Source organism: Primulina tabacum, chromosome 12, assembly GCF_025594145.1.
Source record: "Primulina tabacum isolate GXHZ01 chromosome 12, ASM2559414v2, whole genome shotgun sequence".
Classification (NCBI taxonomy): Eukaryota; Viridiplantae; Streptophyta; class Magnoliopsida; order Lamiales; family Gesneriaceae; genus Primulina; species Primulina tabacum.
This window is the reverse complement of record NC_134561.1, coordinates 18,426,509-18,498,597: the sequence shown is the minus strand read 5'-3', so window position 1 is coordinate 18,498,597 and position 72,089 is coordinate 18,426,509.

The window sequence follows — 72,089 nt, the reverse complement described above, 5'->3', positions numbered from 1 at the left end:
CCGCTCATTCTCTTCTATCTCAGTCTAAAGGATCTATCGCTCTGATACCACCTGTTGTAGGGACCCGGACGCTAATCATCTTCTTAATCATCTTTGGGATTTAATTATCAATTAAGATAAACAGGGTCTAAAAATTTTTCTTTAAAATGTTGAAAGTTAATGGAATCAATCTATTATACATCTCAGTATAAAAGTACAATAATGTACAACAATTATTCAAACCAGTCTAAGGTTCAACTACTAAATTTCAAGTATTAAACCAAGTCGACAATAAGTCCGGAATCACCACTCTAACTCATCTTCTCTCATAATCTTCTTGACCCCGATCCTGTCCCACCTGTTGTCATGCACACATACAAAACAAGACAACAGCCGGATACTCCGGTGAGAATAAATCCCAGTATAAAACATGTATACATGCATATACACAATATAAATCATAAAGCATATTATCATGCATAAAATTCATAACAATAGGTTTCATAGTCTAGGAAACCAAATCAAAATAAGCATGCAGTAACAATGGATTCCATAATCTCTGGAATCAAAATAAAATAAGCATGCAACTCAATTCAATTCATATCTTGACTCGACTCGACTCGACTCTAACTCTAGGGATCCCGGTGTGAATAAGACGTAATTGTCTGTCACCTACCCTCCCAATCGGGGTAACTGTACGTCTTATTCCTAGACTTCGGTCCTGTCTGTATCGAATGTCTACAATCGGATTGAATCTGATCCGAAGCATCGATACAACCGAACATCTAGTTTGGCAAGTCTGCCAATGACTCTCATATGTCAAATGCTTGAATATAAATCTATAAACAAGGCATCGTCATATCAAGAGATTTGAATATAATTCTATAAACACATCAATTATATCAAAAGGTAAACAACAACCCTAGTATGTGATTTTGTTGGGCAACTCAAATTGAATCTCATTTGAGTTGTGTCTTCCCCAAAACAAAACATGAAATATACCTTTGTCTTCCCGGTCTAACGAAGACGAAGTCTTGTATTCCAATCTGTCCATAACCAGTCTGGCAATGACAATCGTGTAAATACAATATCAGTATATAATTCCATTCAAGACCTGTTCTGATCAATACTCAAATCGGAATATAATCTGATCCATATCTGAACAAGGTACAATCTAATTCATATCAATGATATCATGATACAATCGAAATCATTACTGAATCTGATCAATATCAATCTACTGATGTTTCGACGGCATAACAATACAGTCACGATAACCCTCTCTATCTCAACATCACAGATATAATACCAATATTCATAACCAGTATCAGTACAACTCATAATCTGAATAATAACACAACTCTGATATAAAATCTCAACTAAATCAACTCTGAAATTCATAACAATTTCATAAACAGTCTATTCTTTAATCTGACTTCAGTTATACCATGGCTACTGTAGCAAAAACATCATATCTGATTCATATTCAATTCTGATAATATCATAAATTCAAATCATGTCTAAACGTAACGAAACTTATGTCCAGTTGTAGCCTGCGTCGATAGGAACACAGTACTGAAGTCGAATTCAAAAACAGACGGACGGATTTCTCACAAAAGGCGTAAGAATATTTCAATTCTTTTTTTCGTACTTCCTTGGCTCTTTCCTCCTTTCCTTCTCATCAATTTGCATGCAGGTATATATATATATATATATAGATCACATTGCATGTAAGGCACATGGCTAAATGTGCTTACTGCACGTTTCACCGCGGGTGCGCTAGGCATATTGATCATCATCCAAAATTTCAAAAATAGCGACCGCGGGTGCGCTCTGTCTTGCACCGCGGGTGCGCTGACCTCACTGTAGCAGAACCGCGGGTGCGGTCTGTCTAGCACCGCGGGTGCGGTGTCACTTTCGTAATTAATCTCCAACTCTCTGTCCATCAACCGCGGGTGCGGTCTTGTTCGTAGCGCGGGTGCGGTCTAGACTTTATGCAACACTTCATAATCTCATTTAGTGCTTCTCGTTGCATGTCATGCATACTCATATCTTCCGAATATCACATTAATGAAGACTAATAAATCTCGAGCCTTACAATTACCGTCAAAACTATATCAACAGATATCAATTATCACAACTCATAATCAATAACAACACCAATCTGATATCAATCTCAATCAAATCAACTCAGAAAATCATAACAATTCCATACGGTATCCGTTCTTTAATCCGGTTTCGATTATACGATGTCTAACATGTCGAGAACACCATATATGAATTATATCTGATTTTGACAATATCATAATTTCAAGACATAACAAAACTGAAGAAAACTTATGTCCAGTTAAAGCCTGCGTCGATAGGAACACAGTAGTGAAGTCGGATTCAAAATCTAACGGGCGGATTGAAATATAAAGGCGGAAGGATTTCTGAAATATTCTCGATTCCTTTCTTTGTTTCTTTCTTCTGATTTCTGAAGGATTACAATATATATACATCCATTGCATGTAAAAGAAACGTGTCACTTTTTCATGAAAATCGATTGGCGCTCGGGCGGACAAGAATTTCCGCCCGGGCGCGGCGTGCTCGGCCCTCATCCATTAAACAAGGGCGCTCTGGCGGACAAAAACTTCCGCCCGGGCGCAACACTTTCGGTCCAAGAATGGGTACATTTCATATACTTGCCCAATTTGGTCTTGGAATGGCCCGGCTACAATCACATCAGCTCATAATCAATAATCTCAGATTAACAGAATTAAAATCTCAGGCATTACATTTCTCCCCTTCTAAGATACGATTTCGTACTCGAAATCACAGGCAATCAAATCAGATATCAAAAATAAATGTATAACAGAAGCTGAATAGAAAACTCACATCAGTTAAATAATGCTGGGAATTCCTGTCTCATATATGATTCAGTCTCCCAAGTAGCTTCTTCAGTGCCATGACGAGTCCATTGAACTTTTACAAGAGGAATAGTCTTCGTTCTAAGTTGCTTTTCCTTGCGATCGATAATCTGGATCGATTTTTCGACATAACTTAGACTTTCATCAAGTTCTGCCTCGTCTGGCTGAATAATGTGAGAATCATCAGGGAGATATTTCGCAGCATAGATACATGAAAAACGTCATGTATACCCGATAATGAAGGCGGTAATGCGACTCGATAGGCACGATCTCCTATCTTCTCGAGAATTTCATATGGACCAACGTATCGTGGAGACAACTTCCCTTTCTTGCCAAATCTGACAATTCCTCTTAAAGGTGAAATCTTCAAAAATACTCTGTCTCCTGCCTCAAATACCAACGGTCTACATTGAATGCTGGCATATTTGGCTTGTCTGTCCTGTGCTGTCTTCATTCTTTTCTGAATCAGTTTCACTTTCTCTGTCATTTCTCTGATCATATCAGGTCCAATCTCAGGAACCTCAGAGATATCATCTCAATACAAAGGGGATCTACATTTCTTTCCGTACAACGCTTCGAAAGGAGCCATCTCAATACTCGTCTGATAGCTGTTGTTGTACGAAAACTCACAAAGTGGCAATGCATCTTGCCAATTAGTGCTAAATCAAGCACTATGGTTCTGAGCATATCCTCCAATGTCTGAATTGTCTGCTCTGACTGTCCGTCGGTTTGAGGATGATATGCGGTACTCAGATGTAACTTCGTACCTAGAGCCTGCTGTAAACTCTGCCAAAGTGCGAAGTAAACCGAGGATCACGGTCCGAAACAATCGACTTCGGCACTCCATGCAATCTGACAACTTCTCTGACATAAATATCGGCCATCTGGTCATGTCTGTATGTCATCTTGTATGGAATAAAGTATGCGGATTTGGTCAATCTGTCAATCACAACCCAAATCGCATCAAAACTTTAGGCGGAACGTGGTAACTGCGTCACAAAATCCATGGAAATGTGATCCTATTTCCATTCAAGAATAGATAAACTGTGCAGTAGACCTCCTGGTTTCTTTTTCTCGGCTTTCACCTGTTGGCAATTCAGACATTTTGATACAAACTCAGCAATATCATCTTTCATATGTTTCCACCAAAACTGTCTTTTCAAATCATTGTACATCTTCCTGCCACCAGGATGAATGCTGAATCAACTGCTATGCGCTTCTGACACGATCTGTCGTTTCAAATCGGAAACATTCGGCACAACAAGACGATTATTCACAAACAGTACCCTATCCCGTACCTGATACTCTGATCGATGCCCTGCTTTGACCATCGAAATCGAATTCTGAACATTCTGATCAACTTTCTGTGCTTCTTTGATTCTCAAAATCAGCTCTGGTTCGGCTTGAACAGCATATAATCTCTCGGTCTATAATCTGTCTCAAATACCAATCCAGACAAACAGTAATCTTCTATCAAATTCGAAACACCAATCGTCGATAAGGATAAAGAACATACCTTTCGACTCAGTGCATCTGCTGCTGCATTAGATTTCCCCGGATAGTACTTGATTTCACAATCGATGTCTTTAAGCAAATCAAGCCGTTTTCGCTGTCTCATATTCAACTCTGACTGTGAAAAGAGATATTTCAAGCTTTTATGATCAGAATAGATTTCGAACTTCTCAACATAAAGGTAGTGTCGCCATATCTTTAAAGCAAATACAATGGCAGCCAATTCAAGATCATGAATTGGGTAACGAGTCTCATGTGGCTTGAGCTGTCTCGAGGCATAACCAATAACATGCCCTCGCTGCATCAGAATACAACCTAATCCTCGGTGAGATGCATCACAATAAACCACAAAATCACCAGTACCTGATGGAATCGTCAAGATCGGTGCACTGGTTAGTCTTTTCTTCAATTCAAGAAAGCTTGTCTCACATTCTTCAGACCAAAAAAATGGAGCATTCTTCTGAGTCAACTGAGTAATTGGCTTGGCAATGCTAAAAAAATCTTTAATAAACCGACGATAATATCCTGCCAAACCCATAAAACTGCAAATCTCGGGTACTGAAGTCGGTTTCGGCCAAGAAATCACTGCCTCAACCTTACTGAGATCAACTGATATGATAGGGATCGATTTTATGGTGTTCAAATGGGCAACAGAAGTTCAAAATCTTTTCTATGGCATAAAACCGAAATTTTTAAAGGGAAGAATTTGAACACCTTTGTACTAGTGTGTAACATATACAGAAACACAAACTATGACATTCATAGGGTGTAAAGAAATCATACCTATCAACCTCTTGAGGTTGAAGATGGCTCCAACTAAGGTGTAAACACCTTAGCTCTTGTATGGCAAGAACTTCTACAAGCTTCCAAAGAGCACTCCTTGCTCTAAAATAAAGCCCACCACCAACTAGGTAGATCCCCTCATATTTTGCACTAGAAAAATATGAGGATTTTTCAAAGAGAAGAGTATGAATTCTTCAACAACTTGAAGAACAAAATTGGAGAGAAAGTCTATCAAGAATTTCGGCCAAGTGATGTGCATTAGGGAGAAGGATGAGTTGTCTTGGGGTTGCAAAAAGCTAAAAGCAAAAGTTGCATGCCATGCCAATTTTTTAATCAAAAGTAATCCCCAACTCTGCACCTCCCAAGCATGCAAGTTGAGTGGGCTTGTAACAATTACAAGGCCCATGAACTTTAATTTAATTGTCTCAAAAAAATTTGAGCCCAATTAAACAATGCTTGATTTTACTCAAGCCCACTAGTTGAATAATTATTTCTAATTGGGCTCTACAAGGCCCAATGTTATTTAATTAATTCAACATTTGAATTAATTTAATTATTTGGACTCTACTAGGCCCACTAATGTTTAATTAATTCAACACTTGAATTAATTTAATTTAGTCCATAATAATGTTTATGAAAATCACAATTTTCAAATACATTATTCACTTGGCCTACTTTTAATTTAGGAACACATTCATAAATTAAAAATACATTTCTCTCATAGCAGTCATACTTCTATTTTTCCTTACGCTTATAAACTCATTTATAAGCCGTTCAACACATTGAACTATTTTACTTCTCAACAAGATCTAGAAAGCTAGTACTTGTGTGGCCCTCAATGGTTCACTGATACAACTAGCCGTGGGTTCACATCTCCATGTGATTCAGACTAAATAAGTCCTTATACGAGTATACCGCAATTGCTCCATTCTTACTTATCAACTCCTTGATAACAAGAATGTCAGAACTCAAGTCTGATAGTACCCAACCAATCATGTTAAACGCCTAGAAGCATCGCTTACATGATTCCCTAGGTATCAAATGATAGTGCCTGCAAGAACCATTCAAGTATGGTTACCGTACAGTACGGCCTCTTCAACTCATATATCCCGACCAATTCGACAACAATTGGTTTATCGAGAGTTGTCAATGAATCGATACTATGTGTCATGTCGTAGTTGCATCGATTGTGTAATCTATAAGACCTCTTTCATAATTACCACCATAATCTGATCAGAGATTTCAACCTACATACACATGAGAACACATAGGATATCCATACCCGAAGGTAAGCGGTGAATCCCCGACTACAATGCATCGACTCCTATATGTTTCGACAGAACACCCAACCTTGCCACCTGATGACCCCATGAGAGTCGGTAAACAAGTCGAAGTGTAATTCTAGCACATAGAGTCTCAATGTTGTCTCGGGTCATAAGGACTAATGGTATACAACCATAAACTAGGACTTTTTCACTCGATAAGTTAGAACCACTTGGAAAGTCCTTTATGGAGGGTTGTTCAGTGCACTCTACAAGAAGCACCTATCTGCATGCTCGGACATCACAATGTCCCATACCAATGAAACATGGTACTCACATCGCAGATATTAGTCTCGAACTCGAGCGGCCTATATCCTTCTTAGTGGCGGCTGAATCGACTAGGAACTGTTTAGAATATAAAGTATTCCAAATATGAGTTTCATGATACTCATCATATGAGTATCTCATATTCTTTCTACTATTTGTATATTCAAGGGGTTTATCTATGCAACTAGCATGAGTATACAGATAAAGAAGTGCTAAAATAATAATTTCAAATATTATTAAAATAAAGATGGTTTATACATAGAGTTTCATTGTGAACACTCGGCCAACACTTGGCTCGACGGGCACCTACTCTAACAATCTCCCACTTGCACTTGAGACAACTACTCATATGCTTCAAACCCATTGATTCGCGATGATTCTCGAATAATGGTCCAGGTAAAGGCTTAGTTAGTGGATCAGCAACATTATCTGCGGAGCCGACTTTGTCAATCGTGACATCTCCTCTTTCCACGATCTCTCTGAGGATGTGGTACTTTCTCAATACGTGTTTGGACTTCTGATGAGACCTCGGCTCCTTTGCTTGAGCAATGGCTCCCGTGTTGTCACAAAACACCGGGACAGGAGCAACTCCATTAGGAATGACGCCCAACTCTTGGACGAAATTCCTTATCCAAACAGCCTCCTTTGCAGCAGCTGATGCAGTAATATATTTGCCTCAGTGGTGGAATCCGCTGTACTGTCTTGCTTGGAACTCTTCCAAGAGACAGCAGCACCATTGAGCATGAATATGAACCCAGATGTTGACTTCGAGTCATAGATATCGCTTTGGAAGCTAGAGTCGGTATAGCCTTCCAATTTAAGTTCTCCACCCCCATAGACCAAGAACAACTTATTGGTCCTTCTCAAATACTTGAGGATATCTTTCATAGCTTTCCAGTGTGGAAGACCAGGGTTGGATTGATATCTACTCACTACACTTAGTGCAAAAGCCACGTCAGGACGTGTAGATATCATCTCATACATGATGCTAGCAATCGCAGATGCATAAGGAATGCTTGTCATCGCCGCTATCTCTGGATCAGTCTTGGGAGACATAGAGTTGGATAGGGACACGCCATGACACATTGGTAGATGTCCTCTCTAGGACTCATCCATCGAGAACCGCTTGACGATGGTATCAATGTATGTGGACTGGGTGAGACCAAGCAATCTTTTTGATCTATCTCTATAGATCTGTATTCCCAATACAAAAGATGCTTCACCCAAGTCCTGCATCGACAACTTACTCGCTAACCATATTTTAGTTGATTGCAACATCCCTACATCATTCCCAATGAGTAGAATGTCATCAACATAAAGCACAAGGAATGTCACAGCACTCCCACTGAAATTCTTATACACACAGGGTTCCTTAGGATTCTTAGCAAAACCAAACTCTTTGATTGTACTATCGAATCTGAGGTTCCAACTCCTAGATGCCTGCTTTAGACCATAAATAGATCTTTGAAGTTTGCATACCATATGCTCACTTCCGATAGATGTAAACCCTTCAGGTTGAGACATGTAAATCTCTTCCTTAATATCCCCATTAAGAAAGGCTGTCTTGACATCCATCTGCCATATTTCATAGTCATACCATACAGCTATGGCTAGCAATATTCTTATGGACTTGAACATTGCAACTGGAGAAAAGGTTTCCTCAAAGTCAACTCCTTGTCTTTGAGTATATCCTTTTGCCACCAATCGTGCCTTGAAGGTCAATACCTTCCCATCCGCCCCAAGTTTCCTCTTGTAAATCCATTTACACCCTATGGGAACAATTCCCTCAGGTGGATCCACGAGATTCCACACTTGGTTCGAATGCATGGAATTCATCTCAGAATCCATCGCTTCAAGCCACTTGGATGAATCGGCATAACGCTTCCTTGAAGGTTCTTGGATCACATCCATGGTTAGGCTCATCATGGCCCTCTTCAAGAAGCAGACCATACCTCATAGGTGGTCTCGAGACTCTCTCGGATCTTCTAGGAGCTTGTATCTCCTCTCTTGGCTCTTCGGGTGTGGGTTCTATAATTGTGGGTGTCTCTCGAACCTCTTCGAGTTCTATCATCTCGCCTTTTCTATCCAATAGAAATTCCTTTTCCAAAAAGGTTGCATTCCTAGAAACAAACACCTTTGTTTCTTTGGGATGATATAAGTAGTATCCAACCGAATTCTTTGGATATCCCACAAAGTAACATAAAATGGATCGACTATCCAATTTATCTCCCACTACCTGCTTCACATAAGCAGGGCACCCCCATATTCTAAGATAAGAATATTTGGGTGGCTTACCCATCCATATCTCATATGGTGTCTTGTCAACTACCTTTGAATGGACATTGTTCATCAACAGTGCCGCTGTCTCAAGCGCATATCCCCAAAAGGATGGCGGCAACTCCGTGAACCCCATCATAGACCGAACCATGTCCATCAAAGTCCGGTTACGACGTTCCGAAACACCAATCAACTGTGGTGTAGCGGGCGGAGTCCACTGTGAGAGAATCCCATTCTCCCTAAGATACTCTTCGAACTCGGCACTCAAGTACTCACCACCTCGATCCGATCGAAGTGTCTTGATGCTTCGTCCCAATTGCTTTTCTACTTCACTTCTGAATTCTTTGAACCTTTCAAAGGCTTCAGACTTGTATTTCATCAAATACACATGCCCATACCTCGAAAAGTCATCGGTAAAGGTGATGAAGTAGGCATGTCCATGCTTAGTGGTGATGCTAAGCGGGCCGCACACATCGGTATGGATCAAATCCAATAACCCTTTGGCTCGCTCCACATGGCCCTTAAAGGGAATTTTGGTCATCTTTCCTTTCAAACAGGATTCACAAGTCGTGAGAGCATTAATATCAGACATATCAAACATGCCCACTCCCACTAACTTGTTCATCCTTCTTAGGGAAATATGTCCTAATCGAGTATGCCATAATTGTGCTGAATTTAGAGTATCTTGTTTTCGCTTGTTTGTTGTTGTTATTGCTTGGACATTGTTTAGTGGAATATCTTTCAATTTTAAGGTGTAGAGATCGTTTTCAAGTTCTCCAGTACCAATTAAACATTCATTTTTGTAAATATTGCAAACACATTTGCTAAATAAACAAGAAAATCCATCTTTATATAACATAGAAATGGAAATAATGTTTTTAACCAAGTCAGGTACAAACAAAACGTCTCTTAACATTAACTTAAAATCATTGTTCAAATACAAGCAAACATCTCCTACGGCCTTAGCAGCAACCCTTGCTCCATTGCCCATCCTCAAGAAGGTCTCACCTTCCCTAAGCCTCCTACTTCTTCCCATCGCCTGCAAATCATTATAGAGATGTGAACCACAGCCGGTATCCAATACCCAAGAAGTAGAGTTAATTGAAATGTTTACTTCAATATAGAACATACCGTTTCGAGAACTCTTCTGGGCCAGATATTCCCTGCAATTACGCCACCAATGTCCAGGCTTCTTGCAGTGATGACAGATGTCAACAGTCTTGTCAGACTTCATTGGTGTGGCTGCCACAACGAGACCCGGAGTCTGCCTCTTCAAGGGCACGTCTTCTTGGGACGTTGGAAAGAACGCTTCTTTCCCTTCCCAAGTGGACCGGTCTTCGTACCAGATGAAGAGCCCACAAAAAGAACCGGCTTCTCTTTCTTGATGGTGGACTCAAAGGTCACAAGCATGTTCACCAACTCCTCAAGGGTCGGCTCCATATTGTTCATATTGAAATTCACCACAAAAGGATCAAATGTGATAGGCAGCGATAACAGCAACACATCGGTGGTCAACTCCGAAGGCAATATCAAATCCATGCCAACGAGCTTGTCCATGAGCCCAATAATCTTTAGGCCATGCTCATGGACCGATGCCCCATCTCGCATGCGCAAAGTGATCAGCTCCTTGACGGTAGCATGTCTAAGAGGACGTTTTTGCTCTCCAAAGAGCTCCTTGAGGTGCAAATGAATGTCAGCAGCACTCTTTACATCCTCAAAACGCCTCTGCAGCTCATCATTCATAGAAGCCTGCATATAACACTTGGCCTTCAAGTCATGGTCACACCAATCCTTGTAGGTCTGCAATTCCTCAGGAGTGCAGCTAGTCGGAGCCTCAGTAGGGGGCGACTCAGTCAGTGTATATGCAATCCTTTCCAAGTTCATGACGATCTTTAAGTTTCTTAGCCAAGTGAGGTAATTAGGTCAAGTTAATAAGTGTTTTTCGAGTATGGCAGAAAGTGGATTGCGAATTGAAGACATTGTCAAATTTTGTACTGAAAAGTAAAACAGATAAATGTTAATGACTATTTTAAAATATTTAGTAAGATATAAAGTATGGACTTTTACTTTATAAATTTTCGCTCCCACTGTTTTGACATTTTCACTACCCTCTAGTGAAAACGGGAAACTCATTTCCTCAGTAGGTACGTAAGGTCCAATTAGCGAATTATGATCCCGAATAATTTCAGCCAATCATAATCCTTAAAAGGTAGTTTCCAATTGCATCACAATGCAACCCTTTACGTAAACTTTTGTCTCACGTTTGATTAGGACCCAATAATATGACGTTGTTAATCTTCACGTGTCAAGCCTTACCCATCGATGTTGAACCTTAATGGACGGTCGCTATGAGTTCCCCCGATAATATGAGCCGAAATCATGGGAATTCCACGTAGTTCACATCACCATGTCAATGGATGTCACAGCTTTCCGGCACCCAGGGCCCCCCCAATAATATGAGCTGAGCCCCGAGTACGGGTAGCGTTCATCATGCACCCATTGTCGATGGAAGACATGGAAAGTATAAACAAATTTATAATTCCCCTTTTCAGGCTTCATATTAATTTTGAATCTTATTCAAAATAAGGGTTTATTAATTTTGAAATGTCTCATCATTACTTTTATTTAAAAGCTCGCTATGTTTGATCGTATGACGCACATACTCATTATTTATAACATATCATGCATATATTATAAACATTAAACAAAACAAGGATGATCAATCGCCTCAATACTAATGGCTCGTGTGAGCTAAACACGGGCCTAGGTCCAATCATAGGGAAATGCATGAGATGCAAATGCAACTATTACATTAGCTTCCAATATTTACATGTCTTTGATCTTCATAATCATCATGGCCACCATCTTCCAATCTTGATCATCCACTTGTTAGAGTAGGTGCCCGTCGAGCCAAGTGTTGGCCGAGGGTTCATGTTTAAACTCTATGTAAAAACAGTCTTAATTTTAATAATATTTGAATTTATTGTCTTGGCACTTCTTTATCTGTATACCTATACTAGTTGCATAGATAAAGTACTTAAATATACAAATAGTAGAAAGAATATGAGATGCTCATATGATGAATATCATGAAACTCATATTTGGAATACTGCATATTCTAAACAGTTCCTAGTCGATTCAGCCGCCGCTAAGAAGGATATAGGCCGCTCGAGTAAGAGACTAGTATCTGCGATGTGAGTACCATGTTTCATTGGTAGGGGACATTGTGATGTCCGAGCATGCAGATATGTGATCCTGGTAGAATGCACTGAACAACCCTCCATAAAGGACTTTCCAAGTGGTTCTCACTTATCGAGTGGAAAAGTCCTAGTTTATGGTTGTACACCATTAGTCCTTATGACCCGGGATAACATTCAGACTCTATGAGCTAGAATTACACTTTGACTTGTTTACCGACTCTCATGGGGTCATCAGGTGGCAAGTTTGGGTGTTCTGTCGAAACATATAGGAGTCGATGCATTGTAGTCGGGGATTCACCGCTTACCTTCGGGTATAGATATCCTATGTGTTCTCATGTGTATGTAGGTTGAAATCTCTGATCAGAGTATGGTGGTAATTATGAAAAGGGTTTCATAGATTACACCATCGATGCAACTACAACATGACACATAGTATCGATTCATTGACAACTCTCGATAAACCAATGGTTGTCGAATCGGTCGGGATATATGAGTGTAAAGGACCGTACTGTACGCTAACCATAATTGAATGGTTCTTGCAGACACTATCATTTGATACCTAGGGAATCATGTAAGCGATGCTGATAGGCGTTTAACATGATTCGTTGGGTACTATCAGACTTCAGTTCTAACGTTCTTATTATCAAGGAGTTGATAATTAAGAATAGAGCAATTGAGGTATGCTCATATAAGGACATGTTTAGTCTGAATCACATGGAGATGTGAACCCATGGCTAGTTGTATCATTGAACCATTGAGGGCCACACAAATACTAGCTTTCTAGATCCCGTTGAGAAGTTAAAAGAGTTCAAAGTTTTGAACGGCTTATAAATGAGTTTATAAGCATAAGGAAAAATAGAAGTATGACTACTATGAGAGAATATAACTTTTAATTTGAGGAAGTGTTCCTAAATTAAAAGTTGGCCAAACAAGTAATGTATTTGAAACTTGTGATTTTCATAAACATTATTATGGACTAAAATTAAATTAATTCAAGTTTTGAATTAATTAAAAACTAGTGGACCTAGTAGAGTCCAAATAATTAATTTAATTCAAGTGTTGGATTAATTAAACTACATTGGGTCTAGTAGAGCCCAATTAGAAATAATTATTAAACTAGTGGGCTTGAGTAAAATCAAGTAATGTTTAATTGGGCTCAAATATGTTTGAGACAATTAAATTAAAGTCCATGGGCCTTGTAATTGTTATAAGCTCAAATAGATTTGCATGCATGGGAGGTGAAAAGTTGGGAGACAACTTTTGCAACATCCAAGGCATGGCATGCCTTTGGAATACACAACACTTTTTCCCACAACCTTTTTGCACTACCAAGAAACCTCTCCCCTTTTCTCCATGCATATGGCCGAAATCTTCCATGACAACTCTCTCCAATTTTTCTCTTCATTTTGGTAGAGGAAACAATACACTTCTAAAAGAAAAATGCTCTAATTTTTCTAGTGCAAAATTAGAGTGGTTTTAGCTTGTTGGTGGTGGGCTTAATATTTGAGCAAGGTGGGCTCAAAGGGAAGCTTGAAGATTGTCTTGTCATTCAAGAGTTAAGGTTTTTACACCTTAGTTGGAACCATCATCAATCTTTTAAGATTGATAGGTAAATCTTTAAAACACCCTATGTATGTCATAGTTTGTGTTTTTGTATATGCTACACCCTAGTACACAAGGTGGCCGAAAATTTCATGCTAGAAAATATGATTTCCGAATTTTTGTTGCTTCCGTTGCGCTTTCGTTCACCTAAAATCGATCCCTTTCAAGTGGTATCAGAGCTAAGGGTACTAGTTTTTGTAGCATATACATAATATTATATTGAGGTCAATTTCTAACCGCATGAGATGAAATTTTTGCAACAAAATCAAGGCATTTTGGGGGCAAGTTTCGTGCAGCATGTTGCTGCCCATTTCGGACAGCTCGGGCTGCCCGAGTGGCTGCCCATTTCGGGCAGCAAGGGTAGCCCGAGGGGCTGCCCGAACGGCCCCCTTTGAAAAAAAAAAAATTTGGGCATGTTGGCCGGAATCCGGCGACGGAGCTCCGGCGACGGCGATGACGACTAGGGTTTTCAAAAGGTGTTTTAAAATATCTAAGTGTCATGGGCCTTGAGTTGTTGGGCCATTGGATGGCTAACATATTTGTGAATTTTAAATGGGCCAAAATGTTTTTGGTAAAAATGAGTTTTTGGGCCCTTAAGTTTAAAATTACAAAAGTTGCAAATATTTTCTCATTAAATAAATAATTGAAGTTGGACTTTAATTATTTATAGTAAATGGTGATTTACAAGAAATTCGGTTATAAATAAATAAATTAGAAAGTAGACAAAGGTGTTTGTATACTTTGTTAATTTAGTTTATAATCGTGGCAGTTAGTGATTGGATCAAGATATATAATATTGGATCAATTAATTATTGTGATAATTAATTGATGGTGTATGATATGTGATATTATGCATGAAGGATGATCAAAAGCCCAAGCCCAATTTGCTAGGTGTATGCTAGGATATTTTGTGTTGAATGATTGTAATAATTATCTAATTTAAAGTGGGCTTGGTTTATGGCCCGTTCCCACCCCATGAGATGTATCCCTATTTGCCCTGGATATTTATTTGTAAATATTAGTATAGTGGATGATCAAGATTGGAAGATGGTGGCCATGATGATTATTAAGATCGAAGAAATGTAAATATTGGAAGCTAATGTAATAGTTGCATTTGCATCCCTTGCATTTCCCTAGGATTGGACCTAGGCCCGTGCTTAGCTCACACGGGCCATTAGTATCGGGGCGATTGTTCATCCTTGTTTTGTTTACTGTTATAATATATGCATGATATGTTATAAATAATGAGTATGTGCGTTATTATTATGATATTAACAAAGTTGCATGAATCCGGCAAACATATGATCAAACATGGCGAGCTTTTAAATAAAATTAATGATGAGACCTTTCAAAATTAAAAACCCTCATTTTGAATAAGATTAAAAATTAATATCAAGCCCGAAAAGGGGAATTATAAATTTGTTTATAATTTCCATGTCTTCCATCGACAATGGGTGCATGATGAACGCTACCCATACTCGGGGCTCGGCTCATATTATTGGGGTGGCCCTGGGTGCCGGAAAGCTGTGACATCCATTGACATGGTGATGTGAACTACATGGAACTCCCATGATTTCGGCTCATATTATTGGGGGAACTCATGGCGACCGTCCATTAAGGTTCAACATCGATGGGTAAGGCTTGACACGTGAAGATGAACGACGTCATATTATTGGGTCCTAATCAAACGTGAGACAAAAGTTTACGTAGAGGGTTGCATTGTGATGCAATTGGAAACTACCTTTTAGGAATTGTGATTGGCTAATATTATTCGAGATCATGATTCGTTAATTGGATCTTGCGTACCTACTGAGGAAAGAAGTTTCCCGTTTTCACTAGAGGGTAGTGAAAGATGTCAAAACAGTGGGACTAAACTTTTATAAAGTTAAAGTCCATACTTTATATCTTACTAAATATTTTAAAATAGTCATTAACATTTATCTGTTTACTTTTCAGTACTATTTGACAATGTCTTCAATTCGCAATCCGCTTTCTGCCATACTCGAAAAACACGTATTAACTGGACCTAATTACCTCACTTGGCTAAGAAATCTGAAAATCGTCTTGAACTCGGAAAAGATTGCATATACACTGACAGAGTCGCCCCCTGATAAGGCTCCGACTGACTGCACTCCTGAGGAATTGCAGACCTACAAGGATTGGTGTGACCATGACTTGAAGGCCAAATGTTATATGCAAGCTTCTATGAATGATGAGCTGCAGAGGCGTTTGGAGGGTGCAAAGAGTGCTGCTGACATTCATTTGCACCTCAAGGAGCTCTTTAGTGAGCAGACTCGGCCTCTTAGGCATGCTACGGTCAAGGAGCTGATCACTTTACGCATGCGAGATTGGGCTTCAGTCCATGAGCATGGCCTAAAGATGATTGGGCTCGTGGACAAGCTCGTTGGCATGGATTTGATGTTGCCTTCGGAGTTGACCACTGACGTGTTGCTTTTGTCACTGCCTAGCTCGTTTGATCCTTTTGTGGTGAATTTCAATATGAACAAGATGGAGCCGACCCTTGACGAGTTGGTGAACATGCTTGTGACTTTTGAGTCCACCATCAAGAAAGAGAAGTCGGTTCTTTATATGGGTTTTTCATCTGGTACGAAGACCGATCCACGTGGGAAGAGAAAGAAGCATTCTTTCCAACGTCCCAAGAAGAACGTGCCCTTGAAGAGGCAGACTCCGGGTCCCGTTGTGGCTGCCACACCAGTGAAGACTGACAAGACTGTTGACATCTGTTATCACTGCAAGAAGCCTGGACATTGGAGGCGTAACTGCCGGGAATATCTTGCCCAGAAGAGTTCTGGAAACGGTATGTTCTACATTGAAATAAACATTTCAATTAACTCTACTTCTTGGGTATTGGATACCGGCTGTGGCTCACATCTCTGTAATGATTTGCAGGTGATAGGAAGAAGTAGAAGGCTCAGGGAAGGTGAGACCTTCTTGAGGATGGGCAATGGAGCAAGGGTTGCTGCCAAGGCTGTAGGAGATGTTTACTTACATTTGAACAATGATTTTAAGTTTGTTTTAAGAGATATTTTGTTTGTACCAGACTTGGTGAAAAACATTATTTCCATTTCTATGCTTGATAAAGATGGATTTTCTTGTTTATTTAGCAAAGGTGTTTGCAACATTTACAAGAACGAATGTTTAATTGGTACCGGAGAACTTGAAAACGATCTCTACACCTTAAAATTAAAAGATATTCCACTTAACAATGTCCAAGCTATAACAACAACAAACAAGCGCAAAAAAGATACTCTAAATTTGGCACAATTATGGCATGCTCGATTAGGACATATTTCCCTAAGAAGGATGAACAAGCTTGTAACGCCCCGAAAATTTAAGAGTCCACGCGAACCACATGCATACAATTATTAAATTCCTTGTGTATTTTAATTAATTGTTTTAATTGCATAAATTAATTATGTGGTGCATTTACATGTTTAAAATATATTTTTCTACATGATTGCATTAAAATGTATTTTTAAAAGTTATTCGAGTTGCGATCGAGGAACGGAGACCGATGGCTGAAAAATAGAAAAATTTTTTTATTAAATAATTGTTTTTAATTATTTTAATTAAGGGTGATGTTTTTTCTTATTTAAAAAAAATATGGAGTTTTGAGGTGATTTTATACGCCGGGACGTAAATTTTATCGGTATTGGATTTTCAACAAAAATACGAACGTTTTGGCAACCCGGCTAATAAATTCACAAACTTATTTCAACAAAACTATTTTTAATATTTTAATTCAGCACTTATGGGCTTAAATTGGGTGTTTAATACGCCTAAGCCTTGTTAGTGCCTAATTAAGTATTTAAAGTGTTAAAACCCTCTCCATTATCACACAATAACACACGCCTCATTCTGAATTCTTCTCTCCCAAAAACTTCAATTTATACACGGCACAACACCTCCCAATTTGATAGTAATGGTTTCGAAATTTCAAAGGGAAGAGCATCAAGTTTGCCAAAGTTTTTCAAGCCGTCGTTCCTCGTCGTCTTCTTCGATTTGTCAACGAAAAATCGTGCATTTAAAACGCAAAGGCACGACATATTTCTTTCCTTCAAATATCAATCACATCATAATATTTATTGGAACATGTTTTGAAAGAAAAAAGGCACACAACTTGATATTTTCGTAACTATGCATATATGGGTTCTAAACTCTTGATTTTTCATCCAAAAACATGTTTTTATGTTGTCAAAGGGGCTGCCATGATTTGGAATTGTTAGGGGATGTTTTTACACGTTTTAAAGGGTCCTAGACACACACCAAATGCTGCAAACGAAATAGAACACAAGCTGGAACCACCTTACTGTCATGGTTTTTGAGGGGCACGGTTTAAGGGCTAGGGTGGCTGGCCTTGGCTTCGGCTGGGACTAGGGACTAGCTAGGGGCGTGGATGACAAGGTAAGAGTCCTATCCATGCTAGGACTCGAGGAAAGAGGCTTGGGAGGAGTCCTAGCTCCACCCGAGAGAGAACAAGTCACGCGCAGGTTTCAGAAGCTGGTGCAAGGAGAAAGGGCTCGGCCAGGGGGCTTGGGCTGGGCTAGGTTGGGTCCTTAGGGTCCTAGTAGAGTGCTTGGGGTGCTAGTTCAAGGGGCGGCTCGGTGGTTGGGTGGCTAGCAACAGTAAACTTGGGGGGGGATTGCATCATAGAGTCACGTACAGGTGTGCCTTCTTCAGGTGGCTTGTGCGCTGGTCTAGGGGCTTGGGATGGTCTGGGTATGGTCTGGGCATGGTCCAGGGAAGGTTAGGGTCAGGTGGGCTCGGTGGTGGCTCGGATGGGAAAGTCCTAGTTGGGTTAGGAGTCCTAAACATGCAAGGAAGCACACACACTCAAACGTGCAGACATAAGGGACGAGTTCCAGGAGCTTTTTGAGCGGCCAGGGTTTGTTTTACGGGCTGGGCTTGGTCACTAGGGTCCCTAGGTGGGTTGGCTAGGTTTTGGCTCAAGGTGGCTCGGGCGTGGCTCGAGTAAATTAGGAGATGGCTCGGTGTGTTCGGTTAAGGGTCCAAAACGAGATTTAAGAACTAAAAATTAAATCCATGGGTCCACGGGTGTGGCTCATAACTTGGAAGTGTAGAATAAATCATAAAAAGGTTATGGTAAAAATTTGGGATCAAAATAATGAGTTTTGGATTTATTCGGGATTTAATCGCCGCACGAAACGCTAATTAACGAGTTAATTGAAAAGCCTAGTTTTAAGCTTTATAAAATTATGGAAAATTAGGTTTAAGCTTAAATAATTATTAAAAGTCTAAGTTTTGAATTTGGGAATTTTATATTAAGGTTTGGTTTAATTCGAGATTAAAACGCATTAATATGTTATATTTAAAGATTAATTTAAAAACCCTCGATTTAAGCTATATAAAAATATGAGAAAATTCATGTTGGCTTAAATAATTATTTGGGACATGTTAGAGTCAAATAACTTAAGAAAAAGTCAAAAACGGGAAATTATACGTCCAGGGGTAAAACGGTCATTTTACACCTAGAAATTAGTAAACGTCATGCCAGTGTCCTGAATGCTGTTTTATGTGCTAATATGATTATTTTCTATAGTTATGGATGTTTATGGATTTTTTTTTATGTTAAAATGATATTTTAAATGCTTAAGAAATTCTATATGTTTATGATTTAATATGTTAAAATGTTATTTTACATGTTTTGAGGGTAAAATGTCATTTTAAATGTTTATGAAATGTTCATGATAAAATTATGATTTTTTTTAAATGTCCATGGGATTTTTATGAATTAAGGAAGACATTTAAAAGACATGTTGCATGCTTGGTTTAAAAGAAAAACGTTATATGCATGTTTAAATTTTATAAAGTGATGAGAATATGAAACGTTGAAGGAAGTGAAGTAATTGTGACTAATACGATGATATATTGGAAATTTCGTGAGGGTTATGGTCCCAGTGGAAGCCCGACGATCGTGTTTCCTTGGATACGGACATGTAGATGTATACGATGATATGTTAATACGTAAGGCCAAGGCCCAGTTGACCGGTGAGAGTGTTGCTGGTGTCTCCGCCGCCCAGTACTGTGGTTACATGTAGATGGATCCATCGCTCAACACGTAGACGTAGACGTAGATGAACACGAAAGTCACAATTAACGATCTGAATTCAACGAAAAGAAAAAAGAATACGTATATGTTGATGATAATATGAATATGAATATGTTGAGGATGATATGATTAAGTTTATGAAAATGTTTATGTTTAAAGTTCATGCATCATTATGAAAATATTTTTATTTAAAGTTTATACATCTTGAAAATGTTTTTATTTAAAGTTTATGCATCATGAAAATGTTTACGAAAATGTTATTGTTTAAAGTTTATGCATCTTCATGAAAACGATATTTTAAGTACAAGTATTTTTCACTGTTATATGTTACTTGTATTACGTATTACTTGTTATCCAGGATTTGACGTGTTGAGTCTTTAGACTCATTAGATGTGATTGATGCAGGTGATTTTGATGTTAATGTTTTTGGAGGTCTTGATGATTGATCTGACTGGACTGAAGGTGCACATAACCCGAAGACCTACGCTAGTTTTCCGCACTAGTTATGATTTATGATTTTACGTGATGTTAAAGATATTTTTACGAAAATTTATTTATGAGTGATTTTTGAGATGTTATAGTATGGGCTATACTTTTCAAATAATGTTTTTAGGTTGGTAAAATGTTTGGCGATTTTATGCTTTAAAATATTTTCCTTTGGATTTTTAAATGGCAGTTGGATGTTTATTTTTAAAATGATGTCAAAAATATTTTATGGTTCGGCCGATGCTAAGTGAGGTTAAAAAAAAATTCTAGTACTTTTTAAGCAAAACGAATAAGCAGACGTTTCAGTTGGTATCAGAGCAAAGGTTCTGTAAAGGGTTGTGCCACCATCAGCGCCAGGAAGTTCAGTCGTCAAGCCTCAAATTATAAGTTTACATGCTATATATGATTTATATGTTGTTACCTACATGATCAAATTAATTATATGTTCACGTCACATGTTTAATAGCATTACGAGGATATATGTTTTATATGCTTCAGAATTTTTATACGTGATAAGCTATAAGATAAGAAATTATTTGATTTCAACGCATGTTGGTTTTGTGGTGGAATTAGACTATGTTGATTTTTGGGTTTTAGTATTGACGTTCTACTTTTTGGGCTATAAGTTAATCATGAATATTATGAATGTTTTGGGACACGTAGATTTTCTAAGAAAATATTTATGATTCATGGTTACTAGTTGAATTGAATTTTGGGAATTTCTCATAAGAAATAATGATTCGAGGATTTGCAATGACTTGGGAGTAAGAAAATGTATAATTTGGGATTTTAAGTTTTGATGAAATGTAATATTTGTTATAGGAATTGATTTTTGGATAAATAAGTTTAAATTTATCGAAATTATGTTATGGGAAACCCGTAGAAGAAAATTAAGAATGCCAAGAACTTATGTGTTAATCGTAGGATTTTTGAAATTAAGAACCAGTTAGGATGATTTTTGAGGAAATTAAGAATTTGTTTTGCAATTATTACAGAATTTGAGGACTAGTTTAGCAATAAGTGCGAATTGAATGGGTTATATGGTAAGAACTTTGATGATTTAGACTTCTAAGAATATCCAGAACCTTGGGATATCTTGGTTTTAGTATTATAAAAAAAATTTTAATCAAGAGTTTTTAAGGATGAATCGATATTAGGCTTGAAAAATCTAAGCGTTAGCGGATGTGTTTGGGATTTTATGATTGAAATTTGATAAGTTGATGAATATTTTGGGTATAAATTAAGGCAAAATAATATTCGATAAGTATGGTCATCCATCTTTTATTATTGGGAATTGTAAAAGAAGTTGAAATTCGAGGTTATAATAGTAACAATACTAAGTTATTATGGGTCTTTTTAAGTTGCGATTTGCAAATAAGGATTTAGCAGGAAAATTTAATTGGGATCAAGGAGACGTAAGGATATTCTATAACTTAAGTTTTATCAGAGTAGCGCAGCGGAAGCGTGGATTTTTGGGATCCTAGAATTAAATCTAAACTTTAGGTTATTAAGGATAAGCGAATTTCGAGGACGAAATTCAATTTAAGGGGGGAAGATTGTAACGCCCCGAAAATTTAATAGTGCACGCGAACCACATGCATACAATTATTAAATTCCTTGTGTATTTTAATTAAATTTTTTAGTTACATAAATTAATTATGTGGTGCATTTACATGTTTAAAATATATTTTTTTACATGATTGCATTAAAATATATTTTTAAAGGTTATTCGAGTTGCGATCGAGGAACGGAGACCGATGGCTGAAAAATAGAAAATGTTTTTATAAAATAATTGTTTTTAATTATTTTAATTAAGGGAGATGTTTTTTCTTATTTAAAAAAAATATGGAGTTTTGAGGTGATTTTTTACGCCGGGACGTAAATTTTATCGGTATTGGATTTTCAACAAAAATACGAACGTTTTGGCAACCCGGCTAATAAATTCACAAACTTATTTCAACAAAAATATTTTTAATATTTTAATTAGGCACTTATGGGCCTAAATTGGGTGTTTAATAGGCCTAAGCCTTGTTAGTGCCTAATTAAGTATTTAAAGTGTTAAAACCCTCCCCATTACTACACAATAACACACGCCTCATTCTGAATTCTTCTCTCCCAAAAACTTCAATTTATACACGGCACAACACCTCCCAATTTGATAGTAAAGGTTTCGAAATTTCAAAGGGAAGAGCATCAAGTTTGCTAAAGTTTTTCAAGCCGTCGTTCCTCGTCGTCGTTCTTCGATTTGTCAACGAAAAATCGTGCGTTTAAAACGCAAAGGCACGCCATATTTCTTTCCTTCAAATATTAATCACATCATAATATTTATTGGAACATGTTTTGAAAGAAAACAAGGCACACAACTTGATATTTTCGTAACTATGCATATATGTGTTCTAAACTCTTGATTTTTCATCCAAAAACATGTTTGTTATGTTGTCAAAGGGGCTGCCATGATTAGGAATTGTTAGGGGATGTTTTACACGTTTTAAAGGGTCCTAGACACACACAAAATGCTGAAAATGAAATAGAACACAAGCTGGAACCACCTTACTGTCATGGTTTTTGAGGGGCACGGTTTAAGGGCTAGGGTGGCTGGCCTTGGCTTCGGCTGGGACTAGGGACTAGCTAGGGGCGTGGATGACAAGGTAAGAGTCCTAGCCATGCTAGGACTCGAGGAAAGAGGCTGGGGAGGAGTCCTAGCTCCACCCGAGAGAGAACAAGTCACGCGCAGGTTTCAGAAGCTGGTGCAAGGAGAAAGGGCTCGGCCAGGGGGCTTGGGCTGGGCTAGGTTGGGTCCTTAGGGTCCTAGTAGAGTGCTTGGGGGGCTAGTTCAAGGGGCGGCTCGGTGGTTGGGTGGCTAGCAACAGAAAACGTGGGGGGGATTGCATCATAGAGTCACGTACAGGTGTGCCTTCTTCAGGTGGCTTGTGCGCTGGTCTAGGGGCTTGGGATGGTCTGGGTATGGTCTGGGCATGGTCCAAGGAAGGTTAGGGTCAGGTGGGCTCGGTAATGGCTCGGATGGGAAAGTCCTAGTTGGGTTAGGAGTCCTAAACATGCAAGGAAGCACACACACTCAAACGTGCAGACATAAGGGACGAGTTCCAGGAGCTTTATGAGCGGCCCAGGGTTTGTTTTACGGGCTGGGCTTGGTCAGTAGGGTCCCTAGGTGGGTTGGCTAGGTTTTGGCTCAAGGTGGCTCGGGCGTGGCTCGAGTAAATTAGGAGATGGCTCGGTGTGTTCGGTTAAGGGTCAAAAACGAGATTTAAGAACTAAAAATTAAATCCATGGGTCCACTGGTGTGGCTTATAACTTGGAAGGGTAGAATAAATCATAAAAAGGTTATGGTAAAAATTTGGGATCAAAATAATGAGTTTTGGATTTATTCGTGATTTAATCGTCGCACGAAACGCTAATTAACGAGTTAAATGAAAAGCCTAGTTTTAAGCTTTATAAAATTATGGAAAATTAGGTTTAAGCTTAAATAATTATTAAAAGTCTAAGTTTTGAATTTGGGAATTTTATATTAAGGATTGGTTTAATTCGAGATTAAAACGCATTAATATGTTATATTTAAAGATTAATTTAAAAACCCTCGATTTAAGCTATATAAAAATATGAGAAAATTCATGTTGGCTTAAATAATTATTTGGGACATGTTAGAGTCAAATAACTTAAGAAAAAGTCAAAAACGGGAAATTATACGTCCAGGGGTAAAACGGTCATTTTACACCTAGAAATTAGTAAACGTCATGCCAGTGTCCTGAATGCTGTCTTATGTGCTAATATGATTATTTTCTATAGTTATGGATGTTTATGGATTTTTTTTTATTTTAAAATGATATTTTAAATGCTTAAGAAATTCTATATGTTTATGATTTAATATGTTAAAATATTATTTTACATGTTTTGAGGGTAAAATGTCATTTTAAATGTTTATGAAATGTTAATGATTAAATTATGATTTTTTTTAAATATCCATGGGATTTTTATGAATTAAGGAAGACATTTAAAAGACATGTTGCATGCTTGATTTAAAAGAAAAACGTTATATGCATGTTTAAATTTTATAAAGTGATGAGAATATGAAACGTTGAAGGAAGTGAAGTAATTGTGACTAATACGATGATATATTGGAAATTTCGTGAGGGTTATGGTCCCAGTGGAAGCCCGACGATCGTGTTTCCTTGGATACGGACATGTAGATGTATACGATGATATGTTAATACGTAAGGCCAAGGCCCAGTTGACCGGTGAGAGTGTTGCTGGTGTCCCCGCCGCCCAGTACTGTGGTTACATGTAGATGGATCCATCGCTCAACACGTAGACGTAGACGTAGATGAAGACGAAAGTCACAATTAACGATCTGAATTCAACGAAAAGAAAAAAGAATACGTATATGTTGATGATAATATGAATATGAATATGTTGAGTATGATATGATTAAGTTTATGAAAATGTTTATGTTTAAAGTTCATGCATCATTATGAAAATGTTTTTATTTAAAGTTTATACATCATGAAAATGATTATGAAAATGCTTTTATTTAAAGTTTATGCATCATGAAAATATTTACGAAAATGTTATTGTTTAAAGTTTATGCATCTTCATGAAAACGATATTTTAAGTACAAGTATTTTTCACTGTTATATGTTAACTGTATTACGTATTACTTGTTATCAAGGATATTACGTGTTGAGTCTTTAGACTCACTAGGTGTGATTGATGCAGGTGATTTTGATGTTAATGTTTTTGGAGGTCTTGATGGTTGATCTGACTGGACTGAAGGTGCACATAACCCGAGGACCTACGCTAATTTTTCGCACTAGTTATGATTTATGATTTTACGTAATGTTAAAGATATTTTTACGAAAATTTATTTATGAGTGATTTTTGAGAGGTTATAGTATGGGCTATACTTTTCAAATAATGTTTTTAGGTTGGTAAAATGTTTGGCGATTTTATGCTTTAAAATATTTTCCTTTGGATTTTTAAATGGCAGTTGGATGTTTATTTTTAAAATGATGTCAAAAATATTTTATGGTTCGGCCGATGCTAAGTGAGGTTAAAAAAAATTTCTAGTACTTTTTTAGCAAAACGAATAAGCAGACGTTTCAAAGCTAGTGGGAGTGGGCATGTTTGATATGTCTGATATTAATGCTCTCACGACTTGTGAATCCTGTCTAAAAGGAAAGATGACCAAAATTCCCTTTAAGGGCCATGTGGAGCGAGCCAAGGGGTTATTGGATTTGATCCATACCGATGTGTGCGGTCCGCTTAGCATCACCACTAAGCATGGACATGCCTACTTCATCACCTTTACCGATGACTTTTCGAGGTATGGGTATGTGTATTTGATGAAATACAAGTTTGAAGCCTTTGAAAGGTTCAAAGAATTCAGAAGTGAAGTAGAAAAGCAATTGGGACGAAGCATCAAGACACTTCGATCGGATCGAGGTGGTGAGTACTTGAGTGCCGAGTTCCAAGAGTATCTTAGGGAGAATGGGATTCTCTCACAGTGGACTCCGCCAGCTACACCACAGTTGATTGGTGTTTTGGAACGTCGTAACCGGACTTTGATGGACATGGTTCGGTCTATGATGGGGTTCACGGAGTTGCCGCCATCCTTTTGGGGATATGCGCTTGAGACAGCGGCACTGTTGTTGAACAATGTCCATTCAAAAGCAATTGACAAGACTCCATATGAGATATGGATGGGTAAGCCACCCAAATATTCTTATCTTATAATATGGGGGTGCCCTGCTTATGTGAATCAGGTAGTGGGAGATAAATTGGATAGTCGATCCATTTTATGTTACTTTGTGGGATATCCAAAGAATTCTGTTGGATATTACTTCTATCATCCCCAAGAAACAAAGGTGTTTGTTTCTAGGAATGCAACATTTTTGGAAAAGGAATTTCTATTGGATAGAAAAGGGGAGATGATAAAACTCGAAGAAGTTCGAGAGACACCCACCATTGTAGAACCCACACCTGAAGAGCCAAGAGAGGAGATACAAGCTCCTAGAAGATCCGAGAGAGTCTCGAGACCACCTATGAGGTATTGTCTGCTTTTTGAAGAGGGCCATGATGAGCCTATCCATGGATGTGATCCAAGAACCTTCAAGGATGCATTATCTGATGCCGATTCATCCAAGTGGCTTGAAGCAATGGAATCTGAGATGAATTCCATGCATTCGAACCAAGTGCGGAATCTCGTGGATCCACCTGAGGGAATTGTTCCCATAGGGTGTAAATGGATTTACAAAAAGGAACTTGGGGCGGATGGGAAGGTATTGACCTTCAAGGCGCGATTGGTGGCAAAAGGATATACTCAAAGACAAGGAGTTGACTTTGAGGAAACCTTTTCTCCACTTGCAATGTTCAAGTCTATAAGGATATTGTTAGTCATAGCTGCATGGTATGACTATGAGATATGGCAGATGGATGTCAAGACAGCCTTTCTTAATGGGGATATTAAGGAAGAGATTTACATGTCTCAACCCGAAGGGTTTACATCTATCGGAAGTTAGCATATGGTATGCAAACTTCAAAGATCTATTTATGGTCTAAAGCAGTCATCTAGGAGTTGGAACCTTAGATTCGATAGTACAATCAAAGAGTTTGGTTTTACTAAGAATCTTGAGGATCCCTGTGTGTATAAGAATGTCAGTGGGAGTGCTGTGACATTACTGGTACTGTATGTTGATGACATTCTACTCATTGAGAATGATGTAGGAATGTTGCAATCAACTAAGATATGGTTAGCAAGTAAGTTCTCGATGCAGGACTTGGGTGAAGCATCTTTTGTATTGGGAATACAGATCTATAGAGATAGATCAAAAAGATTGCTTGGTCTCACCCAGTCCACATACATTGATACCATCCTGAAGCGGTTCTCGATGGATGAGTCCAAGAGAGGACATCTACCAATGTGTCATGGCGTGTCCCTATCCAAGTCTATGTCTCCCAAGACTGATGCAGAGATAGCGGCGATGACACGCGTTCCATATGCATCTGCAATTGGTAGCATCATGTATGGGATGATATCTACACGTCCTGACGTGTCTTTCGCACTAAGTGTAGTGAGTAGATATCAATCGAACCCTGGTCTTCCACATTGGAAAGGTGTGAAAGACATCCTCAAGTATTTGAGGAGAACCGATAAATTGTTCTTGGTCTATGGGGGTGGAGATCTGAAATTGGAAGGCTATACCGACTCTAGCTTCCAAAGCGATATTGATGACTCAAAGTCAACCTCTGGATTCATATTCATGCTCAATGGTGCTGCTGTCTCTTGGAAGAGTTCCAAGCAAGACAGTACAACGGATTCCACCACTGAGGCAGAATACATTGCTGCATCAGCTGCAGCAAAAGGGGGCTGTTTGGATAAGGAATTTCGTCCAAGAGTTGGGCGTCATTCCTAATGGAGTTGCTCCTGTCCCGCTGTTTTGTGACAACACGGGAGCCATTACTCAAGCAAAGGAGCCGAGGTCTCATCAGAAGTCCAAACACGTATTGAGAAAGTACCACATCCTCAGAGAGATCCTGGAAAGAGGAGATGTCATGATTGACAAAGTCGACTCCGCAGATAATGTTGCTGATCCGCTAACTAAGCCTTTACCTAGACCATTGTTCGAGAAGCATCGCGAATCGATGGGTTTGAAGCATATGGGTAGTTGGCTCTAGTGCAAGTGGGAGATTGTTAGAGTAGGTGCCCGTCGAGCCAAGTGTTGGCCGAGGGTTCATGTTTAAACTCTATGTAAAAACAGTCTTTATTTTAATAATATTTGAATTTATTGTCTTGGCACTTCTTTATCTGTATACCCATGCTAATTGCATGGATAAAGTACTTGAATATACAAATAGTAGAAAGAATATGAGATGCTCATATGATGAGTATCAGGAAACTCATATTTGGAATACTGTATATTCTAAACAGTTCCTAGTCGATTCAGCCGCCGCTAAGAAGGATATAGGCCGCTCGAGTTAAAGACTAATATCTGCGATGTGAGTACCATGTTTCATTGGTAGGGGACATTGTGATGTCCGAGCATGCAGATAGGTGCTCCTGGTAGAATGCACTGAACAACCCTCCATAAAGGACTTTCCAAGTGGTTCTAACTTATCGAGTGGAAAAGTCCTAGTTTATGGTTGTACACCATTAGTCCTTATGACCCAAGACAACATTGAGACTCTATGTGCTAGAATTACACTTTGACTTGTTTACCGACTCTCATGAGATCATCAGGTGGCAAGGTTGGGTGTTCCGTCGAAACATATAGGAGTCGATGCATTGTAGTCAGAAATTCACCGCTTACCTTCGGGTATGGATATCCTATGTGTTCTCATGTGTATGTAGGTTGAAATCTCTGATCAGATATGGTGGTAATTATGAAAAGGATTTCATAGATTACACCATCGATGCAACTACAACATGACACATAGTATCGATTCATTGACAACTCTCGATAAACCAATGGTTGTCGAATCGGTCGGGATATATGAGTTGAAGGGACCGTACTGTACGCTAACCATAATTGAATGGTTCTTGCAGGCACTATCATTTGATACCTAGGGAATCATGTAAGCGATGCTGCTAGGCGTTTTACATGATTTGTTGGGTACTATCAGACTTGAGTTCTGACGTTTTTATTATCAAGGAGTTGATATTTAAGAATGGAGCAATTGGGGTATGCTCATATAAGGACATGTTTAGTTCGAATCACATGGAGATGTGAACCCACGGCTAGTTGTATCAATGAACCATTGAGGGCCACACAAGTACTAGCTTTCTAGATCCCGTTGAGAATTTAAAATAGTTCAAAGTGTTGAACGGCTTATAAATGAGTTTATAAGCGTAAGGAAAAATAGAAGTATGACTACTATGAGAGAATATAACTTTTAATTTGAGAAAGTGTTCCTAAATTAAAAGTTTGCCAAACAAGTATTGTATTTGAAAATTGTGATTTTCATAAAAATAATTATGGACTAAAATTAAATTAATTCAAGTGTTGAATTAATTAAACACTGGTGGACCTAGTAGAGTCCAAATAATTAATTTAATTCAAGTGTTGGATTAATTAAACTACATAGGGTCTAGTATAGCCCAATTAGAAATAATTATTAAACTAGTGGGCTTGAGTAAAATCAAGTAATGTTTAATTGGGCTCAAAAATGTTTGAGACAATTAAATTAAAGTCCATGGGCCTTGTAATTGTTACAAGCCCAAATAGATTTGCATGCATGGGAGGTGAAAAGTTGGGAGACAACTTTTGCAACATCCAAGGCATGGCATGCCTTTGGAATACACAACACCTTTTCCCACAACCTTTTTGCACTACCAAGAAACCTCTCCCCTTTTCCCCATGCATATGGCCGAAATCTTCCATGACAACTCTCTCCAATTTTTCTCTTCATTTTGGTAGAGGAAACAATACACTTCTAAAAAAAAAATGCTCTAATTTTTCTAGTGCAAAATTAGAGTGGTTCTAGCTTGTTGGTGGTGGGCTTAATATTTGAGCAAGGTGGGCTCAAAGGGAAGCTTGAAGATTGTCTTGCTATTCAAGAGCTAAGGTGTTTACACCTTAGTTGGAGCCATCATCAATCTTTTAAGATTGATAGGTAAATCTTTAAAACACTCTATGTATGTCATAGTTTGTGTTTTTGTATATGCTACACCCTAGTACACAAGGTGGCCGAAAATTTCATGCTAGAAAATATGATTTCCGAATTTTTGTTGCTTCCGTTGCCTTTCGGTCACCTAAAATCGATCCCTTTCACCACTATACTAATATTTACAAATAAATATCCATGACATTTAGGGATACATCTCATGGGGGTGGGAATGGGCCATAAACCAAGCCCACTTTAAATTTGATAATTATTACAATTATTCAACACAAAATATCCTTGCATACATCTAGCAAATTGGGCTTGGGCTTTTGATCATCCTTCATGCATAATATCACATATCATACACAATCAATTAATTATCACAATAATTAATTGATCCAATATTATATATCTTGAACCAATCACTAACCGTCACGATTATAAACTAAATTAACAAAGTATACAAACACCTTTGTCTACTTTCCAATTAATTTATTTATAACCGAATTTCTTGTAAATCAAAATTTACTATAAATAATTAAAGTCCAACTTCAATTATTTATTTTATGAGAAAATATTTGCAACTTTTGTAATTTTAAACTTAAGGGCCCAAAAAACTCATTATTCACCAAAAACATTTTGGCCCATTTAAAATTCACAAATATGTTAGCCATCCAATGGCCCAACAACATCAAGGCCCATGACATTTTGATAAATCCAAAACACTTTTGGAAACCCTAGTCGTCATCGCCGTCGCCAGAGCTCCGTCGCCGTATTCCGGCCAACAAAATTTTTTTTTTATTTTCAATGGGGGGTTCGGGCAGCCACTCAGGCTGCCCTTGCTGCCCGAAATGGGCAGCCCCTCGGGCAGCCCGAGCTGCCCAAAATCCCCTCTCAAAAACCTTGATTTTTGTTGCAAATATTTCATCTCATGTGGTTAGAAATCGACCTCAATATAATATTATGTATATGCTACACAAACTAGTACCCTTAGCTCATGATACCACTTTGATAGGGATCGATTTTATGGTGTTCAAATGCGCAACGGAAGTTCAAAATCTTTTCTATGGCATAAAACCAAAATTTTAAAGGGAAAAATTTGAACACCTTTGTACTAGTGTGTAACATATACAAAAACACAAACTATGACATTCATAGGGTGTAAAGAAATCATACCTATCAACCTCTTGAGGTTGATGATGGCTCCAACTAAGGTGTAAACACCTTAGCTCTTGTATGGCAAGAACTTCTACAAGCTTCCAAAGAGCACTCCTTGCTCTAAAATAAAGCCCACCACCAACTAGGTAGATCCCTCATATTTTGCACTAGAAAAATATGAGGATTTTTCAAAGAGAAGAGTATGAATTCCTCAACAACTTGAAGAACAATATTGGAGAGAAAGTCTATCAAGAATTTCGGCCAAGTGATGTGCATTAGGGAGAAGGATGAGTTTTCTTGGGGTTGCAAAAAGCTAAAAGCAAAAGTTGCATGCCATGCCAATTTTTTAATCAAAAGTAATCTTCAACTCTTCACCTCTCAAGCATGCAAGTTGAGTTTACTTGTAACAATTACAAGGCTCATGGACTTTAATTTAATTGTCTCAAACAAATTTGAGCCCAATTAAAAAATGCTTGATTTTACTCAAGCCCAGTAGTTGAATAATTATTTCTAATTGGGCTCTACAAGGACCAATGTTATTTAATTAATTCAACATTTGAATTAATTTAATTATTTGGACTCTACTAGGCCCACTAGTGCTTAATTATTTCAACACTTGAATTAATTTAATTTAGTCCATAATAATGTTTATGAAAATCACAATTTTCAAATACATTATTCACTTGACCTACTTTTAATTTAGGAACACATTCATAAATTATAAATACATTTCTCTCATAGAAGTCATACTTCTATTTTTTCTTACGCTTATAAACACATTTAAAAGCCGTTCAACACATTGAACTATTTTAAATGTCAACGGGATCTAGAAAGCTAGTACTTGTGTGGCCCTCAATGGTTCACTGATACAACTAGCCGTGAGTTCACATCTCCATGTGATTCGGACTAAACATGTCCTTATACGAACATATCCCAATTGCTCCATTCTTACTTATCAACTCCTTGATAACAAGAATGTCAGAACTCAAGTCTGATAGTACCCAACCAATCATGTTAAACGCCTAGCAGCATCGCTTACATGATTCCCTAGGTATCAAATGATAGTGCCTGCAAGAACCATTCAATTATGGTTAGCGTACAGTACGGTCCCTTCAACTCATATATCCCGACCGATTCGACAACCATTGTTTTATCGAGAGTTGTCAATGAATCGATACTATGTGTCATGTCGTAGTTGCATCGATGGTGTAATCTATGAAACGCCTTTCATAATTATCACCATACTTGATCAGAGATTTCAACCTACATACACATGAGAACACATAGGATATCGATACCCGAAGGTAAGCGGTGAATCCCCGACTACAATGCATCGACTCCTATATGTTTCGACAGAACACCCAACCTTGCCACCTGATGACCTCATGAGAGTCAGTAAACAAGTCAAAGTGTAATTCTAGCACATAGAGTCTTAATGTTGTCCCGGGTAATAAGGACTAATGGTGTACAACCATAAACTAGGACTTTTCCACTCGATAAGTGAGAACCACTTGGAAAGTCCTTTATGGAGAGTTGTTCAGTGCACTCTACAAGGAGCACCTATCTGCATGCTCGGACATCACAATGTCCCCTACCAATGAAACATGGTACTCACATCGCAGATACTAGTCTCGAACTCGAGCGGCCTATATCCTTCTTAGTGGCGGCTGAATCGACTAGGAACTGTTTAGAATATACAGTATTCCAAATATGAGTTTCATGATACTCATCATATGAGTATCTCATATTCTTTCTACTATTTGTATATTCAAGGGCTTTATCTATGCAACTAGCATGTGTATTATTGATTAAATTGTCCCTAGGCCAGTCACAATCCAACCCACACCAGAAACATGACCACACTCCCAACCGAGAGCAACAAACTGCATGCGTGGGACGTTGCTATTGTTTGCTGTCATGGATCATTCCAGTGGCCATTTGGTTGACCAAGGCATGATCTATACGTCAAGGGGTATGGTATGGACCGTGGCTAAGGGCTAAAGAGCCAACCAAGACCCACACCACACCAAAATTTCGAAACACAACACACACACAACAACCAGAATTTTTCCAAAATCGAAGGGCTGTTCTTGTTTATTTTTGAAACCGATTGGGACATGGACCAATCCATGAAAGGGCATCTTGGTCACGTACTAGACATGTCAAGGAAGGGTTCTAACCATGGCTACATCCCCTAGGACAGCCAAGATCAGAACACTTGCCTTAGACCAAAAATCGTGCAACCCGAGACTCAAAAATGCATTATGGACGTGTTGCTGCCCATTCAAGTTGCTGGGGGAAAAAGAGACTTTAACCAATGGTCAAATCCCTTCTTAACACACCCTATATCCATCCTAGATGCAGCCTGGAAAGCCTGGACGTGAGCCAACCCCTGAAATCACTAAAACAATACCAACGTGAAGCATAGGAAGGGGCCGAAAAACTGTGCAGAATTTTCTCTATGTAGTTGCTGAAAAATTTCGATTTTCCCTTTAAATCATGTACATGTGATGTTTAAAAATAATTATATGACTTGATTGAAGAGCAAAGAAGTAACATATACATGCCTGGATATTTTGTTTTTTGAAGAAAACGAAAAGAAGGCAACAACGCGGCGCGGAAGAGACGGAGCACTTTTCTTTCTTGTTTTCTACTCGATTATTTCTCTAGTTTCCTCCCTAAATTCTCACGGTTTATACTCTGATAATAGCTCTGAATTTTGGTCGTGAGGGAAGGGAAAAATGGTTATGAGAAGATGAATGGAAATTGCAAGATATGGGGGAGATTAAATGGTAGAACAAATATTGCTATCCTAGAATTTGTTAGATGGTTTGATAACAAAGATTTGAAGGATATTTTGAGTGTATTTGGTCGATGGTTAGGTCTTTGATCAATGGACGAATATTGTTTAATTAATTATTTGTTAGTGATCTAAAAGTGGGGAGAATATTTTCCTAGAAAAAGATTAAGGAAATGAATCAAGGAATGAGTTGTCAAATCTTTTGAGTCTAGCAAGGATGATGGCCGATTTATCTAGCTAAGTGTGGTGGGAAATTGCTTAATTATTATTTTATTGAAGATTTAGTGTGATATAATTATCTCCTGAGAAAAAGGATAAGGAAAGAACCAAAGTTGAGTTGTCAAAGCAAATTTAAATCTTTTAAATTGCTAGAGCCGAAATTACTAATAAAAATTTGTGTAGGAATATTGTTTAAATATTATTTAGTGGTGAATAGAATTTAGGGAATTATTTATTATGAAATGGATAGGGAAAAATATTAAATAAATGGGTTGACAAGAAATTTTAAATTAATTAAAGAAGGGGCCGAAAATTAAAGGGTAATGAGAGTGAAATTATTTCTTAAATGTTGAATTTTAAATCTCTAGTGTTTTATCTACCCATTAATTATTTTAGGTGATTAAGGAATTTAATTATTGAACTTTATTTACTACTTATCTCAACTTATTTAAATAATTACGTAAACCTTCCTTTACATTAAATTAACTTATTATTTATCTTAAATAAATTCTAGGAATGTTTTCTTAATATTAAAATTTATCTCTTTACTCCAACTCCAGTCCGGCCTCACTTATTTAATTGAAAAGATAGCAACTCAAATATTGCATGAAATAAATAAGTTTAGAGAAAAGAATTTAAATACTCATGCAATAGAAATCATTTTAATTTAAATATTAGAATAATGCATGGCCTATACGTAGTCTGATTTACGGGTTCTACAGATGTTTGAGAAAACCCTGTTCTATTACCACTTGTTAGAATCGAGAAAGAGTTTAGAGGGGGGAGGGGTTGAATAAAATATTTAAAATATATTTGCTTTTAAAATTTGTTTTCAACCGTTTTTTGGCTGAAAAATATTAACCACTTGACAAGTGCGGAAACCGGTTCAATAATTCTAATGATGATTTCAGCGGTTATCAATCTAATCAACAAGATACAATTAACATTGTAAGAACTTGCGGAAAGTAAAGACACTAGATTTTTATGGATGTTCGGAGATAAAACTCATACGTCACCCCTTTTACTCTTTAGGAAGGATTCCACTAAAATACTTTGGCTTTACAAAACTCTTTGCAACAGCCCACTCCAATCAGAACTTATCACAATGCCTGTTTTGGAACCCTTAGTGATCACTTTACACTTCTGGATTTTAAGAACTCTCGGTTCACCAGACACAACTATTAATCAAATAACCAAAAGATTGTTGATATAAGTAAAAAAATCTTGTTTTGGTAGCACGAAAAAGATCCTTGAAAGATCGTATATCTTTTTGTTGAGTGCGTGATTGAATGAGAGATTGACATAAGTAATATTTGATTGCGCTCAGATTCTTGAAGTATGCAAGCTTGGAATAATTTTGTAGAAAGCTTGATGATTGTGTACCTCATTTTCTCGGGTCTGTTTATTGCATACTTCCAGCTCTGCTTATGCAAAGCTGTCATTTCAACGGTCGGAAATAGATGAGCAACGTTAACCTGTAACCTTACAAATGTTCTTCAACAAATAACTTAATGTTATCTTTGCTAGCACAAATTTGAAACCCATTCCTTGAAGAGTTACTTCCGAGTATCCTTTTATGGCAATTGTTTTTACCATCAGAATTTGTAGGAAAAAAAGTAATCTCTCTCTTCTGGGATAGTGACTTAAATGCAGATTGATAGAGGGATTTGTGCAAAACGTGGTTGATTTTTGGCGATGCATACCCATTTGAATGTTCTGAACTGTTCAGAGAATGTATTTCATTAAGTGAGCAATAAATGACTCTTTAATGACTTCGACATCATGTATTTCGAACAGTCGGTTTAAACTTCTTATTCTTTAAACGGTTGAACTGATATGTTGTCTGATTTCTTGTAGCTGTTGGAAATCAAGCAGTTGAACTGGTACAGGTTATACATAACACTTTGTAGCTGTTTCATGAAACAGTCAAGTGTTGTTTTGATTTTTTCCATCACCAAAACTCTTTGGGTAATAATAATAATTTCTTAACAACATATTGATCAATTTTTTGATCAACTGTTTAAGTCGTTCGAACAGAATTATACGGCACCATTTTTTCTTATTTGTTTTAAAATTCAAGATTAAAATTAATGAAGATAAACCACATCGTATACATGATATAGCTAATTTTTCTTGTTAAGAATCACATCAAACAATGCTCGTTAACTCACTAACATCCCAATCAAATCATTCCAAAATACATTCCATTTTGGAACATGGTGCAAAAGAATGCCGTGTAGTCCTGAAAAAGTGCTTTGGAAGATCTAATATTTTACTTTGTTATTATTTACTTTTTTCATTAGAAAACCTCTACCTTATCATAAAAACAAGATGTTCTAACCCATAGGGTGTGGCCACAAAAAGGTAAAATTGAATGAAAAAGAAGCCCCTCAAAAGAACTCGAGGATACCATTCTAATAGGGCATGTCCCATCCATTTATTTAGCTTAACCATTGTTGCGCTTATTTTAGACAACCTGCGATTTTTTGGTTTAATAAGAGAGATCAATAGGCTTCCGGAGGATATACCAACTGTTGATCCCATTCAGTTGTGTGAGTAGGCTTAAGATAGATGGAAAGCGAATGATTTATATAAATTATAAGATAAATCACCTGAAAGGCTTACAACATATTTGTTATTATAAGCTTACACTTGTGAGGAGGCAGTTAGCTAATAGCAATCTTTAATTCCTTGAGCTCCACTAAGTATATTTATAATCTCAATGAATAAATATTATCTATTGATAAGAAACTATAGAATATACAAAATCTTACGGAAAGAATTTTTATGAATTATTTTTTTTCAAATAGTTAAATAAGTCGTATCTTGCTTAGACCAATAAGAGGTTTCTAATATACCCTTATGTGATTTCTGTTGAAGAACATACTCAGCTATGGGTGCTGGTCGGACGATTTTAAATCAAATTTCCTGCTCATTAGTTACAGAAATCACCAAGATTGTGTTATCTGCTGCAAAACTTATTTTAATTCCAAGAGCTCGGATCAAAATTGATTCGATCCAAGCTCTCTTATTGAATTACTCATTCAACGAGAATTCTGAATTTTATACCTTGAAGAGAACTCGAACCTCCACGCTTTTTAGCACCGGATTTTGAGTCTCGCATGTCTATTGTTTCACCACCAAGGCATCACTATCGTTCAAAAATCTTCCTCCTACAAAAAAATCATCTTCTTCATAAATATTCTTCAAATTAGTTTTGTATTTTTTAGTGTATTTATTTCTTGTACTACAAATATTGTGGGGACCCGAACCTAATACATCATCTTAATCATTATTAGGATCATTTAATTAATCAGGGTAAGTTTTTTTTTTAAAATACAATGTGGAAACGTAAAGTAATCAATCTGATATGAATATTAACATAAAGTACAACTCATGTACAACATATGTTTATCGCAACTAAAGTTCAGCCACTACATCAAGTAATGAAAATTTATCTACTCTAAGTCCGGATATCCACACTAATCTTGAATCTCTCATTCTCTTCGTGACCCTGATCATGTCCCACCTGTTGTCATGCACACATACAAACAAGACAACAGCCGGATAACTCCGGTGAGAAATACATCCCGGTATAAACAATGTAAACATGCAGTCATCTAAAAGCATATATAAAGCATGAAACACATATCCATATCATGTATCAAATAAGAAGACATGTAACGATATAAAGCTGTAAATAAAACTCTAGACTCGTCATCTCAGACTCGACTCATCTCTAATCTAGGGATCCCGGTTCCTGGACATTGATACGATATACCGAATTTCAGCGATAGGAATGAATCAACTCCTAAGCGACATCGATATAAACCAAACATCCAGTGTCTTGGCGAATCAGACGAAGACTTGGCACATCAGCCAATAACTAGGCACATCAGCCCCTGACTCAACACATGTTCTGCTATAAACCAATAGACTAAGCATACTAATCTCTAGAATTGCAAATATCAATGCAATAACCATTCAATATGTGATTTAGGGAAACTCAAGTTAAATCTAACTCGAGTTGTGCAATCCCGAATCAACATTGATTTATACCTTTCTTTAAGTCGATCTGATTCTGCCAAAGTCTCGGATTCAATGCCTGTCAATACTCAATCTGGCAATGACAATATCGAGGGTATCGTATCAATATACAACTCAGATCAATACTGGATATAATTAGAACTGAATCAAATTCTGTTTCAACAGCATAACTTTACCATCTCAATATACCCAGTAATACAAATCAACAGATATCAATTCCCACAACTCATAATCAATAACGAATCAAATCTGATATCACATCTCAATCAAATCAACTCAAAAAATCATAACAATTTCATACGACATCCGTTCTTCAATCTGGTTTTGATTATACGATGTCTAACATATCAGAAACACCATATATGAATTATATCCGATTCCTTCAATATCATAATTTCAAATCATATCAAAACGTAGTAAAACTTACGTCCAGTTGAAGCTCTCGTCGATAGGAATACAGTACTGAATTGAAAATCAGACCGGCGGATCTTTCGCAAATCAAAGTCTAAATTGTGAAATGCGTAAGGATTTCACAAGCCTTTCTCGTTCCTTTTCTTTGTTTCAGCTGAAGGAAATGAAGTGTATATGTATATATATATATATATCCTAAGCTGCATGCCTTTGATACTTGGCTATTTTTCATATAAATCAGGCGGCGCTCGATCGGTTGTAATGTACCGCTCGGGCGCGGAATGTTCTGTGCAACATTTTCTTGCATCTCGGTTGGCGCTCGGGCGGTCACAAATTACCGCTCGAGCACCGCATCTTCTGCCCGAAACATTTTCCTGTTGCACATTGGCGCTCGGGCGGTCAAAAACTACCGCTCGAGCGCCAATAGTTCTGCCCAAAAATTACATAATTCATATGTTTGCCCAATCTGGTCTCGGAATGGTCCATCTATAATCACATTAGTTCATAATAAATAATCTCAGATTAACAGAATCAAAATCTTGGCATTACAAATTTTTTTTTTGAAGTTTGAAAGAAAACAAATGACGGCATAAATCACATAACATTTTTTTGTCGTGAGTATCTTTTTATGCTTAATTGTTAAATTTTTTTGAATATTGATTGTAGTTTACTTTGTTTGATTTTGTATAAATTGAGCTATATTTTTAAGTTTGAAATAACCTAATTTATGGTAATGACAAAAACAATATCGAGTTGTTTCAGGGTCTAACTGCAGCTCTTATGTATTTTCTAATTTTTTGTCGTTGGACAAGTCAAGACGCTCATCGCTTGATCAGTAGTTCAAGGTACATACACCATCATAAGATCATTTATTACATCTGTTTCTAACCAGACCCGACCCCTTTCTCAATGAAGTGTTCTTAATGAAACCGTTCAAATTCAAACCGCTCTCCAACTGGCTATTTATAAGTAAATCATGATGGATACTTTGTACTCGAGTTGTTCAATACTATAAGATAATGTGTCATGCACAATATCCTACTGTAACGCCAAAAAAATGAAATGTCCATTTAGAATGCATGATAATTATTTTATTATTTAAAATAATGAATTTAGTGATAAAATTTTCAAGTAAGAATTTTCATGTTTTATTGGAGATAGAGTTTTGAAGATTTGCATAAAATAAATTCGAGGTGATTTCCGGAAAAGGATATTCGAGCATGGTAAAAGTTTAATTTATGAATTTTATGAAGAAATTTAATGAAATATTGGCCACTTTATTTTAAATAATTTAAAAAATTGTAGAGTTGTTTATTGGTGCAGGTTCAAAAGCCAACCTACTTAAATCACATGCATTCAAACGATTTAAATTGCTTAATTTCTTTGTTGAATTGATTTTAAATGCTTGCATGATGCATACTATATGATTAAGGGTCTAATTGGACTTTATGAAAACTGTAGATAAATTTTCAAGTAAGAATTTTAATGTTTTATTGGAGATAGAGTTTTGAAGATTTGCAAAAAATAAATTCGAGGTGATTTCCGGAAAAGGATATTCGAGCATGATAAAAGTTTAATTTATGAATTTTTTTAAGAAATTTAATGAAATATTGGCCTCTTTATTTTAAATAATTGAAAAAATTGTAGAGTTGTTTATTGGTGCAGGTCCAAAAGTCAACCTACGTAAATCACATGCATTCAAAAGATTTAAATTGCTTACTTGCTTTGTTTAATTGATTTTAAATGCTTGCATGATGAATACTATATGATTAAGGGTCTAATTGGAATTTATGAAAACTGTAGATTTTACCCGACTATTCGATAATAGGCTGGGGAATGGAGACCGGGGACGACAAAGATAAAAAAAATATTTTTCAATAAATATTTTCAAGGCGTATTAATGTGATTAAATATGATTAAATTTTCTAAAAAATGTTAGAGTTCAAATTATTTTACGAGACGAGCTTGATTTTATCCGGGAACCCGGTTTTGGGCAAACGAGGGACTTTTAAAATATCAAAAGTATTACTTTTAAAAACTATGTTTGATTAACTTTTATTTTTCAATTAAATAGGTGTTATTGAGCCTAATTTACCTAAGATTAGTAGGCCCAATTTCTCCAAAACCCCAAAGCCCAAAACCAAATCAAAATTATCATGCAAATTGAAATCTATAAAATACAAATTTGAGGACTTTTGAGGGCTATCAGCCAAAAACACACACACAGTTCACACAAAAGTTTCGAAAATTAGGAGGAGGAGAAAACAAGTGGTTGTTCGTTGCCCGTTCTTCTTTTTTTCATCGTGCGTTCCTCCTTCTTCGCACCCCACGCCGGAGATCGTATATTCGAGCGTTCTAAAAAGCAACGGAACGTTTATAAATTTTTTGACGCATCATTAGAATCATAAAATGAATATTTTATGTATTTTCGCATGAAAAATATTTGACTTCAAATTGCTTATCGTTTTGACGAATATTTTCAAAGTTTTGAAGATTCTTATGCGTATAAAAATGTGTTATGATTTTCAACGAGTACGCTGCCAACATATGACATTTAAGGCATGGAACAAGTGCCTTTTAGGCGCGTGACGAGGGTTGGAAAAGAGCTAGAAGGTGCCGTGCATGGTGAGGGGCAGTGTCCTAGGGTTTTCATGGAATTTTGGCATGTAAGGGTTCGTCTAAGGGAAGAAGTGTCTGCGGCTCGACCTGGGCTTCGGCAAGTGTTCGTGTTGGATGTGGTAAAGGGTTGGGAAGAGTCCTAGCATGGCTAGTACTCGAGTGCAACAACAAGGGAATTGGCGTGAACTAGGACTCTTCCCCATGCACGCTTGGTGAAGCTAGGGGCAAAGGGGCTAACGGCTCGGTTGGGTGCTGGCTAGGGTTCGTCAGTAGGGTCCAGTAGAGTCCTAGTTTGGTTCCTGGGCTGCTTGTTCACGGTGGCTTGAAGAAAAAAAAAAAGAAGAAGAGGGCCGCGATCTAGGTGAAACATCAACTAATTTTAAATGCGGAAATATATATATAATTTTTTTTGTAAAGGGTTACATTTTTGAAATATGCATTTTAATATTTTGCATGCATGCAACCCTACTTAAAAACATACCATTTAAAAATTGTCTTAAATATTTAACAATTTAAAACAGTGCAGTTAAAATGGCCCAACTTGACCAACAAGATATGTGTAAGCATAACGAGTAAAAATCCTAGTAATCATCAACGTATTAAAACCAATGAATAAAATGCACATGTCCTCTCAAAACTCATAAAAACATCATGATAAAGATAAAAAATTGTATATTAATTAAATGTTTTCGATATAAATTTATAGTTTTTGTTTTATTAAATGTTTAAATATTATATGTTTTATAATAAATTGTATAAAATATAAGTTGTTGTGTAATTATAAGTTTTTACTATTCTTACAGGTTCGATAAAAAAAATAACCTTAGCGTTGCAAATGGGATTAATAGGATTCTTGGATATGTAAAAAGTTGATGTTAATATCTACAATATTGGTGGCAAGCCTGAGATAAAAATCTTCTCACAAGTGGGATCAAATTAAGCAACAAATAAAGTTACCAAAGAAGTGGCTGTTTTACCATGCTCTAGTATTTTGACCATATCTCTCAAGTTAATTGGTCAAATGGTTAAAAAAAAATACCACAATTCAAACAACTCAATTATCTACATGTTTTGTTTTATGTGGAGAAGAAAATTCGGATGGGAAGATTTTCAAAAGTGATGTGTATTAAAATATTAATTTCTTGGAACAATAATGAAGACTTATGTGTAAAAAATAATATTTAATTTGTGGTTCTCCCCAAATTTGGCTATAAATAGGGGTGCATTGTAATGTATTAAGATATCCCTCATTTTATGAACAAACCTTTGAGTTCATAATATTTCTTTATTTGTTTTTCTTTTATTTCTTCATTTAAATATAATTAGCATGTTAAATTCATATTCAAAGTTTTACACTTTGAATAATGAGTAGCTAACTTCCCAAAGTTGAGATGAAAAGGTGAAACTCTTGGCATGATAATAAGGTTATTAAAAGGTAAGAATCTTTGTTTTATATTATTTAATCATTATTTATTGTTTATGTTATATTTATTTCTTTAACTATTATTATACCCTACTTATCAGTGGAGGTTTTGATTTATTATTGCTATATGTTACACTAAATTCTTGGAACCATTTAAATGTTAGTTTGGTATTACCAACCATTTAAAGTGCATGTCTTGATTTATTATATATGAATATATCATAATATTAATTTCTTGGTACCATTTAAATGTTTTTTTGGTTTTACCAACCATTTAAAGTTGAACGATGATTTAGTGTTTTCAAATATATATAGCACAATAAATACTTGACAACATTTACAAGTTTTGGTTTATTTTATATACTTATAAGATAATAATATATAACATAATATAAATTTGATTATTTAATATATATTGGAACCATTTTATTAAGTGGATTTCAATAATGTTCATTAATGTGAACTTTATTAAAATACCAAAAGTGGATCCTTTAATCTCAACTACTTAAATTAAAATTTGAATAATTAAAAATTACCAATTAAAGATTCAAATCATTAAAAGAAAAAAAAACAAAAACAAAAACAAAAAGACATTGTGGTGGACTTATAATTACCTTAGCTTCCCTGTGGATACGATATTCGAACTCACCGAGTTATAGTACTTGTGGACAACCTGCTCTTGGGAGTGTAACAATCAAAGTCGCAACAAGTTTTTTTTGGCGCCGTTGCCGGGGAACTATAATTTAATTTCAATTCTATTTAATTTTGTTTATAGTTTATTTTTCTTTATTTGAATTTTTATTGATTTTGTGTGTTTTTATTCTTTTGCATTTGCATTTGAATGAACATTTGGTAACGTACACTTATTGGTCGACTCAATCTAAATAACCCTTTATTTTTACAAAACATGGCAGAAGAACCCATCCAAGAAAATGAAGATGAAATTCAATCTCAACTTGATCATGATAGACGAAAAACACTTAGAGATCACATGAATCCTACACGTACTAGTGCACCTTCATGTCTAGTTTTTCCCCCTGATGTATCTCATTTCAATTTTAAGCCCGGTATTATCCAACTTTTACCCAACTTTCATGGCTTAGATTCTTAAAATCCATACATGCATTTACGAGAGTTTGAAGAAGTGTGCAACACATATAATGATCTAAATTGTAGCATGAACACCATTCTACTTAAGCATTTTCATTTTTCTTTAAAAGATAATGCTAAAACATGGCTACAAAATCTTAGATCGGGATCTATTCGAACTTGGGATGAATTGCAACAACAATTTTTGAAAAAAAAATTTCCATCTCATAGAACAAATTCTTTCAAAAGGCAAATAATCACTTTCACTCAAAAACAATGAGAAACTTTTTATCAGTGTTGGGATAGATACAAAGAATTTCTTAGTCTTTGTCCACATCATGATTTTGAAATTTGGAGATTTGTTTCTTAATTTTATGAAGGCTTAACACCTAAAGATAGGAAAATGGTTGAATTTATGTGTAATGGAACATTTGAAGATAAAGATCCAAACGAGGCAATTGAGTATCTCGATTCATTAGCTGAAAATGCTCAAAATTGGGACACTATAGGTACAATCGAACCATCAAACAAGATTCAATCTCCGCATCTGGTGGAGATATGTACACCCTCAAAGATGAACATGATCTCCAAGCTAGATTTAGCTCTTTGGCAAGAAAATTTGTGGCATTTGAATTGGAAAAAATGGTCAATTAAAATCTATTCATGAAATTGCGTGTCACATCTGTGATACAAGTGATCATTCTACAAAAGATTGTCCCACATTGCCCTCTTTTAAAGAATGTCTCCATGAACAAATCAATGTTTTGAACAATTTCAAAAGGCCAAATTTTGATCCATTTTCTAAAAATTATAATCAGGTTGGCGAAATCATCCAAAATTTAGTTGGAGGAATGATAATGCTGCACAATTTCTGCAACCACATTTTCAAAATCAACAAAATTTTCAAAATTATGCACCTTATGTTCCTCCACCTAAAAGGAATTTGGATGATTTATTGAATTCTTTCATTGCAAAGCAAGAGTTTATCAATAATCAAACTGCTCGAACCATGACATATTTGAAAGATATTCTTGCTAAATTTGCATATGCACTTAATGTTCATGAAAAAGGTAAATTTCTTTCACAACCACAGCCTAATCCCAAGGATGATCATTCACAAACTGGAACTTCTGGAACTCAACCGATGGATCAGGTAAAATATGTTATTACCCTTCGAAGTGGTAAGGTTGTGGAAAAATCCATTTTTGAACCTTGCGAAGATGATGATAAATCAACTCCATAGGGTAAGGAAGTGGAACCCATAACTTGCAAAGATGAGGTTCAACAGACAGTGTCACCACCATTCCCTCATGCATTGAAAAATACAAAAAAAAACAAATTTGAATTCTGATATATGTGATAATTTTAAACAAGTAAAAGTTAATATTCCTTTATAAGATGCAATAAAACAGGTACCATCATATGCCAAATTTTTGAAAAACTTGTGCATTGTGAAAAAAAAATTGAATGTGAAAAGAAAGCATTTTTAGCCGAACAAGTAAGTGCAATCATTCAAAATAATAATACTTTGAAATACAAAGACCCTGATTGTCCTACTATTTCATCTATTATTGGAGAAAGAAAGATTAATAAAGCGTTGCTTGATCTTGGAGCTAGTGTGAATTTACTTCCATATTCAGTTTATCCAGAACTCAATCTACGCGAGTTAAAATATACTTCGATAACACTTTTACTTGCCGATATATCTGTTAAAGTGCCAAGAGGTATGGTAGAAGACGTGTTGGTCCAAGTTGATAACTTTGTATATCCCGTCGATTTCATAGTTTTAGATACACAACCTATCGAAGCTTGTAATGCAATTCCTGTAATTCTGGGTCGTCCATTTTTAGCAACTTCTAATGCTCTTATAAATTGCAAGAATGGGATAATGAAGTTGTCATTTGGTAACATGACCTTGGAGCTTAATACTTTTAATCTTTGTAAGCAACCACATGACAAAGGAGATGAAAGTGAAGATGAAAATCTTATTGAAACTCTTGTGGAAGAAAACATTCAAGAAGAGAGTACTCGTGATCAATTAGATATTTGTTCAATTGAAACTGTTAAAGAAAATATTGAAATTGATATTGATGATTTTATCAGGTATCACTCGTTACCAGGATCAGAGAAAGAATTTGAGGCAAAATATGAGAACAAAGACGAATCACCCATATTGGAGTTAAAACCCTTGCCAGAAGAATTGAAGTATGCATTTCTTGGAGAAGATGAAACATATCCGGTGGTAATTTCTTCCAAACTAGAAAGTGATCAAGAAGGAAAATTAGTTGATATGCTTAAAAGACATAAAAATGCAATTGGTTGGACACTAAAAGATCTCAAGGGCGTAAATCCACTAATTTGCACTCACAAAATTCACTTAGAAGAAAATGTAAAAACATCTCAACAACCCATAAAGGAGATTAAATCCACACATGAAAGATGTTGTGAAAACTGAAGTTCTCAAACTACTTGATGTTGGGATTATCTACCCTATTTCTGATAGTAAGTGGGTAAGCCCAACACAAGTAGTTCTAAAAAAATTTGGCATCACAGTGATAAAAAATGAAAAAGGTGAATTGTTAACAAGTCGAGTCCCATCTAGTTGGCGGAAGTGTATTGATTATAGAAAATTAAATGACGTCACTAGAAAAGATCATTTTTCATTACCATTTTGGATCAAATTCTAGAAAGAGTAGCAGGTCATCCATACTACTGTTTTCTTGATGGATATTCAGGTTATTATCAAATTTTAATTGCACTCGAAGATCAAGATAAAACTACATTCACATGTCCTTTTGGAACATTTCCATTTACAAGGACGCCATTTGGATTATGCACTGCCCCAGCAACATTTCAAAGATGTATGCTAAGCATTTTTAGCGACATGGATGAAAATTGTTTGGAGATTTTCATGGATAATTTAACTGTTTTTGGAAATATATTTGATAATTGTCTTGAAAATTTGGAAAAAGTTTTAAAAAGATGCGAGGAAAAAGGTCTTATTTTAAATTGGAAAAAATGTCATTACATGATTTCTTCTGGGATTGTTTTGGGACATGTCGTGTCATCTAATTAAATTGAAGTTGATAAAGCCAAAGTTGATGTCATTGCCAATTTACCCCCTCCAAAAACCATTAAAGAAAATTAACTCATTTTTGGGACATGCTGGATTTTATAGGAGGTTTAAAAAGAACTTTAGTTCAATCTCTAAACCCATTTGTAATATCTTAACAAAAGACACTGCATTTGAGTGGACTCAAGAATGTCAAAATGCTTTTGATAAAATCGTTCGACATTTAACATCAGCTCCTATCATGCAACCTCCTGATTGGTCTTTACCATTTGAAATCATGTGCGACGCGAGTGATTATGCAGTCGGTGCAGTACTGGGTCAAAGAAGAAACGGTAAGCCTTACGTGGTATATCATTCATGTAGAACTTTAAACAATGCTCAAATAAATTACTCCATAACTGAAAAAGAACTACTTGCTGTAATATTTTCATTAGATAAATTTCGTTCTTATTTGATTTGATCAACAACTATTGTGTTTACTGATCATTCTGCTATAGATATTTGTTGACCAAACAGGATGCAAAGCCACGACTGATACGATGGATTTTATTGCTCCAAGAATTTGACATTGTGATCAAAGATAAAAAAGGAACCGAGAATTTCGTAGCCGATCATTTACCAACCACTTTAAATGGTTGGTAAAACCAAACAAAAATTTAAATGGTACCTAGAAATTAATATTATGATATTAATATATAATAAATCAAGGCATCCACTTTAAATGGTTGGTAAAACCAAAAAAAATATTTAAATGGTACAAAGAAATTAATATTATGATATATTCATATATAATAAATCAAGACATCCACTTTAAATGGTTGGTAATACCAAACTAAAATTTAAATGGTTCCAAGAATTTAGTGTAACATATAGCAACAATAAATCAAAACTTCCACTGATAAGTAGGGTATAATAATAGTTAAAGAAATAAATATAAAAAAAATAATAAATAATGATTAAATAATATAAAACATAGATTCTTACCTTTTAATAACCTTATTATCATGACAAGAGTTTCACCTTTTCATCTCAACTTTGGGAAGTTAGCTACTCATTATTCGATGTGTAAAACTTTGAATATGAATTTAACTTGATACTTATATTTAAATGAAGAAATAAAGGAAAATTAAAGAGAGAAATATTATGAACTCAAAGGTTTGTTCATAAAATGAGGGATATCTTAATACATTACAATGCACCCCTATTTATAGCCAAATTTGGGGAGACAACCACAAATTAAATATTATTTTTTACACATAAGTCTTCATTGATGTTCCAAGAAATTAATTAATTTTTAAATACACATCACTTTCGAAAATCTTCCCATCCGAATTTTCTTCTCCACATAAAACAAAACATGTAGATAATTGAGTTGTTTGAATTGTGGTATGTTTTTAACCATTTGACCAATTAATTTGAGAGATATGGTCAAAATACTAGAGCATGGTAAAACTGCCACTTCTTTGGTAACTTTATTTGTTGCTTAATTTGATCCCACTTGTGAGAAGATTTTTATCTCAGGCTTGCCACCGATATTGTAGATATTAACATCAACTTTCTACAGATCCAAGAATCATCTTAATCTCATTTGCAACGCCAAGGTTATTTTTTTTATCGAACCTGTAAAAATAGTAAAAACTTATAATTACACAACAACTTATATTTTATACAATTTATTATAAAACATTTAATATTTAAACATTTAATAAAAAAAAACTATAAATTTATATTGAAAACATTTAATTAATATTCAATTTTTTTATCTTTATCATGATGTTTTTATGAGTTTTGAGAGGACATGAGCATTTTATTCATTGGTTTTAATACGTTGATGATTACTAGGATTTTTACTCGTTATGCTTACACATTTCTTGTTGGTCAAGTTTGGACATTTTAACTGCACTGTTTTAAGTTGTTAAATATTTAAGATTATTTTTAAATGGTATATATGTTTTTAAGTAGGGTTGCATGCATGCAAAATATTAAAGTGCATATTTCAAAAATGTAACCCTTTACAAAAAAAATTATATATATATTTCCGCATTTAAAATTAGTTGATGTTTCACCTAGATCGCGGCCCTCTTCTTCTTTTTTTTTTCGTCAAGCCACCGTGAACAAGCAGCCCAGGAACAAAACTAGGACTCTACTGGACCCTACTGACACCCCCTAGTCAGCACCCAACCGAGCCGTTAGCCCCTTTGCCCGTAGCTTCACCAAGCGCGCATGGGGAAGAGTCCTAGTTCACGCCAATTCCCTTGCTGTTGCACTCGAGTACTAGACATGCTAGGACTCTTCCCAACCCTTTACCACATCCAACACGAACACTTGCCCAAGCCCAGGTCGAGCCGCAGACACTTCTTCCCTTAGACGAACCCTTACATGCCAAAATTCCATGAAAACCCTGGACACTGCCCCTCACCATGCACGGCACCTTCTAGCTCTTTTCCAACCCTCGTCTCGCACCTAAAAGGCACTTGTTCCATGCCTTAAATGTCATATGTTGGCAGCGTACTCGTTGGAAATCATAACAAATTTTTATACGCATAAGAATCTTCAAATTATTAAAATACCAAGAGTGGATCCTTTAATCTCAACTACTTAAATTAAAATTTGAATAATTAAAAATTACCAATTAAAGATTCAAACCATTAAAAGAAAAAAAAAACAAAAACAAAAACAAAAAGACATTGTAGTGGACTTATAATTACCTTAGCTTCCCTGTGGATACGATATTCGGACTCACCGAGTTATAGTACTTGTGGACAACCTGCTCTTGGGAGTGGAACAATCAAAGTCGCAACAAGTTTTTTTTGGCGCCGTTGTCGGGGAACTATAATTTAATTTCAAGTCTATTTAATTTTGTTTATAGTTTATTTTTCTTTATTTGAATTTTTATTGATTTTGTGTGTTTTTATTCTTTTGCATTTGCATTTCAATGAACATTTGGTAACGTACACTTATTGGTCGATTTAATCGAAATAACTCTTTATTTTTACAAAACATAGCAGAAGAACCCATCCAAGAAAATGAAGATGAAATTCAATCTCAACTTGATCATGATAGACGAAAAACACTTAGAGATCACATGAATCCTACACGTACTAGTGCACCTTCATGTCTAATTTTTCCCCCTGATGTATCTCATTTCAATTTTAAGCCCGGTATTATCCAACTTTTACCCAACTTTCATGGCTTAGATTCTTAAAATCCATACGTGCATTTACGAGAGTTTGAAGAAGTGTGCAACACATATAATGATCTAAATTGTAGCATGAACACCATTCTACTTAAGCATTTTCATTTTTCTTTAAAAGATAATGCTAAAACATGGCTACAAAATCTTAGATCGGGATCTATTCAAACTTGGGATAAATTGCAACAACAATTTTTGAAAAAAATTTTTCCATCTCATAGAACAAATTCTTTCAAAAGGCAAATAATCACTTTCACTCAAAAACAATGAGAAACTTTTTATCAGTGTTGGGATAGATACAAAGAATTTCTTAGTCTTTGTTCACATCATGATTTTGAAATTTGGAGAGTTGTTTCTTAATTTTATGAAGGTTTAACACCTAAAGATAGGCAAATGGTTGAATTTATGTGTAATGGAACATTTGAAGATAAAGATCCAAACGAGGCAATTGAGTATCTCGATTCATTAGCTGAAAATGCTCAAAATTGGGACACTATAGGTACAATCGAACCATCAAACAAGATTCAATCTCCCACATCTGGTGGAGGTATGTACACCCTCAAAGATGAACATGATCTCCAAGCTAGATTTACCTCTTTGGCAAGAAAATTTGAGGCACTTGAATTGAAAAAAATGGTCAATTAAAATCTATTCATGAAATTGCGTGTCACATCTGTGATACAAGTGATCATTCCACAAAAGATTGTCCCACTTTGCCCTCTTTTAAAGATTGTCTCCATGAACAAGTCAATGTTTTGAACAATTTCAAAAGGCCAAATTTTGATCCATTTTCTAAAAATTACAATCCAAGTTGGAGAAATCATCCAAATTTTAGTTGGAGGAATGATAATGCTGCACAATTTCTGCAACCACATTTTCAAAATCAACAAAATTTTCAAAATTATGCACCTTATGTTCCTCCACCTAAAAGGAATTTTGATTATTTATTGAATTTTTTCATTGCAAAGCAAGAGTCTATCAATACTCAAACTGCTCGAATCATGACATATTTGAAAGATATTCTTGCTAAATTTGCATCTGCACTTAATGTTCATGAAAAAGGTAAATTTCTTTCACAACCACAGCCTAATCTCAAGGATCATCATTCACAAACTGGAACTTCTGGAACTCAACCGATGGATCAGGTAAAATATGTTATTACCCTTCGAAGTAGTAAGGATGTGGAAAAATCCATTCTTGAACCTTGTGAAGATGATGATAAATCAACTCCATAAGGTAAGGAAGTGGAACCCATAACTCTCAAAGATGAGGTTCAACAGACAGTGTCACCACCATTCCCTCATGCATTGAAAAATACAAAAAAAATCAAATTTGAATTCTGAAATATGTGATAATTTTAAACAAGTAAAAGTTAATATTCCTTTATTAGATGCAATAAAACAGGTACCATCATATGCCAAATTTTTGAAAAACTTGTGTAGTGTGAAAAAAAATTGCATGTGAAAAGAAAGCATTTTTAGCCGAACAAGTAAGTGCAATCATTCAAAATAATAATACTTTGAAATACAAAGACCCTGATTGTCCTACTATTTCATCTATTATTGGAGAACGAAAGATTAATAAAGCGTTGCTTGATCTTGGAGCTAGTGTGAATTTACTTCCATATTCAGTTTATCCAGAACTCAATCTAGGCGAGTTAAAATATACTTCGATAACACTTTTACTTGCCGATAGATCTGTTAAAGTGCCAAGAGGTATGGTAGAAGACGTGTTGGTCCAAGTTGATAACTTTGTATATCCCGTCGATTTCATAGTTTTAGATACACAACCTATCGAAGCTTGTAATGCAATTCCTGTAATTCTGGGTCGTCCATTTTTAGCAACTTCTAATGCTCTTATAAATTGCAAGAATGGAATAATGAAGTTGCAATTTGGTAACATGACCTTGGAGCTTAATACTTTTAATCTTTGTAAGCAACCACATGACAAAGGAGATGAAAGTGAAGATGAAAATCTTATTGAAACTCTTGTGGAAGAAAACATTCAAGAAGAGAGTACTCTTGATCAATAAGATATTTGTTCAATTGAAACTGTTAAAGAAAATATTGAAATTGATCTTGATGATTTTATCAGGTATCACTCGTTACCAGGATCAGAGAAAGAATTTGAGGCAAAATATGAGAACAAAGATGAACCACCCATATTGGAGTTAAAATCCTTGCCAGAAGAATTGAAGTATGCATTTCTTGGAGAAGATGAAACATATCCGGTGGTAATTTCTTCCAAACTAGCAAGTGATCAAGAAGGTAAATTAGTTGATATGCTTAAAAGACATAAAAATGCAATTGGTTGGACACTAAAAGATCTCAAGGGCGTAAATCCACTAATTTGCACTCACAAAATTCACTTAGAAGAAAATGTAAAAACATCTCAACAGCCCATAAAGGAGATTAAATCCACACATGAAAGATGTTGTGAAAACTGAAGTTCTCAAACTACTTGATGTTGGGATTATCTACCCTATTTCTGATAGTAAGTGGGTAAGCCCAACACAAGTAGTTCAAAAAAAATCTGGCATCACAGTGATAAAAAATGAAAAAGGTGAATTGTTAACAAGTCGAGTCCCATCTAGTTGGCGGATGTGTATTGATTATAAAAAATTAAATGACGCCACTAGAAAAGATAATTTTTCATTACCATTTTGTATCAAATTTTAGAAAGAGTAGCAGGTCATCCATACTACTATTTTCTTGATGTATATTCAGGTTATTATCAAATTCCCATTGCACTCGAAGATCAAGATAAAACTACATTCACATGTCCTTTTGGAACATTTGCATTTACAAGGATGCCATTTGGAATATGCAATGCCCCAGCAACATTTCAAAGTTGTATGCTAAGCATTTTTAGCGACATGGATGAAAATTGTTTGGAGATTTTAATGGATGATTTAAATGTTTTTGGAAATATATTTGATAATTGTCTTGAAAATTTGGAAAAAGTTTTAAAAAGATGCGAGGAAAAAGGTCTTATTTTAAATTTAGAAAAATGTCATTACATGATTTCTTCTGAGATTGTTTTGGGACATGTCGTGTCATCTCATTGAATTGAAGTTGATAAAGCAAAGTTGATGTCATTGCCAATTTACCCCCTCCAAAAACCATTAAAGTAATTCGCTCATTTTTGGGACATGCTGGATTTTATAGGAGGTTTATAAAGAACTTTAGTTCAATCTCTAAACCCATTTGTAACCTCTTAACAAAAGACACTGCATTTGAGTGGACTCAAGAATGTCAAAATGCTTTTGATAAAATCGTTCAACATTTAACATCATCTCCTATCATGCAACCTCCTGATTGGTCTTTACCATTTGAAATCATGTGCGACGCGAGTGATTATGCAGTCGGTGCAGTACTGGGTCAAAGAAGAAACTGTAAACCTTACGTGATATATTATGCATGTAGAACTTTAAACAATGCTCAAATGAATTACTCCACAACTGAAAAAGAACTACTTGTTGTAATATTTGCATTAGATAAATTTCGTTCTTATTTGATTTGATCAACGAATATTGTGTTTACTGATCATTCTGCTATAGATATTTGTTGACCAAACAGGATGCAAAGCCACGACTGATACGATGGATTTTGTTGCTCCAAGAATTTGACATTGTGATCAAAGATAAAAAAGGAACTGAGAATTTCGTAGCCGATCATTTATCGAGACTAGTAACATAATCATCTTGTGAAATGACACCAATTAACGATAATTTTCCTGATGAAAATCTATTTTCAGTTACTACTAAACCTTGGTTTGCTAACATAGTAAATATTCTTTTGACAGGAAAAATGCCACCGCAATGGAGTTCCCAAGATAAAAGAAAATTTTTGAATGAGGTAAAAAACTTTTATTGGGATGATCAGTATCTATTCAAGTATTGTCCAGATCAAATTTTTCGACGTTGCATACCCGATAATGAGGTAAGTAGTGTCATTAAATTTTGTCATTCAGAAGCATGTTCAAAGAAAACGGCTGCAAAAATCTTGCAGTGTGGATTTTATTGGCCCACTTTGTTTAAAGACATCCACGAAATTTGCAATATCTGTGAAAATTGCCAAAATTTGTGTGCGATTTAAAAAAAAAACATGATGCCTTTAAATCCTATCATTGAAATTGAAATCTTTGACTGTTGGGAAATTGATTTTATAGGACCTTTTCCACCGTTGTTTGGATACCTGCATATTTTATTTGCAGTTGATTATGTTTCTAAATGGATAGAGGCAATTCCATGTCGAAAAAATGATCATAAAATCGTCATCAATTTTTTGAAAGAAAATATTTTTAGTAGATTTGGAATTTCTCGAGACATGATAAGTGATGGGGAACTCACTTTGTAGATAAACCATTTGCTTCATTAATGAAAAAATATGGCATTACTCACAAAGTAACTACTCCTTATCATCTTCAAACAAATGGACAAGTTGAATTAGCTAATAGGGAGATAAAGAAAATTTTGGAAAAACTGTTAACTCAAATAGGAAAGATTGGTCTCTGCGACTTAATGATGCACTTTGGGCATGTCGAACAACTTTTAAAACATCATTAAATATGTCTCCCTATAGGTTGTTTTACGGAAAACATTGTCATTTGCCTGTGGAATTGGAACATAAAGCTTATTGGGCGATCAAAACTTTTAATTCAAGCATGGATGATTGCAACAAATTGCGCAAATTTCAACTTAATGAACTTGATGAACTCAGAAATGATGCGTATGAGAATTCAAGGATTTATAAAGCAAAAATCAAATCATTTCATGACAAAACAATTCTAGAAAATCTTTTGAGATTGGTAAAAAAGTTTTGCTTTATAATTCTCGACTTCACATATTCACAGGAAAATTACGATCAAGATGGACATGCCCATATGTTGTAAAGCATGTGTATCCTTATGGAGCTGTGGATATTGAAAATCCTAAAAATGGTGATGTTTTTTAAAGTAAATGGACAAAGGCTTAAATCATTTTTAGAAAATAAAATCTTTCAAGAATAGTTTATTTCCCTTTCTAATCCTTAAATTTTTATGTTGCATTTAATTTTGTTTGTTTTTATTTCAGGTTTCCTTAATCTTTTTATTTTCCCGGTTAAATGGCGGATAACGGTACTCCGTGACTCTCATAGTCGGTTAAATCAGTTTCACACAATTGCTGATACAAAAATAAAAAAAAATCATTTTTTTTCTTTTCAAAATGGATGAAAATCTCTCAAAAATTTGTAAATATTTTCTCTCTATTTCTGAAAATATTCTAAGAAAAATTTATGCATGTAGGTGTGAAAGATTGAGATTGCTAATGCAAAAAGAAATTCCAGAAGATATTCGTCTTGTAATAGAAACTAAGGTCCGAGTAGGAAGAGAAGTTCCACAATCATTGCTCATTCGGTATTTGCCTTGATTAGGAAAAAGCACTTATGCGAAAAAACGAAGGGCCAAAAGGTTAGGGTTTTGTCATAAGTTTACAAGATGGACTTGTGACAAACGATGCAGATCTTTGGGATGTGTTTTCAATAACAGAGAAGATAAAAGTGGTTTCATTAAGAATGGGCTGAGTAAGGAGTCTTTAGATAACATCTTATTGACTCTTTAGACGCATTCTAGTGGACATGTAAATATTGAACTTCTTCGTTTATGGAAACAATTTTAAGATGAGCGTCATAGTCTTGGGAATCCGACTAAAAAAGACCATGTTTGCCAATTTATAAGAAAATTGGATGGGAAGCATATCCTCGACTCATAGAAGACGTTGAAGCCGTTTCTGGACGTAAAACCAGAGGAAAATTGTGAGCCACAATCACACTATTGTTATAGGGGTAATATTGTTTATATGCATGTGTGTCATTATTGTTTTTACTGTTTATTCTGCTTACAGCTATGACCCATAGTTTTGTCATGATAACATATTACCCCTATAACATCTCTCATCTTTCTCTCTATTTTCGCAAACCAAAAAGAAAGTAAAAACATGGTTGGATCTTCTTCACAAACATTGAAAAATATTTGTGTATTTTGTGGATCGAGTCCTGGAAAAAATGAAGTATTTGTAGAAGCAGCGAATAATCTTGTAAAGATATTGGCTGAGAGAAAAATTCACTTGGTATATGGGGGAGTTAATATTAGGTTAATGGGATCTGTTTCAACATCTGCTCATCTTGGAGGTAGTCAGGTTTTGGGTATTATTCCTACAGCTTTAGCTGAAGGAAATATTACAGGTGTTACGTTTGGGGAGGAATTAAAAATTTCTTCTATGTATGAAAGAATCACCAAAATGATTGAAAATTTTGACGCTTTTATCGCACTTCCAGGTGGTTTTGGTACATTAGAAGAAATATTTCACAGTATTTCTTGGGCACAACTTAATATCCATAATAAACCTGTGTGCTTGTTGAAAATCAATAATTATTATGGCAGTTTGTTGACATTTCTTGATAAAGCTGTCGAACAGAATTTCATTTAAGAAAATTCACGACGGATGCTCATCTGTGCTTCGTCTGCCGACCAATTAATTGATGATTTGGAAGCTTTTGTTCATAAGCCTGATCCGATGATAACCGATATCAATTGGTCGCAATCAAGCAGTAAGAAAAGAAAGTTGGATCATTGATTCAATAATCGTGGATTGGTTTGCATTTGTTTCAGTTTGTTATCTTCAATAAAAATCAGGTGATATCTCTTTCATTATGTACTCTTTATTAATAGTTATTTTGATATTAGGGACAATGTCATATTCTGATTGAGGGGAGAACAAACTTAAAAAAAAAATTTAAAAAAATTAATTTAAAATAAAAACATGTTTATTGTTTGTATCTTAGTAATTTTTTAAAAAATATCATACATTACATGTTTGAAAGGTTTGGATTAGAAATTGTAATAATCTATTTAAGGATGTTTAAATTTTTATTTGAAAAAAAAAGTCAATTTTAATATTTTGATCACTATAAAAATATGATTTATGAAATCTTTTTGAATGATTAACCATTGTGATAAAATCAGTTATTAAAGTATATGGCCCAAGATATACCTGATAAGAGTGCCTAAAATTTTTAAACTCACACATATTTTGTGAGAGAGTGGAAAGGATAGAGAAAACAGTTTGCGAGCCTTTATTAACCATCAAAGAGGCTATCTATTGTTTAGATCTTGAGTTCTTATTTTGAAAAAAAATGATATTTCCTGAAAAAAAAAGAAAAAAGAAAAAAAAAAACAAAGATATTGAAGATCTATGTATTTTTTATGTTATATGCTGCGACCCATTTATCTCTCATAAAAATAAAAATAAAAGAGAAAAATAAAGAAAGAAAGAGAGAAATATATTGTACAAATTAAATAAATATGTTTTCAAAAAGCATAAACTTAGTCTGATTCCATGATGTAAAAAAAAGATCAGGAAAAAATATATAATAAGGACAACAGGATTTTGAATCAATGGATTTCCTATCTTTTGATTAGTTTGGCTCGTTTGTCTGTCTGCATTCTGTAAACCATTTTCCTAAGCATTTATCTGTATTCCAACCCCATGAGAGAAATCATTCCCATAAATTGAAACACTTATTAACCTTTGAGGATATGGAGTTGAAACTCTTACTAGGAATTTCTGAATGCCATGTACATTTAACTACCTGAAAATAAGCTTTGAATTGATCAGTTCAGATTATCTCATAAATTAAAATTTTAATGATCTTGATATAACTTTGACAGTTTTCAAATTTAATTTAAACACTTGGATAGTTCTGATTACATTTCTATTTAAATTAATCAATATGTTTTGTGTTGCTATTTACGCTTAAATTGCTAGGAACTAGCAATAAGCTGGTTGGGGAGTGTGATAAAGATAAAAAATTGTATATTAATTAATATTTTATAATATAAATTTATAGTTTTTGTTCTGTTAAATGTTTAAATATTATATGTTTTATAATAAATTGTATAAAATATAAGTTGTTGTGTAATTATAATTTTTTACTATTTTTACATGTTCGATAAAACAAGAATAACCTTGGCGTTGCAAATGGGATTAAGATATATGATTCATGGATCTGTAGAAAGTTGATGTTAATATCTATAATATTGGTGGCAAGCCTGAGATAACAATCTTCTCACAAGTGGGATCAAATTAAGCAACAAATAAAGTTACCAAAGAAGTGGCAGTTTTACCATTCTCTAGTATTTTGAATATATCTATCAAATTAATTGGTCAAAGGATTTAAAAAAATACCACAATTCAAACAACTCAATTATCTACATGTTTTGTTTTATGTAGAGAAGAAAATTCGGATGGGAAGATTTTCAAAAGTGATGTGTAATTAAATATTAATTTTTTGGAACACCAATGAAGACTTATGTGTAAAAAATAATATTTTATTTGTGGTTGTCTCCCCAAATTTTTCTATAAATAGGGGTGCATTGTAATGTATTGAGATATCCCCCATTTTATAATCAAACCTTTGAGTTCATAATATTTCTCTCTTTGTTTTTCCTTTATTTCTTCATTTAAATATAATTAGCATGTTAAATTCATATTCAAAGTTTTGCACTTTGAATAATGAATAGCTAACTTCCGAAATTTGAGATGAAAAGGTGAAACTCATGGCATGATAATAAGGTTATTAAAAGGTAAGAGTCTATGTTTTATATTATTTAATTATTATTTATTGTTTATGTTATATTTATTTCTTTAAGTATTATTATACCCTACTTATAAGTGAGAGTTTTGATTTATTGTTGCTATATGTTACACTAAATTCTTGGAACTATTTATATGTTAGTTTTGTATTACCAACCATTTAAAGTGGATACCTTGATTTATTATATATGAGTATATCATAATATTATTTTCTTGGTACCATTTAAATGTTTGTTTGGTTTTACCAACCATTTAAAGTGGATACCTTGATTTATTATATATTAATATCATAATATTAATTTCTTGGTACTATTTAAATGTTTGTTTGGTTTTACCAACCATTTAAAGTAGGAACCTTGATTTAGTGTTTACAAATATATATGTAACACAATAAATACTTGACAACATTTACAAGTTTTGGTATATTTTATATACTTATAAGATAATAATATATAACATAATATAAATATGATTATTTAATATATATTGGAACCATTTTATTAAGTAGATTTCAATAATGTTCATTAATGTTAACTTTATTAAAATATCAAGAGTGGATCCTTTAATATCAACTACTTAAATTAAAATTTTAATAATTAAAAATTACCAATTAAAGATTCAAACCATTAAAAGAAAAAAAACAAAAACAAAAACAAAAAGACTTTATACTGGACTTATAATTACCTTAGCTTCCCTGTGGATACGATATTCGGACTCACCGAGTTATAGTACTTGTGGACAACCTGCTCTTGAGAGTGCAACAATCAAAGTCGCAACACATCACGTGCGGAAGAAATGTGGTCTTCGGGTCGTGCACGCACATCCAGTCTTGCGGACTCAGAGTTCGGGACCTCCAGTCCTCTCAAAACATGCTCACCTGCATCACACACGCCTAGTGAATCTTAAAATTCCACACACATATACCTGAAATAACAAGTACATATACATAGCTCACATAAGTGAAAATATACTTAATCAACATATCTTTCATGAACTTTTAAAGCGTAAACTAACAATGTCATAAGAAATCGTAACATGTCAAAACAGCTCATCATTATTATCATATCCTTATCCATCATTTTCTTTAGTGAATTTTGTTCATTAGTTGTGACTTTCGTTCATCATTCATCATTATACGATGGATCCATCTACATAGAACCGCGGTATTCGGCGGCTTTCGGAAATCAGCGATAGTATTACCCATCCACTGTACCTAGTCCTTATCGACATCATTTACATATACATCTTAAGCATTTACATATACAGCGATAGCCACAACTAATTCCCATCCTTCAAAACATCATCATTTTCATCACTTAACAAAATAATGCACATGCGTAAATTTTCTTAAAACCAAGAATGCAACGTATTTTTCATAATTTCATAAAAATCATGATCATGATGCATAAACATTTATAAGCATGATAAATTTGTGCTCAGGGCGTAGCCAGGACTAAAATCTCACCTCGGGTGTAAAATGACCATTTTGCCCTTATAAACCCAAAATGACCGTTTTGCCCCTAAACCTCTAAGTTTCGACCCGAAGCTTACCAGAATCGTTATAAATCTCAAAAGATATTTAAAAGTATTTCGTAGACATAAACTCGAGCCCATTTCAAAACTTATTCGATTCGTTTTTAAACTTGGACTGGAGTCCCGGTTTTAACCCGAATGGAACTGAAACTTAACCAATTCTCCCAAATTTTTACCACACCTTATAAACACATTTACTGCTTTAAAACAATATAGACCAGTCTTCTAAACTTTCGATCAGCCCCTACAAGTTGCTGGAATTATTTCTGCACATACGCACTAGAAATCCTTAGGCACAAAAATCTCGAAATTACGATCCTTGCCCACAAGCCTACGTGACCAGCCTCACATCAGCTTCTCCTAGCCCATCTTAAGACCCTAATAAACCTACCTTAGCCTAGCCTTCAGCCCCATTCAAGAGCACTTCTCGAATCATGTAGAAAGCGCACGTCCGAGCCCCCTTGAAGCTCATCAATTCATAACTTAGGGACCCTTCTTCCACTCAAGATAAGCTACGTTGGGACCTCCCATGGACCTCGGTTATACCCTCATGGATCGTAACTTGGTCTGGTTTAGCCCCCTTTCAGCCGAGGCTAACCTACCTTGCTCCAAAACCCCTCAAAACCCTAGCCATCTAATGAACCAACTCTCGGTCTTCACCTAGTACCTGCACTCTATCAAATCCAGCACTATGAAAACATTACAACACCATACCTAGCCCCTTAATCAGCAAGAACTCGGCAGCCCATTGCAACCATACAAAGAAAACGTGAGCAACCAACCAAGGATACAATATTTTTTGTGTAAACCTTCAACAAAATTCACACACGACTAGACCAAAAATTTTACATGCTTTCACACAATTTTTCGCATAATATAATCGTGTATGATGCACAAAGAAAGAAACATTCGTGTCATGATAATAAATGATCGAAAACTTGGAGAAGAATGCGTCGGGAAAACACCCGAAGAGCGGAAATGATCTTTTCTTGAAAGAAAAAGTGGAGGGGCATTTTTTGCTGCTGGAAACTGAATTGGAGGCTACTGATGGAGAGGGGGTGGGGGCCAAGGGGAGGGAATAGGGTTAGGGTTAATTAGGATATCATTTAAATAATTAAAATATGTACTAATGGGCTTAAACTTAGGTATAAAATGATTAAAAGGGATTTTTAGCCCACTAAGCATCAAAACAAAACCAACAAACCCGAACATGCACCTGAAAAATATTTCATTTTGGTACGTTTTTGAAAATATTGCCTGAGCCCTCAATAAGTCCTCCGAATCGTTAAAAATTAAACATGTAATAAAAATAATTTTTCTGATAATTCCCCGATCTCCGTTCCTTGATCGAGTGCGAGATGCATCTAGAAACCCTAATGCGTGAAATTTTAAAATAATCGTGAAATGAATTCTATCATGCAATAATAATGCATTAAATTCATAAACACAAATAAAGACATAATTTAATTAAAACCCTAGATTGCATTCATTCGGGTTACGTAAAATAAATTCCTGGACCTTACAGCTCTCCCCCTTAAATAAAATTCCGTCCTCGAAATTAAAACATATCGAATAACTCAGGGTAGCGACTCTTCATCTTGGTCTCCGTCTCCCAAGTAGCTTCCTCCTCAGAATGATTCAGCCACTTGACTTTGACCATGTGGATCAACTTGTTCCGAAGCCTCTTCCCCTGTCTGTCCAGTATCTGTGTGGGTTCCTCCTCGAATGACAGGTGCGGTGTCAGTTGAAGTGGCTCATAGTTCAGCTCATGCGAAGGATTCGACACGTACTTCCGCAGCATAGAAAAGTGGAACACATTAGAACTCCCACCAGATTTGGCGTTAATGCAACTGTGTATGTAAGTGTCCAAACTCTCTCTAGGATCTTGAATGGCCCAATATATCTAGGGCTGGGCTTCCCCATCTCCCCGAACCTCATAACACCCTTCATCGGTGCGACCTTCTCAAACACATGATCCCCTAATGCGAACTCAAGATGTAACGTACCATACTTTTACTATTCAAAAATTTGCGAAAAAATTAAAAATTTTCTTCAATAACTCGTGAACCTTCAAAATTTTATAAAACAACTGTTCGTCCTCAAAAATTGTTGCAACAGAAAAATCTCAAAATGACGTCTACCAAAAGTATTTGCTCGAACCTCAAACAGTAACACAAAATCAATGTAGTTAAACATTTTCATAAAACTAAAACTTGGCGGTCCTCGGGTCTAGCCTCCTACGCAGTCCAAGCCTGCCCCTTGGTCATCACCTCCCGTCTCCTCATGATCATCCACACCAGTATCGATCAAGTCCAGTGAGTCTAAAGACTCAATACGTATAAACTGGAAGTACAAAATACTAAATAATAAAACCATATGCCACTTTAAAATAGAACATACATACTTGAAACTTGAACTTACGTACATAACTCAGACGTGACATAACGTGAAAACTTTCCTAAACATGCTTGCATACTTGTACATACATAAACATACATGAACTTCATTATTTTGCGTAAAGGCATGTTTCAAAGCAAGTGACCCATAACATAAATCGCCTGATAAGACTAAACCACAGTACTAGGCTGACAGGGACGAATCCACTGCCATATACATGAGATTTCTGTTCATGCTTTAACGGGCGGATTGGTCCCCGTTCATGATTTAACGCTTTCCAATCCTGATCTAAACTCGTTCATGCTTTAACGGGGTGGGTTGGTCCCCATTCATGATTTAATGCTTTCCAACCATATACATACATTGGTCACAAGACATTTAGCATACCTCAAAAACTTGATAATATTTTCTTGCACGTTAACATACTTACTTGGCGTTGATGGATTCGTTGGATTTCATTTGGGGCCGCTGCTGCACATACTAACATGAGTTTTTAATACTTAACTTGCATAGCTTAGACGTAGGTATACGTGCTCACCACAGAATTCAATAAATAACTTAAGACATTCTATAACACTCGGGACTTGACCTCATTTAAATCATCATACTAACCCAAGACATGAAACTCCAAGGCAGAATAAAATTTCCCAAAGTTTATGAAGTACACGGACCCCGTGCATGGGTCCGTGTATGGGTCTGTGTAGGTGCGCAAAAGGAATACTCGGGAAGAAGAAGAGACACAGACCCCGTACCCAGGTCCGGCTCCGGGTCCGTGTAGGTGCGGTGAAATTTGTCGTGCCCGGGTCTGTGTGGGGGTCCGTGTAGACTCGGTAAAGAGACACTTTGAAGGATATAAGGGCACGGACCCCGTGCAAGGGTCTGTGTACCTGCGCTAATTTGAAACTCACGAAAATTTAATACATGCGATGCTTATCAGTCTAGACTCGATTGTACGGACCATGAACCGACACCCCAGGACCCATCCTAGTACACCCCAACATTGAACCAACCTTTTACAAACATCCCAAAGCAACGACGTCCACTCTACGACACATACAATTCAAAACAATATGGCAATTGACACTAAATCGTTTCCTATGACTTCTCACGAATTCAAGTACCTATCGACACTAACCTGCAATCCAAATACCAACCCAACATCAAACTAAGCATACCTATACGCAGCAACGATCACCCGTCGATCCCCAACGAAGCTCACAACATTAAAACTTCAAGAACACATTAATAAACATATTTTCTGAAAACGCAGTTTGAGCAGTCCCACGAAAAACATCATAACTCACTCAATTTTTATCCAAATAATTCTAATTTACTGTTAAATCGAAGGTATCGAAAAGTTCTACAATTTTTGTGTTGAAAGTTTTCTCAAAAACGCGACCGAAAAATCGCAGTGTTTAAAAAGACAGTAAAAACGTGAATTTAGATATGAAAATGGTTTCAAAAGTGATCTAAATATAATTCCTCAAACTTCTACACATCACACATGTATTTTTACAAATAATTAACAACACAACGCATCATATAACGAGATCGATGCAGCAATAACAGAATATACGTGCCTTTGATGATTAGAAATACCAATATGACGATACCAACACAGGAAGGATGCGAGAGACGATCCGGGACGCTTGTGGCACTAAAATCCTTGAAGAAAACACACGAATTTTCTGGAAGATGGAGAGGGAAGGGGGCGGCTGCAAGGATTCCTAGAACCCTAGGTTTTCTCCTCTCCAAAAATGATAAAAATCTGAATTGAAGTGTGTGTGTGTTTAGCGTTATTTAGTGTGTGTAAAAGTGTGTGTGTGCATGTGATTAGTAAATTAAGGAGAGTAAAATTTTCTTAATTATTAATTAGTACTTAATTTAAAATACTAACTCTCCCTTAACTTTAACAAAATCTCTAATCTAAAATAAAATGTGCATGTGCTAGTCTTTTTAAAGTTTTAAAATTTTAAAATTCACCTAATAATTAAATTAGGCTTTAAAATGCTAAAAACATAATAACTGAGTTAAAATGCCCCATCTTTAACTTAAAATAAAATACCACATTTAAAATCGCCAAAATCGTCACCGGTCTTTTTTCCTCGATCCCATTTCGAATAATCGCCTGGAACATGAAACTCGAGAAAATATCTTAACGTGCATCACAAAAACGTAATTAATGCAATTTAAATAAATCATGCATCACTAGGATCATTTTAAATTTAAATAAAATATTTAACAATTTAATTAATACATGGGTTATACGTGTACTGAATTTGGGCACTACAGTTCCTCCCCCACTTATAAAAATTTCGTCCTCGAAATTAAATCTTACCAAAAAACTCCGGGTAGCAAATTCTCATATCTGCTTCGGCTTCCCAAGTGGCCTCCTCTACTGATTGATTTAGCCACCAGACTTTGACCAACTTGGTCACTTTGTTCCGAAGTCTTCGCTCCTGTCTATCTAGGATTTGGACGGGTCTTTCCTCATATGACAGATCTGGAGCCAACTGCAACGGCTCGTAGCTCAGAACATGCGAGGGGTTAGCTAGGTACTTCCGCAACATTGAGACATGGAACACATTGTGTACTCCGGCCAGATTCGGCGGAAGGGCAACACGATAGGCTAGTGTCCCAACTCTGTCCAGAATTTCAAACGGTCCAATAAACCTCGGACTCAGTTTGCCTCTTTTCTCAAATCTCATAACACCCTTCATATGTGCTATCTTTACAAAAACGTGATCACCTACGGCAAACTCGAGATCTCTCCTTCTCTTATCAGCATAACTCTTTTGGCGACTTTGGGCGGTCTTCATCCTGTCTCGGATCTTGACCACGACATCTGCAGTCTGCTGAACAATCTCTGGACCAAGTTCTGCTCTTTCACCAAACTCATCCCAATGAACTGGTGATCTGCACTTCCTTCCATACAATGCCTCGTATGGAGCCATACCAATGGATGATTGAAAACTGTTGTTGTATGTAAACTCCACTAGAGGTAGCTTTGATTCCCAAGTTTCCTGGAAATCGATCATACACGCTCGCAATAAATCCTCCAAAATCTGAATCACTCGCTCAGACTGGCCATCTGTCTGTGGGTGAAAAGCGGTACTGAAAAGCAAGTTCATCCCCATGGCTGCATGTAGGCTCTTCCAAAAGGACGATGTAAATCTCGGGTCCCTATCGGACACAATAGAAACTGGTATCCTATGCAACCGAACTATCTCCCTTATATAAAGCTCCGCATACTGCGTCATGGAGAAAGTCGTCTTCACTTGCAAAAAGTGTGCTGACTTAGTGAGTCGATCCACTATAACCCAAATAGCGTTAAATCCTCTGACCGACCTCGATAAACCAACCACAAAGTCCATTGTAATATTCTCCCATTTTCACTCGGGGATAGGGAGTGGCTTAAGTATTCCTGCTGGCCTCTGATGTTCTGCCTTCACCTGCTGACAAGTGAGGCATTCAGACACGAATCTGCGGATGTCTCGCTTCATCCCTGGCCACCAATACAAAATCTGCAAGTCCTTGTACATTTTGGTGCCTCTTGGGTGAATGGAATACGGAGATGCATGTGCCTCTGTCAGATTATCCTCTCTGATCAAATCAACACTAGGCACCCACATTCTGCCTCTGTATCTCACAATACCAGCTGACACTGTGTAAAGTACACTGCCCTTGGCTTCGTCCTTCATCCTCCATTTCTGTAACTGCTCATCTGAAGGCTGACCTGTACGAATACGGTCAAGCAATGAGGATTGGACTATCAGATTAGACAGCCTCGGAGATCTGCCCTTGCGATAAACTTCTGAACCAAACCTCTGAATCTCAGACCGAAGAGGTCTCTAAACTGACAACTGTGCCACAAATGCAACTTTCCGGCTCAATGCATCTGCCACTACATTAGCTTTCCTCGGATGGTAGCTAATTTCACGGTCGTAATCTTTCACTAACTCCAACCACCGTCTTTGTCTCATATTCAGTTCTTTGTGAGTGAAGAAATTATATGACACTTCTCGCCATACAAGTAGTGTCTCCAAATCTTCAACGCAAAGACAACAGCGGCTATTTCCAGATTGTGAGTCGGATAATTCTTCTAATGTACCTTCAACTGTCTGGAAGCATAAGCTATCACCCGACCATGCTGCATCAACACTGTGCCTAACCCGAGCTTAGATGCATCGATGTATAGCACAAAATCTCCTTGCCCTGTTGGCATGGCTAACACTGGCGCTGAAATGAGAGCTTTCTTCAAAGTATCGAAGCTCTTCTGACACTTGCCGCTTCACACGAACTTAGCATTCTTCTTGGTCAGTGAAGTTAGTGGCACTGCTATCGAAGAAAACCCCTGAATGAACTTACGGTAGTAACCGGCTAAACCCAAAAAACCGCAGATCTCTGAAGCATTCTTCGGTTCAACCCATTCCTTAACTGCTGCCACCTTCGCTGGATCCACCTCAATTCCACTGCTAGACCTACCTTTTTCAACAAGAATTCACACTTACTGAACTTCGCAAATAACTTATGACTCTGTAGGGTCTGTAAAACTGTCCTCAAATGCTGGTTGTGCTCCTCATGGCTCTTCGAGTAGATATGAATATCTTTAATGAATACTATGACGAATTGGTCCAAGTAGGGCTGGAATACTCGGTTCATCAAGTCCATGAAAATTGCTGGAGCGTTCGTCAATCCAAACGGCATCACTAAGAACTCGTAATGCCCATGCCTGGTCCTTAAGGCTGTCTTGTGAACATCTGCGTCTTTCACCTTCAGCTGATGATATCCTGATCGATGATCTATCTTAGAGAACACTGTGGCTCCCTGCAACTGATCGAACTTGTGAGAACCTGAGATTTTACGATCCGAAGCAAATCAAGTAAGTAATACGAACTTGAAACTTTACTCAATCTAAGCTCAAAAATGTTTGTTTCAACTAAATAACTTGACTATTAACTTAGATTTTCATTAAATTTAACTCGAGGAAGCAACTTCAAAGCTCGGAAATGAGCTCAGCAGGAGGCCAAGCCACAAGTAACCGCATCCATCGAAGTGTTATCACGAGAGGAGTAAAACCCCAGCTCAAAGACACGATCTGTCAGCTCAAAGCAGCACAACAAAATTTGTCCTAACAAGACCAAAAAGGGAGCTATAAGTTGAGCCAAGAGTTTGGACAAATTAAATGTGCAAGAATTAACCTTTGCGTTAACCAATGAAGGAGCTGCGGGAGGAGCTAAGGGCTAGGACATATTGATGATGCAGGAAATGACCCTTTAGAAAATCAAGGTGACAATTAAGGAGTGCATGAGATTTTGAGCCACATTCATGACTAATCTAGAACTTGAAGAATGCATGGGATTTTGGAGATTTATGCATGGAATTTTGGACCAACATTATGATTACATTCAAGCCTTTCTTGGTGATCAAGAATTCGGTCAAGGGGTGGCTAGGTGGAAGGGTTTTTGTGCCTATAAATACCACCCATCTAGGTTGAGAGAAAGGCACCCCAAAAGCAAGCAAGAAAATTCGACTCCCTCTTCCCCTCACTCTCCAAAATTTCGGCCAAGCAAGCAAGGAAGAAAGAAGGGAAGTTCGTGCAGTCCAGTACAAGAGCCTTGCATCGAAGTGCTGCTCGATCAACAACAGCATTCGTTAAAGTTACGCCGAAGTGCTGCCCGATTTTTGAGAAGACGTGTTGTATCAAAATCTGCAAATACAGTAAGTGGGCTTTTGTTACGTATACTTTTTGTATTTTAAAACTTGAATATATAAGTTATGACATGCGTTTATGTGTGTCCTTTTTTCAAAAATTCAGTATGTTCTGTTTTAAAATTTCGATCAATTATGTGCTCTGTTTGTTGTTCGAAATTCTTTGGTTCCGCTGAATCCGTCTGAAACTCTGATATCTGAAAACTCTGATACGTTCTGTCTGGTAAATCTGAATTTCGTGTTGCACTGTTACAAATTGATTTGAAATGGGACGAGAATTGTGATTCTGTCTGGCCCCCAATGGTGGGTATAAAACCATTTCTGTTTGGCCCCCAATGGTAGGTATAAAACCATTTCTGTCTGGCCCCCATCGGTGGGTATAAAACCGTGTTCTGGCCTCAGCCCTTAGAGGACTAACATATTGGGGACAATTTGACCATGGAAATGAGATGAGTAACAGTGTTCTGTCTGTTCTGATATGTTCTGTTCAGAATTGAGTAATCTGTTTCCGAATTGTTCTGAATCATTTGATGAATTCTGTCATTTATTCGATTTGTCTCTGTCCTGATAAGTTAAGAATATTAAGTTTTGAAAACTTGTTAAAAGAACGTTTTAAGAAATCTAAGTTCTATATGTATCTTTGGAATCGATCGACCCCCACTTGCTGAGTGTTTCCCAAAACACTCACCCCTTACAAATTTCAGATAAAAATGAGGAGCAACTGAATGAGGAAGAGCAAGATGCTTTCTGGGGTTGGTGAACCGGAGATCAAGATCAGAACTCAAGATTTTACTTTTCTTTCGTTTCCGCTATTTGAAACTCTGATGTATTTTATTCCATTGTCATTTTAAGACAATACTTTATTTATGAAAAAAACTGGTTTGATTTGATACGAGACTTTATTGTTTTCAATTTAGTTGTTAAACAATGCCGGATGTCACCGATGCTTCAGACTCGGGGCGTGACAGAACTAGTCCTCGATCCTTGGTAATGGGTATTTATTCTTGATCGTTACCATGTTCAGCTCGCGGTAATTGATGCACAGTCTCATGCTCCCATCTTTTTTTTCACAAAGAGCATTGGTGCGCCCCAAGGTGAGAAACTGGGGCAGATGAATTCCTTGTCGAGAAGCTCCTGAATCTGCTGCTTGAGTTCTAACATCTCGGCTGGAGCTAATCGGTATGGTGCCTTAGAGATTGGCATTGTGCCTGGCATGAGATCAATCGAAAACTCCACCTCTCTCTCTGGTGGAAGACCTGTGACGTCATAAGGAAAGAGGTCTGGGAAGTCTCTGACTACTGGCACATCTGATAGTGACGGAGTGGGTATGTTAGGTGTTGAAATGATGCTGGCCAAGAAAGCCTGACACCCCTTGGAAATAAGTCTCCACGCCTGCATGCAAGAGATCATGCGAGGAAAACTTCTCCATCTTGCTGGTTCAAAAAGAAATTGCTTCATACCCAACGGCCTGACCAATACTGACCTTTTCTGAAAATCTATCAGGACTCGGTTCTTCGTTAGCCAATCCATGCCCAAAATGATATCAAATTCTGGCATTGGCAACACTATCAAGTTTGCATTATCTAGGTGGCCCTATAGCTCGAGATCGATGTCTCTGACCACGCTAGTAGCTGATATTTCTTCCCCTGATGGGACTGTTACTGAAAAACTTACATCGAGTCCAATGGTCTTGATATCCAAGTGACTAGCGAACGTCTACGAGATAAATGAATGGGTGGCTCCCGTATTTATCAAGGCCTGAGTAGCTATTCTCTTGATGAAAATATTTCATGGGGGACGTTAGGACCACACAACTTATATCACAAAGTTCTAATAGTAGTCTTAGGCAGCACAAGACACCAAAATTCCACCTAACCTCCTAATAATCCCATTTCAAATAAACATGCAAGGCAAAAATTTAATACTGTACGGAATTAAATAAGTTACTCGTCAGCAGTGTAGTGTCTGGGTTCGCCTCCTGTGCGTGCATGACGAACACTCTGCCCTGGGTTTGTTGCTTCCACTGTGGGCACTCCTTCAACATGTGGTCACTGGCTCCACATTTGAAACACTTTCTTGACACATACAAACACTGTCCCGGATGCTGGCGATTGCATTTCAGGAACACCGGGTACTCTCCTGGCCTCTAAGGAGCTTTCTGCTGCTGAATTGGACCCTTGCCCTTTGGCGGTCCCTGATATGGCTTCTTCCCTGGCGGACCCTGGAACGGCCTCTTAAACTGAGGTCGTTGTTGCTGTTGTTGTGGAGCCTGATAGGGCCTCTTGCCCTGCCTATCAGCCTCGATATCCCTCTGATCCTGCTCTGCCACCAAAGCCCTGGACACGGCAACAGCATAGGTAGTAGGACCAGCAACTCGAACGTCACAGTGCAATATCGGCCGCAACCCATCCATAAAATGTCTCAACTTGCTCTGAGCGTCATTAGTATGAGGGGCACAAAGTGACACCCCTCTCAAACTTCCTGACGAACTCTACAACACTACTGTCTCCCTGTCGCAGTGTCATAAACTCCCGTGTCAATCTGGATCGTACTTCCTCAGTGAAGTACTTGGAGTAGAAAACCTCTTTGAAACCATTCCAAGGCAACACCTGCAAGTTAACTGCCACTGACGCACTCTCCCACCATAGTCTAGTGTCCCCTGTCAGAAGGAACGTGGCACACCTGACCCTATCTACAACAGTCAGTTCCATAAAATCGAAGATTACCTCGATGGACTTAATCCATCCTTTAGCTACCATCGGGTCAGTGGTACCGAAAACTCCTTTTGATTCATCCTCTTGAATCTTTCATACACTGCCTCCGGTCTTGGCCTCTCCCCTGCGTCTACTGCAGTCTGGTTCCTCACGAACTGAGCGAAGAATTGCGTCATACCTGCAAGCATCTGTGCCTGCATGTCCGGAGGTGGAGGTGGAGGCGGAGTAGCGTCTCTTCCCTCCTCTCGAGGCTCTCTTTCCTCATCCCTTCCTTCACGGTCGATCACACGTCTAGGAGGCATATTGTTCCAATAATTGACCCAACACGTAAACCCCACATGCATGAATATGATATAGACAACATAAGATGCACGTACTTGAACTTTAAAATATGCATATCCTGAAATCAGAACTTAATGCTTACTACATAACATAAATTTGAAACCTTAAAACTTACAGACTTGAGGTGTGACTTCGTGAGCTTCTTGCGACCGGCCGTAGGCGTAACCCTTTACAAGAACACCACTCTGATACCAAACGTAACGTACCATACTTTTACTATTCAAAAATTTGCGTAAAAATTAAAAATTTTCTTAAATAACTTGTGAACCTTCAAATTTTGATAAAACAACTATTCGTCCTCAAAAATTGTTGCAATAGAAAAATCTCAAAATGACGTCTACCAAAAGTATTTGCTCGAACCTCAAACAGTAACATAAAATCAGAGTAATTAAACATTTTCATAAAACTAAAACTTTGCGCTCCTCGGGTCTAGCCTCCTACTCAGTCCAAGCCTGCCCCTTGGTCACCACCTCCCGTCTCCTCATGATCATCCACACCTGCATCGATCAAGTCCAGTGAGTCTAAAGACTCAATACGCATAAACTGGGAGTAACAAATACTACATAATAAAACCACATGCAACTTTAAAATAGAACATACATACTTGAAACTTGAACTTACACTTAAACTTGAACTTACGTACATAACTTAGACGTGCCATAACGTGAAAAATTTCATAAA